We start from the raw sequence: 72,089 nt of genomic DNA, 5'->3' as shown, positions 1-72,089 counted from the left end.
AGCCTTTATATACAGTATATAAGCATTATATTGTATTGTAAGCAGATTTACGTGTTTATTAATGTATTTGTAACTTTATTACATTATTTTTATTTTAAAAATGTTATTAATTATTATCTGTAATTTGTGGTTTGTATTTATATGACCGCCCACTGACGGATCCTGCAGGTCTGAAGGGAAATCCGTCCTTTAATGTCTTCATTGGCTCAAAAGTGATCAAATATCACTTTGTTTTTCCCTTCACCGTTCACGGAATTATTCAGCATTAATACAGTTTACCTGTTGATGTGTCGATACTCTGGTACGTTGGGATGTTTAAAAGGTGACTCTGCAGCTCTGACTCTGTTTTTGCGCTCTGCGCCTTGCAGCAGCAAGAAGGGAGCCGCCTCGCGCCGCAGAAAGTGAGCGGCTCCTCGGAGACGGTCAGGCCGGACAGGAGGCACGTTCCTCCGGCTACGGCAGCGGCTCACACCCCGGTGACACGCACAGCTCCGGAACAACGGCAACAATTGGACGTCTTACCGCCTGTGTCTGCTTGAGTGAAATGTTTTTTTTCTGGATGAATTTAGCTCAAATAAAGAAATTTTAAAAAATGTCGTAGAAGTGTTTGTGTTAAAAAAAAAAAAGAAAAAGAAAAAGATGTGTCTGATCTGATTATCTAACTGGCTTCCTGTCAAACTAGAGGTTCATGCAGTAACACAACCCAACACAAAAAACAGAACTGTCAGAATATACATGATTATATTTTTTTTATCTGCATCTTAAGGGAAGAATTATGAAAAAAATCCCTGTTTGGTTCAGTCTCATCAACCTCTCATCAACAGGTAGTTCTTTTTCAGATTAAAAGCTCTAATAAACCCACCACATGGCAAACAGACAAAGTTAGCACTAGTCAGTGAACATAGTGGAGCATCCAGCAGCTAAAGAGTCACAGGTATTTCCCTCAGGAGTTAATTGAGACCAAATCAGAGCTGATAGGAGAGAATATTGGACTTGCATTGACCTGGTGAGCAGACCCACGACTCTGAATGAAAGAAAATGTTACTGTGTAACTTGCTCTGGATGAGTAAATAAGCAACTGTTTGTTCAGCATGGCAACTTAAAAGTTGATGGCATGTCAATGTTGTGCTTAAAGACTGTTCTCACTGCCCCCAAGTGGCCAAGATACATGTTAATAAGGACATTTCAGTTTCTATAGACTTATACTACAGGCTGTATAAAAGATGCATGTGTGTTAGAGATTGAAAGCCACAGAGACATTATACTGAGGAGAGGAAGTCAGAATATAAATATTTCTTTATTAAAACGTCATTCACTCATAAATAATATATAGAAATATATGACACAACAATCCCACAATGTGTATGTGTGTGTGTGTGTGTGTGTGTGTGTGTGTGTGTGTTTGTGTGTGTGTGTGTGTGTGTGTGTGTGTGTGTGTGTGTATTACGAACAAGCAAATCTTATTTACAGATGTACAAAATGGTCCTTGGTCATTATGTCTGCAGCAAAAACATCCTGCTCCTTTTAGTTCTTTTCACATATGAGACTTATCCGACAGGCAGCGGCCTGCAGGTCGTCCAGGAGGCTGAACACTGAAGCACCGGTCTGAAGAAACTGGAGTCCTCACCCAAACAAAACTGTCACCAATTCAGAGGGATACTATAGAAATACCTCCGCTCCAGTTGTAGAAGGAATATTTTAGTGTTTCTTCACGAGGCCTCCTGCACGTTCCTCCGTAAAAATGGAGGGAATAAGTTTGTCTGTGGAATTTGAGTCCTCGGCTCCGTCAGCTTCAGAGCGGCTCGTACAAACTGTTGGGTTCAGCAGAGGGACTAGAGACAGCAGGGCTGTTGTGAGGTGATCCGGGGCCCCGGGGGACCACGCTGTCTCCTGCGGGGGCCACGGCCGGGTCCGTGCTGATCCGCTCTACGATGCTGGACAAACAGTCCAAACTGGAAATGAGGGACCGTTTAGTGCTGCTGGAATCTGTAGGAAGAGAAACAGGAAGCATTAGTTTTTCCTGGAAGTGTTGAGTTTTTCATCTCTTATGGGAAAGTCGGTCGTATTAAATAACATTAAATAACAGGCAGGTCACAGTAAAGGTCATATTGAAGTACAGACTAGTCTTATTATAGGACAAATCTGTCACCAGTCATTTTAAAGAAAAATAAAGCCATGAACCAGTTACATTAAAAAAACATATTTAAGCAGGAAACTTAAAGACTTTTTACAGATTGATCATATTAAAAGATAAACTCGTCACATTAATGAAGAAACAAGTCATATTTAAAAAGATTAAGGTCATTTCAGAGGAGACATTAGTCATATTAAAGAAGCAGACAGATTTACAAGCTGTTGGAAATGAGTCACATTGAATCAGAAAATGAAACTGGTGATATGAAAAGAGAAACAAAAGACACACATCAGATCAGATCAGACTGAAGAGCTCAATATTAAACTGACCGTCTGCCGTCGGGCTGCAGTCACTGTTTTCACTTCTGGCCGAACACGGAGAGAGGAAATCCATCTGGAAGCACAAATCAGTCAATCAGTCAATCATCAATGATCCATTAGCAGACACAACGAGCTGAGACAGTGTTTGTTTAATTAGGCTTTTTAAACAGTAAATTAGAGTAAATAATTGTCTTTATGGCTGTGACTTTAACATCCAGTCCTTTCAGTCTGTGAAAAGATTTCATCTGTGTTTTTAAAACACATTAATGTTACTCTTTATTTTACATTTTAGCATCTTATTATCAAAATTTAAAACAATGTGAGACACGTTTGAAGCCGCACAGACTTTTAAGCATTGATCTTCTCAAATCTAATGCAAATTTTGAAATTACGTAGAAAAAAAATTGTACACAAAATAAAACACCTGCCCAAATAAACTAATAAATATATGTTGAGCTATGCACCTAAAACAAATCTGATTGTGCATTTACTTCCAGATTCTTTCCAACTGTAACAAATCTATAGAAAATCTATTTTATGTTTTGTTTTAAGTATTTAAAAGTTTCAAATGTGCATTTTCCATTCATCAAAATTAATCACTGTGGCCAGAAATAAATGCCCCGGAGACATTCTTTACATTTCATGAGGCAGCACATGAAGTGTTCAGCTGTTCTTGGACTCACCATGCCATCAGAGCAGTTGGAGCAGGGGCTGGAGGCGTCCGAGTCCCCGCCGTAGTGTTCCAGTGGAGGGTAGAAGGCGTCCTCCCGGCCGGCCCTCAGCAGCGTCTGCAGGGACTCGATGTAGCTGATAGCGTTGCGCAGGATCTCCACTTTGGGCAGCCGCTGGTTTGGATTGGAGGCCGTGCAGCGTTTCAGGGTCTCAAAGGCGTCGTTGACTTTACTAAGCCGACGTCTTTCTCTCATGGTTGCCGCTTTTCTTCTGTCTGCATGTGTTGTCTTCCTCTTGCAGGCCTTGCAGGCCCACAGCAGGCAGTGCCCGGCCTGGTGGAGGCCCCCAGGAGCCCTCACATGCTCATCCTTGGGGACGTGTTGGTGTTGACGGTGATGTTGGTGGTCCTCTGGCTTCAGCAGGCCGGCGTGTAACAGCCGAGCGTCCAGGTCATCAAAAAAGTTCATGTCACTGGTGCTGAAGCAGGGGTCATCGTAGAGGTCATCGGCTGAGGAGAGAGGGAAGGGAAGGTCGGACAGATCCATCGGCCTCTGCAGAGGATTCACTGAGTGACACTAAAGGGTGAAGAGGAGAAAAAGTTTCACCAAAAGTCTCTCTGATGACTGAAGATGGAAAGAGAAAGTCTCCACAAAATGTTCTGTATCCGTTGAACTAAAAAGAGAATGAAGTTATAAAAAGAGAGCGGAAAAGAAAGGATGCTCTCTCTTAACACTCTCCTGTCAAAGTCAGCTGACCTGATTAAAAAACGTAGAAACAGACTACAGAGAAGTGACAGTGTTTTTAAAGGGCCAGTCTGTGTAACTTCAGCTCCCTTGGCTTTGGTTTCTCTTTATAAAGGAGTCAGTGTGGAGGTGGGGCTGTGGTGTAAGTGACCAATGGGCTGAGAGGTGTGGAGAATGTGTGTGTGTGTGAGTGTGTGTGTGTGTGTGTGTAGGGGTGTGTGTGTGTGTGTGTGTGTGTGTGTGTGTGTGTGTGTGTAGGGGTGTGTAGGGTGTGGTGGGGTCACTGAGGTGAAACTCAGTAACAAAAAGGAAGTAATAAAAAGGCAATCAAGTCCTTCTTAAGAAATCATTCCGTCTGCAATTGAGTCTGACTGTCTTCTTACTTATAAATAAACCGATTCTAACACAAATATATAAACATCATTTAACTTTTCCTAACTTTTTCCTAAACTAAGAAATAAAATCTAGGATTGAGATTTGGGGAACTCTGTTTGAACCTAAACTGGCTTATTACAGTGTTACAGAATTGTGGATATCAAAGGTTAAAAAGATCATACAACTCAATCCAATACAACTTTTTCAAGGAAACATTTTGCTGTGAAGTTTTTAGTTATAATTTCATTCTTTAAGCACCAACCGAAGGACTTAAAAAGCTGCATGTTTTTTGTCACCTGCAGATTACACATGATAAAAACATTAATGCAGACACACACACATGGGCCCAGAGCGTGTGGAGACACGGTTATATTTCATAGGAAAAATCAGTCCTGAAACAAGTTGTTAGAGACTGAACTTCTGTACAACCGGCTCTCAGCTGCAGCAGCAGCTTGTGATGTACTTGACCAATGTTTTCCATCAACACTAATAATAATTGTCATTAATAATAACAGGATAGAACAGTGCTCAAGTATCAAAAATAAAGGCATGTTCATATTATCAATGTGAGATAAATATGATCGATAAATATGATATATGATATGATATAGGATACGATAGATAAAAATTATCTTTGTCTTTAAAATCCTACTGAAATAATATTTATTAATTTATTATTTTATTTATCTATTTATTTATATTAGCATTTTTACAGTTTTTTATTGCAGACATTTTTAACCAATCCTGTTAATTATTCTCACAAGTGTAAAAGTAAAATCCCTCTGACACTGAAGTGCCTCAGTGTGCCGTCCTGCTGAGGAGGTCATGGTGTCACATCATGTCAAGTTGTCAGGTCCCCGATCTAAAGTGGACCTGGTTTAGGGTTTTAGGGTCATCACTGGACAACAGTTTAAGACAATTTGTCCAAACAGGTGAAATGATGTCAACTCACAGACGGACTGATTGTCATTTGTTTTAAGGTTTGTTTGAAGTGGACATCTGTTTTTTTTTTTTTGTTGTTGTTGTTGATGTCGTCTCGGTTTCTTTCAAATGAACCTCTGAAATCAGAGTTTTATTATATGTAAATACTGTAGATAACGTGTGTCTTTTACACAGCCTGTTTGCATCTATTAGCACAAATATAAATGACAACTTGGGAGATTTCTTTACACTTAGTTTGGAAACAGTCTGACCAAACTCCTAATTTAAATTTAACTAAACTAACTTGACCATAAGTAACTTCAATCCTAAACCCTAAAGGACGGACACAAAATTTATCTGATGGTAATTTTATTGTAATTTGGTGAAGATTTTAATTATTTTGCATCATTTGCATCAACCATTACTTTTTTATATCTTAGAAGTTTGTGTTGTTTTAAATCCAGAGAAGATGTTTGGTTTTGTCAGTCTATACGATGGTTCATAAATTCTGATTCTCATTTAAGATTGAACAGGACCTTTTCTTTCTTTTTTCTTTTTTGACATCTTTTGTGTTTATTTGTTGTCCTGTGATTTTTCACAGCCTCGGAGGTTTAGCGTCGAGGTGTGGGACAGAACAGCTCAGATCGCAGACTCCTCACAGCTTAATGGGAAGGCTCTGCGTTAAATTTAGCAGCTCGTGAAATTTAAGACGAGTGCCCTTCTACTGGAGGCTGGTATTATTTTGGAATTTCCCCCAACTCTCTCACCCCACCCTCCCCCTCCTCCGTTCTTTAGGGAACATTCAAAAGAACCAAAAGAACATGAACCTGATCTAAATGCTGCAATGAAGGTGTCACTCATTATGATTTTAAATTGTTCCACCTAAGCGACAATGTCTCAACCCTGACCATCTTATCTAAACTGTTCAAGCATCTATTCTGTGGTATCCCAAAATGCATTGCGGGATGCTTAAAAAAAAAAAAAACTCAATACATTTGACACTCTGGACCTGCAGCCTCTGAAGTGACTGTTGATATTTCATCAAGTCGTAGAGCTCGGTTAAAAGACACAAAACAATCACACTTTCAGTGAGTATTACAATGCAATCTCCACATCAGTGTTGAAATCATGATGTCATAGTTATTTCTAATTCATCTTGTCATGACAGTGAACAAAAACAAATCTGAGGCCTTTGTTAATTTTTTTTTTTTTTTTTACATTTGCCTCAAATAATATTAATGTGACTGTTTAGTTTTTATTTTTATACTAATACATTTTAATATTTAGTTATTTTGAATGTTTATATTTAGATATTCACCTTATATATTTGCTTTGAGAAAAGTCAGATGTTTGTCATGGTCACTTCGTTCCCCTGATTGGCATCAAAACATTATTTTGTTTGTTTGTTTGTTTTTTATAATGAATTCTGTGGCTTGGAGTCGGTGTGCAGGCGTTACTTTTCTGAGGTCATGTCAGGTCACGTCCGAGCCTCTGCTCCACCAGCCTTTGTAACTCGATGAAATCTCTCGTTCACTTTTCCTTTCCTCGGTCTTGCTGAAAAAATGAAACGTGTTTTTGAAGTTTAGTCTCCATATTCCTCAATCCACTACAGCAGTCGCTATAATAAATTGAAACCATCACGACTTTAACAAGGTTTGTTAAAACAGAAAAAACTACAGTTCCCATGAAAGTGCAGTAGTGCAAGTAATTAGTATTTAACTTGGTTTCCTGGGTTTATGGGAATTGAGTTCTTGTTAAATGCTGCTAAAAAAACAAAAGATGACAATATTTAATTGAAGACACACGACTGTTGAGAAAAGTCTCTGTTCAAAGGCTGGATTTTCAGTTAGTTTCATTACATGTCAGCGGGATTTTGAATGAGGTTTGCGCTTCATCACTTAACCATGACGCGTGTATAAATACAGCCCTTCAACAGAAAATACTTATCAACTGCCCCGTCATGTCCCAGTGTTTATTGCTGTAATATGTTGTGACACATCAGATGGAAACTGAGTCACTTTTGTTTTTGTTAAAAACGGCCTCCACACTCCTCCCTAATTTCTCAAAATCCTAATCACACATGTATGAGTGTGATGCGTGAGAACAGTATTCCTCACACGCCTCCTCCTCTTCTTACATTGCCAGCTCAGCTTTAGACTTATTTTGATATCAGCTGAGGTTCAGTGTTTATTGTCTGCATGCCAGTAAACTTGGACTCCACAAAGCGTCTGGACATAAAGAAATCAATAAAAACTAAACACACTGAGAGATTATGATGATGGCTATAAGAAATTTCTGCAGAGGATAAATGTAATTTAAGATTCCTTTTAAAGAAACTACTTAGCTTTAGTTTCCCAGGCCGTGTATGAAACCTAACACAGATGCAGCGTCCCCTTGAAATAAAGTGCAGACCTACTTTGAAACTGTGAATACATTCAAACAATCCCTTTCAAGTGTAGTAATTAATACCTTGTTTCCAGGAGCTTAGTAACCCACAAGCAAAGCGGTAGAGGCCGGCAGTGTGACTGCTGCCTCCTGGTACAGTGGTCCACCCGACTACAGATGCCACAGTCCGCACACCGGCCTCTGCGCCTTCAGCCCCCGAGGAAGAGGTCCAGGTACAGGCAGGCTCCTCTGGACTTCCTGAGAGAGCAGGCAGACAGGGAAGAGGAGAGGGAGGGGCAGCACATGAAGCTACAGACATGACTATACACACTATGCTGTATGTAGTTATGGGTGTGTGTGTGTGTGTGTGTGTGTGTGTCCTGCAAACTGTGTGACTTCATATGTAGTCAACAAACACAAACTGCTTTCTCCATAACAACGAACTCCCACAATAGGCGCATGTGGTGAATGAAAATGAATGCAGGCAATTTGGTGCATGATAAATTATTTTACATTTTACATTTACATTTTATTAAATGCAGACTGGCGAGTTAATATTGCCGAATGACTGAACTGACCGTTCTGCTTCCTCCTGTCCTCAAGTTCATCCAAAGTACCGGAGTCCCAACTTTGCATAAGCTACTTGATTTTTAGAAAAGGCCGATATATAAACGTAGGCAAACGTAAAATTTGTCTGTACTAATCTATCAGGTCACAGAACATAAAGCTGATGTAACATTAGCTTTGGCTAACAACAGTTGACACAAAGCTAATGTAAAATTAGCTTGAGTTAAGCTAATGGTGATAAAAAACATTAGCTAACAGGATACAAATCTAACGGCCTGAGGTAAACTGCACGATAGAGATTTTTATTTTTAAGCTGTTTCCATGTATTCCATGGAAGGAATGAAAGTTACAGGAGTCACTTTCTCACACAGCAGAAATCCCGTTTTAAAACTGAACTTCGGACTTAAAATGAAAGAGAGAAATTGGAGAGTTAGTTCTGTAGTTCTTCTGAACCACCGCGGTCGTTTCCCAGCCGGCTGTGTTAACGTGTCATCTCTCCTCAATCCAGATTTCCTCTGCTTTTTGACTTTGGCTGAAGCTCTTAATCCTATTTCCGTCTGCTCTGAGCTACAGCAAACGTTTCGTGTTTCATAAGGACCTTGGTATCCCACCAGGGACTGATGCCAGATCAGTTTATAGCGGCGGGTACCAGGAAGAGATATTTTCATTAGGCCGTTAAAGTCAGTGGGGGGCTTCTGCTGTTGAGTTGGATTTGATTTGTATTCATGGTACATGTATAATAAAATGTGGTGATGTGCGTCTCACAATAAAATTTTATCATATAATTTTACCACCACATCTTAATTATTATAAAAGAGCATTTACAGGGACCAGTGGGGAGAACAGTCTACATTTAATCTGAAACCAGGGAGGGGCCCTTTCAGGTGGCAGCGTCCAGTGAGTCACAAATCTGTCTCAGCCAGAAGGAGTAACGATACAATACTTGTTTAGGGAGACGCATGCCGCCCTCAGGTCTACTAGACCAGACCTTTTCTATGGCAAAAAGAAGACATTAATTCAGTATCAGGATGCAGTTCATCTCAGGACACTGATTTTCCCCCATTATGATAAAAACAATGTCAACCACCTTTCTGTATCTGATGAAATTCTCTTAAAATGAGGGTCCAAATTCTTCTCAGTTATTTTACCGACGTGTTGAGGGAAGAGAATATCAAGATATCTTGAACCTTCAGCAGACCACTGAAACGACCCAGCCTGGAGAAGAGGTTCAGGGCAGGACGAGGTCGGTACCAGGGTCTCTGACTTTTACCTGGATAGTTTGATAGAGAACGATTCAATATCATTCAAAAGTGCTGGGACGGATCTAACTGGGTCAGAGGCAGACCGCAATACTGTATGTCATCCACATGGAGCATGAACTTACTGGATGTAGACTGATTCATTCTAATTCCCCGAATATCTGGGTTCTTACAAATAACTGTTACTACTATGTGTTTACACTGCAGCAAGAAAGGATTTCCATCTATCTCATTACGTTTTTGGCCAAACCCAAAACCCAAAGGCTCTGAGCATGGGAAGCTTGTATCTCCATCCGATTCTATCAGACACTACCTCATGTTCGAGTGAAATAGCTGCTGTTGCATGATTTATCGTCCCACACAAACCACATAATATTCGCAAGGTGTCTCACAGTATCAGAAAGAATTTCTGTGTCTTACAAAGCTCGCTTGGATTCTGAGCACGAAAAGAACTAAAAATGAAAAACACATATTGTAGGTGTAAATACTCGACAACTCACTGATTTGATTGATGTTGCTCTGATCATCTCAAACAAATTAACCAACTACTCGGTGCAGCTCATGTGTTTATGTCGAAGTCTGTCTTTGTCGGTTGCTGCTGTTGTTTTTCTTTCAAGTGAAAACAAACAAACAGTAAACCTTGGGTCCCGTCACCTGTCGTCGACGTCATCATCAAAGCTCAAACGAGGAAACCATGAAACCTCATTGTGATCTGATTCCGCTGCGAGTGGACACGTCGGGACACGCAGAGCAGGGCGACAGCCTGCTGGACCTGGATGTGGATTCCAGATGGATCAGGGCTCAGGGGGACTCTCCAAACACAAACACACAGAACACCCCCACCCACACCCCCACCCCTCTGTTTTATGACTCCTGTCCATGACTTTTGCCTTGTGATGAGTTCAGACGACACTTTGGTGGAACCACTTTGTTTCTTAAAGCTTAAGTCCAAGACGCCCCTGAGAAAGAAAAATTGGGAAATTTTGCTCTTTTTTTTTTGACATGTTCATTTCTTTAAAAGGAGAGTTAAAGCTGTTTATTAAAGCAGCAGGAGTCACAGCTCCCCTTCTATATAAGCTACAATTAATTCAATTTGATTTGAAAGGTTTTGCAAACGTTATAATTCAGTGCATTTTCATTTCAGAAAAGCAGGAAAAGCAGGAACCGTATTTCTAAAACGTAACACAAAGGTAAAGAGACAGAAACTCACTTCATGCAGGTAGATCTCTGCTGGATGAACCCGTTTACCACCCAGTAACCACTGATTTGGAGATTTGCAGGTCACGACGTTGAAACCTTTAAACTGAAACAAAAATCATTTAGAAAACTGAACATTTATTAGATTCTGATTCATAATTTGCACTGACTCTTCCTCTTCTTGACTATTACCAAACACTGTTACTGAGCCGTCAGTGGCAGGAAGGGATTCTCATTTACTAAAACTGCATTGATCAGTGTGTAAGTGGAGAAACAGAAAACAGAAAAACCAAAAACAAAGTTGACTCAAAAATGCCCCAAAAACTGGTTCAAACATATGGAGCAGAGTTGACAAGTAAAGTCGACCTGTGCGGACCAGTCGGAGCAGACCAGGTTAGTTCCAGTCCAAGGAGACCGAACTAAACCAGAAAGGCCAGGCAGTGTTTACCGACAGCTGCCGTGTGTCGTAGTGATGTGACGGAGGAGTGGAGGTGGAGCTGGACAGGTGTACGGCCTCTCTCTGATCAGGCCGAGTGGCGCTGCTACTGTCTGACTGTGAGTTACTACTTCCTGTTGCATGAAGAGGTGGTTGACCTCTGGACACACTGTGATGGGCATGACTAACTGCTCTAATAGGATGTAAATGGCCTGCTGGGACGTACGCGCACACACGCGCACACACACACACACACACACACACACACACACACACACACACACACACACACACACAGATTGGTTAACCATGCCGTGCCTTTTCCCCTTCACTCCCTGTAATGTTCCTCAGAAAAAGAAGAAGTCACATAACACTAAAGTTATTTTAAGTTAATACGTTATATTTAGTCATTTAACAACATTGTCTAAACGATGTTGTTAAATGACTGGCTGTTGGAGAACCTCAGGGGTTGAATGTACATGAAACTCTTCTGGTTTAATCAGCAGCATAAAGAGGAAGATCTGGTTCTCTGATAGAAAAGTCAAATATTCAAGCTTGTGTATGTAATTGTAGGGAAGGGGAGAAGTTGGATATGACTCCGAATGTGCATTTCACATAGAAAACATCCAGTCATTGAGCAGAAGCTTAAGATTCAACTGATAAACACACTGCAACTTAAAATCTGTTCACTTTTTTTTTAAGGCAATTTAAGGATTTAGCTGGAGCAGGAAACATCCTCATCAAGTTGACAACACACACGCTGCAAAGAATCACAACACATGCAAATAAACAAACATGCTGCAAGTTCAGTCCTACGACACTTTCTGTCATGCATATTGTTCCAGGTTGCTGTTGTTATATACAGCTGGTAAATGCAAAGAAATAATAAATAATTCTGCTGTAATTTCACACTTCTGGACAGTGACAGCGAAATGAGAATCAAATTTAATACTTATTTCAAGGTCGTGTCATGTTGTGTAAAAGGTGTTAAGAAGTCTTAAATTTAACCTGCGGAAACCTCACAAACACGGCGATGAAGACAAGTCATATCAGGTTGAATGCCAGTCAGGACAGAGGGGAACGGCGTCCCTTAAATGCAACAGTGTGCACAACAGGTACAATAAGATGCATATGACTGTTGGGGATGTGGCTGCAGCATCTTAGCGCTCTGCCATGTCGTCAGCTGTCTGTAAATGTGAGTCATGTTTCTGTTTGTACAGGAAGCACCACCACACCTAATGTTACTGTAATCCTGCTTTAGATGCTGAAGTTCATCTAAATGCTGTATCATTTTAAATGCACTGTAGCTGTAACACAGTGAGTGTAACGGTACTGTACCTGCACTGAGAGTACTAAACACAGAGTTAAAGAGCAGGCGGCACGGTGACCTAGGCTGCAGGTCGACACGCAGCAGCAGCTGGTGCTCGCTCTTGATGTGAACTCGGGCTGTGGTTCCTCATGTGTGACTGACTGACTCACTTCTCCGTTAAAAAAAAAGAAAAAGAGATTTTCAACAAAAGTACATTTTCAGTCACTGTTCCTGAAAGTTCTCTTGGTTTTCCCCTCTGTTGTGAAACAGTAGCAGGAGTCATGAATCACTGGAGACAAGTGGTAAGAAAGTCACAGAAAAGTACTTCTGCTCTTGGTTGCACAATTCTTCTTCTTCTTCTGTATTTATTATAATTATTATTGTTATTTTGATGAGCTGTTCTGTTTCAGTAAATCTCTTCCTTCCCATACAACCCCAGCTCCCACTCACTGCCATTTCCCAATCTAAATGAATTACTGTATAACACTGTAGCGTCACAGACAGAGGTTAGTTTTAAAAGCAAAGACACTCCAGTGTGAGTTTATGTTTTACCACTGAAACAATCTGCAGAACGTGGAAAACAGTGGCGCGGTAAAGGTTAACTGTAGATGCAATGGACATTTCATTTAGTCTGCATGAACCAAATTATGCAGCAAAAACATACAATAGATTACAGGCTGGTGCAGACGCAGCTGGAAAGGTGTTGCTATGGTTTCATATTGCATGTCAGGTGTAAATCTGTTTATTCTTCTAATGTTTTTTGGCAGTTGGCAAACAGCTTTTTGGTGCATTACTGCCTCCTGGTGCGTTCATGGATTCTTTCGGTTCACCGCTCACCAAAAACGCACGTTCAATGAAGAAGCTCTTTTAGCAGGTTCATGCACAATGCTGTAAGACGTGATGATCTATCAACCAAACGTTCTGCTTTCTGTCTGTCCTGATGCATTTTTTCCGTCTCACTATTTGTGAAGTATCAGAAATTTCTGTGTCAGTTAAAGAGGAACTCATCAGAGTCTGTTTACAGGTGTCAGAGAGCTGCTGCTGCAGAGGTGAGAAAAGGAATATAAAGCCTTCAGTGTCATCAGGAGGAGGCCTGTGATAAATGTCTCATAAATGTCTCAAATCTTCAGCCAAACTGTCAACAGTTGAGATGCACTATGGGTAATGTAGGCATCAGGTTTTCACAAGAGAGAAGATCACGATTTTTTTGAAAATTTTCTTCTACTTCATTTCAAAGGTGAATTTTGTAATTTGTTTTTTTTACACTACTTTTATCAGACAGCTTCAAGTTTTCAATATGTACTATTGTACTGTGACTATTGCAGATTCATATTGCACTTAGCACATATTTGTGTTATATTCATATAATATATATATTCACATTTTACTGTAAATGTTTTCTTGAAAAAAAATGACTATTTATTTTTAAGCTATCTGACTTTCAGTGCTTGCTTTTGTTTTTATCTTTCTTTATATTTCTTCTTCTTACTATTTTATTGTGATGCACCAAAACCTACTTGATAATAAACATGATTCTGAATGTATTTTATTTTATCATTAACATGCTCCTCCCATATTAACACATCAATCAATAATAATCCAATGATATAGAATATATTTCTATATTTCTGAAAGAGGCCGTTCTTTAGTCTTTATATGATCAGTACTTTTTAGTTTTTGTGTTTAGGGCATTTTGTTGCTTCTGTACTTTTACTTGTGACAGAGTATTTTACATTAAGGTTTGCTTACTTATCTGTTAAGGGTTAATGAGGTAGAACAATCTGTCTGCCCCCGCCACCCTTCACTGTGTTTTGGTCTTGAGAACAGATCAGGTCCTCACTTCTCTCAGGGGTCAAAGGTTAAATCAATTCAACCTGCTCTCTCTATCTGCTCCTGCTATGACAAAGCCATCAGGTCACTTCCTGTAGAGGGGACAAATGTCCGGCTCTCCCTCTCTGTCCCAGGACGTCACATGATGGCTTGGGGTCTGGCCTTGCCATCAGCTGTGTTTTCCCTCCTCCTCCTCGTGGATGTAAATCAGAGCGAGGCAGCCGTCCTGTTCAAAGACACGGTGGCAAAAGGAGCGGTGATTGAAGTGGTGACGGTGCTGATGTGTTTTATGAGCTTCTGACCTGAACAGGAAGTAAGACGCTGAAAATGGACTCATCAGCGCGTCACTGTCAAACTCTGGATCTTCATTTCTCCTGATCCAATCTTGTAAAAAAAAAAAACAAACAAACAAACAAACAAACAATGCAATTAAGACAACAAGAGCTCAAAATACAATAAATATTAAATTCAGTTATGGATCCAAACCACATTCCAAGACTCAAGACAAAATATAGGAATCAGTTATCAGTTAACTTCACATACGGTGCAGTAAACAGTAAAAAGTTCATCATCTGAGGCATTTCTGTACTCAGTATAGTTTACATACCACTCTGCTTGAAAGGTTTACCTCCTCAAATGAACTACAAGAAATGCATAAATAACATTTTTACAAAACATGGAGGAGCAACAACATCTGGATGTGCTCCAGCTCTGACTTCTTTAACATTTAAAACCTTTGAGTTTGTCAGTATCTTTTTCCAAATCAAATTGGAGACTTTATTCATATCTTACACTGTTTTTTTTTTTACTCTTCTGTTTATTCAGTTTTATTCCACTTAAGTTTTTTTTCTTATTTTATTTATTTCTTTTCATGTGTCTTTTTATTGCTTTGGATTTCTTTTATATCTTGTCTTAACTTGTTTAATGTTTTTATATTTTATGTAAAACATACGAATTGCCTTGTTTTTTTTTTGTTTTTTTAATGTATCTTTCCATTGATTTCAATATTTCAATCATATCATATGGAAACACATGGAAACCAGTGGAGTCCTGAACAGTGGAAACAGACACATTTAAAAAAGAAAGTTAGTGGTGAACATTAAAGACTAACCAACCAGCAACACCCGTGATTTCACACTGTCTTTACGTGAAGTTGTTGTTGTGCGTCTCCAGCTCCTTGGTGTAGGAGGAATGTCAGAGCTGTAACATTGTTGGTTCACAGAATTAATACAAACATGCAGCTCTAATGGTCGGGGTTTGGAGTTGGGGGGTGCAGCTGTTGTAGCAGGATTACCAGGGCAAGCCTATCCCTCTCAAGCCCCCCACCCCCCCTACCCCCTGCCCCCGCCCTCACAGCCATAACATAGCACAACACAACACAACCCCTCTTAACCCCTCCATGGACACCGGTGGTACCTGAAAGCTCTGACTGAGGCACAAGTTTAAAATGTTTTTCTGTTTCGAAAAGTGCGACTCCATGGTGCGTTCAGGAGCACTTCAGTTGTATTTCAGTGTTTATAATGTTTTGCACATTACCTGAGGTCTACACTGTCCATGGTGGATTATTAAAGTTTATAATTGAAGTTTAACACACAGATTATCACATGTGAAATACGCCGCTTCCCTCCTACAAAACAGCATGACTCTCTGACTGAAAGTCTCTGTGATTGTTTAGTATCTTTGTTGTCATTCTGTGTTTAGTCATACTCATTTTGAATCTCTTTTTAGTCACTGCATCTATATTTAGTCATTTTGTGTCTCTTTGTGTCTAGTCAAACTCATTTTGTGTCTTTTTTGTGTCTTTCTTTATAGTTGTATTTTGTCTTTTTGGTCTTTTGTGTTTCTCTGATGGTTTCGAGTCTCTTTGGGATAGTTTTGACTGTCTTCATAGCCTTGTAACTGAGCTCTGTAACTTTCAAACAAGAAATGTTAACAGTCCCCAGAGGCCCTGGTCCAGGGCCCCCTTGACTCTTCGGCCCCTGGGCCTGTGCCTGGTTGGCCCTTCAGTAATCCTGGCTGCTGTGTTGTAAAGAACAAAAACAGACCATGACTTCATCCAGAAAGCAACAGTCAGCAGGGCACTGCAGCTGCATGAACATGATACTAACTTCACCCACACCGACCGAACACAGAAGCATCAGTCGGGTTTCTTTGCTGCTGCAGATGCCAGTTTGGCAGTTTGATATGTTACATGTTTGGTGTCATCAGTGAGAGTTTCAGGCTGTGGTCCAGGCGGCTAGACGTCAGCAGCGGTGTCACTGCGAGCCTCACGATGTCCAGCCTGATCAGATGATCACTATGTGCCCTTCCCTGTCCCTCAGCGTAGGCTTACAGTAGAGGTGAAACCAGGTCAGGCATCCTGGTCGACTGGCACCATCAGGCTGAGATCTGCTGCCATGAGGATGATCAGGCTCAAGCCAAGGCCACATACACACCAGCCGGGACTCACATCCAAATTTAGAGCAAATCTTCTCCAGATTTCCAAACAAAATGACACCAGTAGCAATACAGAAACAGTTCTGTCCATGAATCTTTCCTCTTTCAAGATAACTAGAATCCAAATAGCTGGGTGAGAGTTCAGGATTATTTTAGCCTGTCAGCCTGAATCATTTAGGCCACATCTGAAGAGGGCCAGGGCTCTGACTCGGGACAGAATCGGATCTGAAGGGTGACTGCCCAGCTTACATGTCCACTATAAACTGTTAGTCCCTGGATTTTGTGGGTTCAAGCCTCAGTATCATTTTCCCGCCTGCCCGTGCCAACATGCTGCAGCATGTAATCAGCCGTGTGTCGAGACCAGCCAGCAGGTATGGAGTCTGAGCCGGCTTTACTGGCCTTATTTCCTCTCAGTATCCATCCTCACACATCTGGTTTAACAGTTGATTGATACTGGACTCTGGGTCTCTGAAATTAAAGAAGCAGTGGCAGCGTGGTCTGAACAGTGACACCAAACGCTGCTGTCTCAAAACCACAAACACTAAAGTCAGAATACAGATTTCTCCATGTTTCAGTGATGATGTGGAAACACAGCAAAGAGGTAGAGAAAAGCTGCTACTCATAAAAGTATCTACAAGTATTAAAGGTCCCATATTTTACACTTTTCCTGTGTTTTATTTGAAGTGTTGAAGAAGATATATTTGTGGGNCTTTACTGGCCTTATTTCCTCTCAGTATCCATCCTCACACATCTGGTTTAACAGTTGATTGATACTGGACTCTGGGTCTCTGAAATTAAAGAAGCAGTGGCAGCGTGGTCTGAACAGTGACACCAAACGCTGCTGTCTCAAAACCACAAACACTAAAGTCAGAATACAGATTTCTCCATGTTTCAGTGATGATGTGGAAACACAGCAAAGAGGTAGAGAAAAGCTGCTACTCATAAAAGTATTAAAGGTCCCATATTTTACACTTTTCCTGTGTTTTATTTGAAGTGTTGAAGAAGATATATTTGTGGGTTTAAGAACTAAAAACCATCTCAGTGTAGTTTTACATCTCCTCTCTCAGGCTTCTCTCTGGAGCTCTAGTGACAACAGGTTGGTGGGCCAATCAGAAAAGAGGAGGCTCTGAGGGTGAGGGCAGTGATTGCTTTGTTGTGACATCATAAAGTTACAGGAAGTCCTGACAGCTCAATTTCTGAAGACAGGCTGTGTGCATTTCTCTGTGGACTGAGCGTTTTGATTCTTTCACAGTATTAATACAGAACCTAGACCTGATCTATAATCAAAGAACTACCTTTATACAATATGCGACCTTTAAGGATTTGTAAAAGCTTCCAAATCCCTTTTGAGTAAACTATCAGTGTTTATCTCATAAACAGAACAAACAATGTTTAGTTTTTCCAAAGGAAATATTTATTGAAAATGCAAATGTACATTTGTATGATACAAATCCTCTTTAACTCTGCTATCCAGATGGGTCTGTTTGATATGAACAAACAAATTAGAAATTTAGTCCATAGAGAAACATACATCTATAACGCACCACCTTATATTTTCTTTGCTTTGCTTTTTCTGTCATCGGGAATAAAACCAAATCAAAGTTTTGGACCCAGTTTGGTTTGTTTGTTCTGCATTTGGACTGAAAGCTTCTCCTCTTTTCCTCCACAAACTCAGAACGGCTGTGCTCTATCAAACTCCAATAAATAAATAAAGTGCTCCACATACAGCTGGATATAAATCAGTTAATACACCTCACTAGCAGTGATTATTCAAAATATATGTGTAATCAGTAGATATACAGTTTATTTTTATCTTACTAAAAGTGAAATATCTAAGAATTTGATATTGAAAATCATTTTTAAAAGTTAGGAAATTGAGTTATTTACAAAAACAAGTCACGACAGGAGGGATTCCTCAGGGCTCAACTGTCTGCAGCCCCACTCCTTTTTAAAAATGCATTTTCAATATGTTTGTAACTCTTTACCCTGTGCAATGTACGGGAGCGCCCTGTGAAGATGAGTTCACACTGAACATGTTCTCTTTCCTGCAGGCTGACAGGGAGGTGGTGGTGCAGCAGCGGTACTGTGCAGCGTAATGTTTGAACACTGATTCAAATCATCTGTGGTCCCAGTACCGACTCTTAAAGAGGCTATTTGTAAGTTATCTCTACCGCTGATCAGGTTTCCTCCTGGGAGCGGTTGGTGGTGTTGCTTGACAAGAACTCCAGCCATCGTTGTGTTACAGGACAGAGGTTATAATACGCCCTCTGAGCAGCGCTACATCATCGCTTCAGGGCAGATTGGAGACAACAATGAGTCGCCATCAGAAAGAGATGAGACGGGCCAGGGCTAGCTGGTTAGCATGCAAACTTCAGTAGAAGAAAAGACGTGATAGAAACAATAGTTAACATTGGTGTTGCTTTCCACAGCTGGAGACAGCTCTTGGTGAGTCAAGGAAGTAAGTTTGATGCTGAACCCGCAGCGTTTCTTCTAGACCGGTAAGTAAACAGCTGTTAATGCTAACGCCGGCTACGTAGCAATAGCAAAACTTACAAATAGCTCCTTTAAGTATGGATCATGAGATGGAACAAATACAAAAAACTTTCAACATTATTTATCTGTGTATTTTTAAAAGTGTTCATGTATCATTTTGACATCAAGTAATCATTACTGAAATACAACAGCAGATACAACGTAAGTAAACAGTCTCAACTCTCTGCACTACTCTGCCTAAGAGCTGAAAGACCTAAAACAGTTTGAGTTTCTCGGGACGGCAGACGAGTAAAAGAAAAAAGCAAAAGCCTAACGACTTCCTTTGCTCTTATAATTAAATTTACAAATATATGCATAAAATTTTGGTCATTGATGTTTGACAGTCCATTTTTTTTGCTCAATCCCATGACTTCAATCTTATTAATTAATTTGACTGTTGTTATCGTTTTTTTGTTTTTGTCATAATTAACACCACTGGTGTGAATAAGAGGCTGACAGTCTGCCCCACCATGCTCTCATTAGTTTATGTTACAGTTATGGTAAAATCAGATACAAAACAAAATGATATACTGATGTTAAAATGACACATTAACAACTTCTATCACAACCACTATCACAGCTCTTTATATATTTATTAGTAATATTGAATCTTGCCGCCACAAACATTCCCTCTGATAAATCTAAACTCTCATAAACGACGAATAAAATCATCCAAAGTCAGCTGAGCTGCAGAACCACATGCCTGCCAGCAGAGGCACCAGCACAACTTACTGTGACATAATTTAACCCCTTACACATCCTGCGTCAATCGTGCTCATCGTGTGTGTGTGTGTGCGCGTGTGTGTGTTTTCAGGACCACTGGCAGGAGCAGTCAGTGGGCTCCTGGATGGTGTAGCTGACCCAGGTGGCGTTGCCGCTGCAGTAGAGCTGCACCGAGCGCCGCTGCAGCCCCGTCTCCCTGCAGCACTTGCAGAAGCGAGCGTATGTGTTGATGTTGTAGTTGTAGATGCTGGCGGACGGACACTTCCCATCACATGACACGATGTTCACCTGCAGAACACAGAGGGTCAACTGAGTAGATGTACTTCTATTTAAGAGTGGTCAAAGATAAAAGTTTATTTTACCAAAATGCCAAAAAGTACCAGGACGCAATTATAGGACAGACCGTCCTCCGTCCTTTTCAAAAGTTAGGTTATCTCCATCAGGACAACACATGACATAAAACATACCGGCCTGTTGCTGCGGCAGTCGTTCTTCCTGATCGTCATCCTCACCGTCACTTTCTGACACGACTTTCCGTCTTCTTTGCCTGTTCACACGACAACAGATGAAAACAAATCAGCTGGAACAAAGTTAGTGTGAAATATCCAGAAAAAACAAAAGACATGACATCTGTCAAATGTAGGGAAACAGCAAAAGAAAAGGAGGAAGTGTGGGAAGTACTGAGGCTGTCGATCATGCAGTTTTAGTGGATGATGAGTTAAAAGAAGCAACAAAAAGACAAAATAATAATGAGAACCATCATGCATTTAAAATGGCTTCAAGGGTTTTTTTACAGAGTCTGTAAACATGCTCCATTAACACACATACACATACATTTAAGTGATGCGTCAATGCAGCTGCCATATTGGAAGTTGTGCCTCTGAGTGTGTGTGTGTGCGTCTATCAGGGCAGGATTAAAACCATCATAGATCACTTCACCTGAACCTTCACCTCAGTTTGGTTTGTTACATTTGCTAAAAATGTGAATTTTCACACCAAAATATTTTAAATAGAAATAAATAGTAACAGCAATATTTCTGATATACTTTTAAGGTGTTCTTACACTATACAGTTTCTAAGCAGCTTAACTCATCATAAGGACAGACACTTGACTTTATGTTAATCATTAATCATCATTGTGATGTATCATTCTACATGTAGAATACTATACAATTACCTCCCACCTGTGAAATGTTTATTCCTTGCCTCCTGGTTTTATCATTTCTTTGATAAGAACAGTAAAATATTTTGTACTATCTGAAACGGTCAGAATGGCAGCAGCAGAGACGCCTCTCACAAACAGGAAGTGACGTCTATGTGTATTTATCTATGTATCTAAACAAACAATAGCACAAACTTAAAGTTGCTATGTGTGGCACATATCCCATCAGCCGTTGCCTGCTCTTCCTTTCACCACCTGCCATCATCAGAAACTGTAGAAAATTCAGGAGTTTGTGTAATTGAGAACAAAACCCAGCATCACAGTCGCAGAATTCTTGTAATATTGACCCAGAATACAAAAATGAATTCATCCAAACTTCTACAAAGTGTCATTTGTAGCTTCAGCTTCCATTAGCTGTATGAAAAACAGAATTTAGTGCTTGATAAGTGGAAGTTTCTTACCGAACTGCTCCTTGTTAGTCACAGTTTGAAATCTCTTCCGATGTTTTTATGTACACAGGCTTGAACCTTTGACTTCTTATCACAGAACCAGATATTTTCTATTGATTTGTTACTTCAAAAACTCTGGATGCTCAAAATAACTCCTCCCACTTTGCTTCTGTAGAGTTCCTAAATAAATTTACAGACGATTGTTTCTCTAGTGTTTGTACTGCTGAGCCTGTGATGATAAAATGCCTCACATAGTAGCTTCAGTTCTCCACAGAGCGCCCCCTGGTGGTGCAGCAGCATGCAGATCCTCTACAGCAGCTACATGTTGGGTGAAAAGACCCCCGACACCAGCCCACATCTGTATCTACTGACACATGCAGAAGTCTAAGCCCGACTACTGGGCCACTACCAACAGTACATTGTTGGCAATCAACAATGCACTGCCCAGACAGTGCTAAATGGGGAAAGAGTTTAGCTGTCGTGTACATGTACATGATCCACAGGGAGGGGGGGTGGTTGTTGGTTTAAATACATGTTTCTGTCCTCTCAAGTGCGGCATCATTTTTTTGGCTGACATGAAGGATTCCCCCCCTGCCTTTGATGAGGGTGTAAAAATTATATAAAAACTCATAAAAAGAGTTTAATGTTTATGAAGCGAGGAGAATGTAACGTATAAATACATATCTCATTCTGTGGCCTGCTCTGGTTTGTTGCATCAGTAACTTCTACAGATTTGAATTTGAACGAGACCTGAAATGAGACAGCAGTTGAGAGGACTGTGGTGCGAGGGGGGGGGGGGTTTTGTCAGACTTTGGGGTTTCATCCTTATTGTTTTTGGAGGGAGTACATTGTTGAATATCAACAATGGCACTGACAAGCCTTGTTGTTTTGGTACCTCGTTCACAGTTTGTGTTAACTGTGGGAGTCAAGGGGCTAACGGGGAAAGGGAACAGAGGGAATCCAGTACCTGGTGGGATTGGTACATGATGGTAAGCTGCAGCACACAAACCACAAACCCACTTGTATGTCACCGGATGCTTTTCAGTGAGAGCTACGTCAATCATGTGGCGCTTTGTAAAGGTTATCTGTTGCCACGTTAACCAACTGATGACTGATGAATTCACTGAAAAGCACACTGACTCTCTAATCTGAATTCACAGTAGACAAATGTCATGGAAAACAACAGCCGGGGTCCAGACACAAGTCACTTCAGACACCGTGGTTGAAGACTTTGGACTGAAAACAGACAAACTGAAGGGCAAACATGTTGGAAACATGTTGAGCAACAGGTGAAGGCGCTCTTCAGTGTCAGCTGCAGCCTACAGCTCTACTCTAACTACCGTACTGCTGCTACGCTCAAGTCAGATACTCACATGTTTTGCAGCATCCATCCATGTAACTTACGACAGTTCCACCAATCTGAGAGCAGATGAGAGTCAAAATGTTAAGATAGTTTTGAAAGACTTTTGTTATTCTCTGATGGCAAATATTCAATATTAGGATTTATCCACTGAAACTGATTTTTTCTGTCATTTTTTGTCAACCAACAACAAATGAATGTGAAAATGTTTGGAAATCATCCATATAATGACAATAATAAGCAGAGACAGAAACAGCATCATACATTATTATAAAAAACTCATTGTTCTGCCCTGTAGTGTTTGGAATTTGATGAGTGCAAATTTAGTTAGTATGAAAACCCTGGAAGAGAATAATTGTTTAAAAATAATTTCATTTGACCTTAAAAAATGAATTCAGTAAAATGTGTGACTCTGGTCATGACTCTGGTGTGTGTATATGTTTCTGCCGGCTGACCTTCATACACTCTGTTTCGTTGAAGGGGGGGCAGCTGAAGGAGTAGGATATGAGTGTGGGACCGGACAGAGTGTCGGTGCAGTCGAACTTCATGCAGTTGGACACCCACGACTTCCCCGGCTGAAAACACACCAGCAACATCAACATCTGTACAACATCTGATTCAGGCTGAGTTACACCCACAAGGAACAAAATCCAGTTCAGGGATCGGAAAGTAATGTTGATCCAAGATCATCTTTAATGCCAACTGCTTTAGATCATTTACATTCAACAAACCTGTTAAAATCAGCTGCTGAAGTTTGAGAGTAATTAAAGTAAACCTCAGGAACCTGCTTCATTGTTACAGACAGATGAAAGAAATGCTTGAAATAAATCAAGACTCTGTAAACTGTGCACACCACCACAACTCTGAGCAGAAGGACCTCCTACCTTATAGAGCGCTGTTGTCCCGTTCTCATGTTCATAGAGGCAGGAAATATTCTTACAAACACCACAACACGTCGACTGGTCCTTGGGAGGGACGTAGATCTGATTCTGAAACACCCCCAAAACTTTCAAGATTAGTTTTGATAAACAATGAAAAAAACTGAAAATGAGAAAAAGACAGAAACTCTTCAGGAGAAAGAAGAGAAGAGGATTTTCCATCCAGTTTTCCCTATAAAACACATACAAAAACAATCTGTCACAAAACATCACTGCCTATCTAAAATAAGGCAGGCTTTTAATTCTTAAGGTTTTTAAGGAAACTAAAATCAATTATCATTGAGACTTTTCACGATCTGCAGAAACTCTGAGGTAAACGTTAATTCTTCTCCGTTGTTGTGTCTATGTGAATCAAAGTACAACATCACATCATGTTGGTGTGAACGACAGATTTTGGGAGATTTTTTTCTAAATCAGTTTTATTGGAATTAAATTATCTTGGAATTATTGTAAATGTATTAAAAACACAAATCACTGACTAATCGTTTCACCTGTATTTGTTTATAATCAATCAATCAATGGTAAAATCTTTATTGTCTGTACAGGAGGTGATTTTACCTGTGTGTCTGGGACTCTGGCATCTGTGGATCTTTTCTAAATCCACATATATTTATGGAAAAAGAAAAAGAAAAGGAAGAAGGAAGAAAAGAGGAAGAATCAAAGAACAAGAACAAGAAAGAAAGAGAAGAACACAAAACTGACCACAAGCTGTAAAAGTTCAAGCCCTTCACGCCTGGATCCTGTGTCTGCATGCACTGATCACTGTGTGTGTGTGTTACTGGTGTGTGTGTGTGTGTGTGTGTGTGTGTGTGTGTGTGTGTGTTACTGGTGTGTGTGTTACTGGTGTGTGTGTGTGTGTGTTGTGGTCTTACTGGTTGGCAGTGGGCGGAGCAGTTGATGCTGGAGGTGCGGAGCAGGTGGAAGCCGCTCGTCGGGTCGAGGCTGCGGCTGCACTGCCTGCTGTGACACAAGCCGTCGTCTCCGTGCTCCACCAGAGTCTGACCCGGCCGCAACACGCCCCGCTCGCCAAACACACACACCGCCTCGCGCACTGAACACACACACAGAGGAGAGGTCAGAGGCTTTTTGATGGACTTTGTGTTCGTTTATGGAAACTGGTACAAAAATGTTTTGTTTATGCTTTTTAACTAATACATCATTTTAACTCAAATGTTCATCTTTTAATTGTCTCGCACTTTATGTTTTATAAAATAAAATTCACCACTATTATAAAGTAACTAAACAAATGAGCTTATACTAATGAGTTTATGTTGCCATGACAGAAAATGTGCAGTAGCTGCTCCAGGACAGCAGCCTCCCTCCCTCCTTCCCTCCCCAGCAGCGCTCACCACACTTGTATCTTTTGCAGGCACACTGGTTCTGTGGGTCGGACAGGAAGGCCCGGTCCACCTGTGCAGCCTCTCCCTGCAGAACACAAACAGAACCAGCCCTGGGTCACATAAACTCAGAAAACACACAGAGAATCATCAACTTGTATAAACAGAAGACGACATTAAAACACACACAGAGTTGGTGTTAAAACAGAAAAGAAACGAAAATAGGAGTCGTCTGGTGGTATCTTCAAAACGTTCAAAAGTTTTCTCAGCTGACACATGATGTCGTCTATTAATGTTCAGACATAAATGTCAGCAGAAAATGTTTTACATGTCAAACTCACAGACAGTGAAAATACATCATTAGATGTCCAAACAGAAAGGCTGAGTTTTTAAAGTCGGGACGTACCAGGCCACATTTTGGGGAGGCAATCTTCTCACAGGAACACTCTGAAAACAGAAAACACAAATGATCATCATCTCCGCATTTAGCTAGCTTTTAGACAGACTGATAATAAGAACTAAGTGTGCTGAGTCTGATTTAAACCTAAATAAATCTTTTCAATGCAAAAAGAGGATGTGAATCTCAAGCAGCGAGCTGCGAGTTTGAGTCGATTTAAAAATGATGCAGGACGAGAAAATAAGACAATCTGTTGTGCAGGTTTGTCCAACTTGACCTGAATGCATCACTGACTGTTAGTAGTCGTACCGCATGTCTGGTTGGGGCAACATTGACCCGTACCGGTCAACGACATCACCGACATCCCAACAGGACAACTGATCTGAGGACACCTGTAGGGCTCACACACTGAACGCGCGCACGCACACACACACACACGCACACACACACACACAAAATGCATCTATGTATTGAGAGCTGTTTTCAGCTGAATCATTCGAGTTCAGAGGTTATAAGTTTGTGTCAGCCGGAGTGAGAAGAGTTGGTGAAGTCGGTAGATAAGTGTGTGTGCGCTGACCACAGTGGTAGGCGGGGCAGCAGCGGTCGGTGGTGTTGCCATCAACTGTCAGCACCTCACCATCCTGGCAGTGAGGAGGCGTCTCCGGACAGGAGGAGCACACTGAGAAGGAAATACACATTCATTCATCACGCTGGTGACTCTGAGTTAACCGATGATTCACTGACGATTGAATGTGACACAGAACGAAGAGGTTAGTTTGACACTGTATGTGTTTGAACTGACTGCACATGTGGGCCAGGCAGCAGCTGCCGTCGGCTCTGGTGGCGATCAGAGTCTGGTCTTCTCTGCAGGCGGGAACGTCCGACTCACAGAGGTCAGGATCGCACTCTGTAACTCACAGAAACTCATTCATGAAATACTTAAAAAATCGATAAGCAGTTAGCTTAGTTTAGCTTAGCATGACAACTAGAAACGGGGGAAACTGCTTGCCTGGCTCTGTGTAAAGCTAAAATCTGCCAACTACCAGCTCCTCTAAAGCTAAATAATTATCAATAATTAGCATATTGGCCTGAATATAGGACGACCCTGACTATAACACACCTCCCTCTTTTCCTTCCCTTCTTTTTACGAAAGGAAACACTTTGTCACTCATCCTGCTGAGAATGTTTCCCTGAAGTACCGTTAATCCAAGATGGGATGCTGCATTCATGACATGTCGGAAATTACAAATTCCGACTCAGAAAAAATGATTTGAATGCATGAACAGGTCAGATTTTTTAGCTCGGAAACTCAGGTACCCGATTTACCCGAATTGACATCATAACAACTACGATCATGGTGTCCTCCATCGTGACTGGTAAGGACAGTAATGGTTCATTCATCAAGACGTTTTCCTTCATGGCAGCAAAAGATGTCACACTGGCCTTTACAAACTCCTGCAGGTTAAAATGGACTAACCACACACTTTCAGGGGTGACTGACTCTGAAAGTCCATTCTATAAACAGACTGAAAACACTCGCTAACTGGATAACATTAACTCCTGATACTTGCTCCATTCAAAAAGAATTTCCAATGTTGTCTAGTCCTCGAATAAAAGACAACCTACCACTTTTTCAAACCTCATTTCCAGAAGTTTCATTCAGGACGTCAGTGTCTCAGTGCACAGAGTAAAGTGGTCAGAGGGAAACTCACCACACACATAGTCTGGACAGCAGGAGTCCTGTCTGTAGTACGACACCAGCTTCTCCCCGTATTTACACTCAGGAGGGAGCAGGTCACACAGGCTCTGGTTACACACTGCACAGTCACAAATGACATCATCACATCATAATTTTTCACTTCATAAAACACATGAAGACTTGTTGATGCAGATATTTCAGACTGCTCGGGAACCCTTTGTGGCCTCACCACAGACTTTCTGTGGGCAGCAGCTGCTGTCGTCGGCCAGGCTGATGATCACCTCCCCTGCTCGGCGGCACACGGGCACCGCCACGTTGGAGCAGTTGTACTCCACGGGGACGATGGTGTCATTGTCACAGCGGTACATGCAGCAGGCGTCCTTCGAGGCTTTCCACACCTCGCCGTGTGCACGAGGAACGCCAGAGCTGTCGGTGCAGGCTGCAGACACACAGCACGCACAAAGACAGACATGAGATCTACTTCATTGGTTCAGGTTATTATACAGGTCTCTACAATTACAACATAAGTTTTGATTCTGCAACACTAGTTTGTGACTTTGTAGTTTTAATGATCTACTATTCAGATTCCATAAACAATCTCATGCCTTCATAATCTAATGTTTCGACTTCCAGTCTGAGTTCTTGCTCTGTTGTTCGGGCCGTGAAACTGGGGTCTTACCACACTTCTCAGGTGAGATGCAGAGGGCGGAGTATGGCCGGTGGAGGAGCGTTCCCTCGGGACACACACAGCCCTCAGTCAGGCCTGAACACTGGTCTGGGTCAGAGTCAAAGTCGTGGTTGGGGCAGGACTGAGATGTGCAGGCTGGCAGACAGGCCTGATACCGCAGAGTGTCGGGACACAGGAAGGCTGCAGGAAGAGACACAAACACATTACTTTACTTTAGACTTTACTTTAAAAGATAACACAAGCGAGTCAAGAAAAAAATTCAAGATGGCACTGCTTGGATGAATTGGACTTACCCATGCACAACTCACTGTAAGTGCATATTTTGTTATATAAAAAAAACTACACTGCATTAAAGTGTCTGCACATCCACACTGGTGTTTAGTTCATGTTGGCCACCAAATTCCATGTTTAATAACAATCGTAACACGTACATTGTGATGTCTGTTCCAACAGATGCAAGAAAACTAACTGACACACAGACACACACAGACCCACCATTTAACCTGTGTACACACTAAGTGCAGTTTGGTTTAGAGTTCACTGCCAGCACAAGAAACTCTTAACTGGAAATTTCCAGTTAAGATATTTAAGAGTTTTGGGCGGGCAGTCTGGTGTAGAGCAGCTGTTCGAATGTTTTACTGACGATTAGAAACTTACGGCAGTAATCTGGACTCCTCCACTCAATGCAGATATTAAACTTGTGACAGGAAGCCACATAGGCAGCCAAAGCTACACACTGGTTGTTGACATACTCTGCATCTCGTACCCAAACCTCACAAAATGTGCTGGGCGGGACCTGAAAACAAAAAAGAATTACAAGACAAGAAAATTATTCAAACACACTTATTACAATTATTATTATCACATATGAAGGAGCACTGAAGAAGTCATTAGTTTTGGGTCAAAGTAAGAGATTCTTCAGCACCTGTGCTCTGTTCTGCTTACGTCTACACATAATTCAGGTGTTATTGAGATTATTTTCTCAAGTCACATATTTTTGCTAGTTTGTGTCATGTAATTTGTCTTTTACCAACAACAAGTGAGACAGTGATAATGGCAGATAAATACATCAGTAGGATCTTGATAATTGGCTCATATAGGTATCTAATGTTCTTTATATTTTCATCCTGCCAACAAATAAAACCTGATTAGCAGCTTTCCTGGTTTCAGACAGAGTCCGGTTCCTCTGAGAGGAGAGGAAACTGGAAACTAGTTCACAGATGTGTTAACGTACGAAGGCATGGCAGGGGGAGAAGGCGGGGTTCTGCAGCATGAGCAGGCAGCTGGAGCAGTCGCTGGTGGAGCAGTTGAGCTCGCGCCGGCGGCTGTGGCTGATGTAGCTGGTGGTGTTGGGAACCTGCCAGCTGTCAATGAAAAGAGCTGGATCCTCGCTTACGCCCACTGTAGTGCCGTTGGCCAAAGTCAAGTCGTTGGTTGGGTCTCCATCACAGAAACCTAAGGTGGATGTAGGAGGGCGTCACAAAAACACTACATTTACATGAACCAAATAACTGACAGTTACATCATAACATGGGAAACACTGGTGTCATCACCCCTGTAAGAGGAAACAGTGTATAATGCTGATGCAGCCTGCAAACAAGACAAGTGTTTTTAAGAGCACTGAAGGATTCTGTGCAGTGAGTTCTACTGCAGGAGTAAGACTACTCTTACCACAGAGGCCCTTGGTTGGAAGCTTGTTGCTGGAGCTGTCGGTGTCGATCACCATCATGCCGGTGCTGTGGTACCACTGCAACTTGAGACCGGCAGGGCTGCGGATCAGGTACATGTTGCCCGTGTCGTAGATCTCAAAGCCGTACTTTTTGAATCGAGGTTTGGCATACCGTGAATTGATGTAGAGCTGAAGGAAAACAAGAAGTGCATGTAATCAGACAGAGCTTTAATCTGCTCACCTGGCACATAACATATACAGTAAAAATCAGGATGGGAAGGGAGTGCCTCTTACCCTCCTCTGCAGCCTGTTGATGACGATGTGGTTGGATTTGTGCGTGATGTTGAGCGCCACCAGACAAAGGTTGGTGAAATTCCAGAGGAGCTTAAAACAGGAAAAGAAAATCAGGTAGAAATGAATGACAAATCAAATCAGTGACTTTTGTTCCCATCATTTTAAGGAAACTTGACTTACCAGTGACTCAGAGTCAGCAGGACACTCCTGAACCAGGACACTGACGGTCTCGTTGGGCAGCTGGGTCACTATGTACGAGGCAGCCTTGTAGATGGCAACGCTGTTCCCATCAAACGTGATTACATTCAGGTCCGGAAACATCGAGCAGCGACCTGGAACATTAAGAAAAAATTACAATGATCTTCAAAAACCACCATACAAAACATACATCAGCTGATCATCGTCATTTAGCCCCGTCAAATGTAAGACAGCCCAGGGCAGAGCCACAATATTGTACACTCATAGATAGAATATTGTTTGTCTGTTTTCCTCACATGGACAGTCCCACTGAGGGCAGCACTTGTCTCCGTTGACCAGGATGGCAAAGCCGAGCAGGCCACAGTTCGGGGGTTCAGAGCTGAAGGGACAGCTCCGAGATTTGTTGAACAGGACGAGCTGGTTGTTGACGCAGATGTACTTCGTGCACTCATCAACAATCTCTGCATACGGAGGCTGGACGGAAACAAAATAAAAAAACTGAAAACCAGGAGTTACACAACAAAAAACATAAAGCACAGAGATATTTGTAAGCAGGAAAGAAAACAAATATTGTCATAGTTTAGTGTCAAAGAGGCTGATTTAACTTAAAATATATATAAACTCTCTAATGAGTGTGGAGATTCTCTGTGACAAAATATCACTTTTCCAGAGCTTTCAACCGCATCCCACGGCCTACATCAGCAACATGATACAATGTGATCATATACAGCCCTCCACTTTTCATCATGTTACAGAAGTGTCCATTTGCCCAAAAATGCCGTGGATACTCTCTGGAAAAAGTTAGTGACCCATGAGTTTAGAATATTCTATCACAAATAAACTGTGTTGAAATATGCTGATTGTATTTCTGCATAATATTAATAACTGTATCTACTGCTCTACATCAGAAAAATAAGATTTAAAGGGCCCATATTTTACACTCTTCTTGGGTTTTATGTGAAGTGTCCATAAGAAGATATATTTGTGGTTTTAAGAGCCAAAAACCATTTCAGTGTAGTTTTATATCTCCTCTCTCAGGCTTCTCTCTGGAGCTCTAGTAGCAACAGGTCAATCAGCCAATCAGATGAGAGGATCTGAGCCTCTCTTTTGATTGGCTGACTGTTTTGTGAGTGATTTAATAAAAATGTAGCAGATTTCAGGTAAACACTCCAGGTGGGCGGGGCTCAGGGCGTGGCTGAGAGCGGTGACTGCTACAGAAGTCCTGACGGCTCGATTTAAGGCTCAGTTTCTGAATACAGTCTGTGTGCATACTTTCACAGTATTAATATAGAACCTAGACCTGCTTTGTGATCAAAGAACACATGGACATCTCACTTTATACGACATGGGACCTTTAACACTGGCTGCTTGATTAAAGCTGCAGCTGGTGCTCTTATTTTGAATTAGCTTTCAGAATATTCCTTCATGGATTTTTTTTGGAAACAAAGTCAACATGGAAGTTGTCCGTCTACCAATATGTTCAAATTCTCCGATTGACAGGTTGATGAATAATAATTGAACCCACGGTGCACATCCTTGAAGTGGACACAGCCATGGACGTTGTGCTCTCCGCTGTATGTGTGGTCGTTTCCGCTGTATGCGTGGTTGTTTCCGCTGTATGTGTGGTCGGTGACGGCGGTGAAGGAGGTGTTGTTGCACCTGGACTGGTGCGATCCACTCTATCCAGCTCAGGAGTTTGGACCGTGGTGGCTACTGGGTGTGAAGTTGTAGCGGGAGTGGGTATACCAGGCTCCTGGGTGGAGATGATCACACCATGTGGAGGTGTCACCGGTTGGGATGTAGATGGTGACACGTCAGTCTCTTTGGTTGTCATAGTTTTCTCAGATGTGGCTGACTCTGTTGTGGTTGTCGTGGAGACGGCTGTAGATGCTGTAACTGTTGATAAAGTAGGAACAGGCACTGAGGCGGTTGTGGTGGTCAGGCCGGGAACTGCTGCGGTTGTTTCGGCGAGTTCGGTCGTGCTCGCTGTAGCGACTGACTCAGGAGATGTTGCAACGGTTGCAGATGGCGCTCCTGATGTGGTTGTTGTACCGGGAATTGGTGTGACAGTCGGCAGTCCAGGAGCGGTTGATCTAGTGGTTACTGTTGAGGGCCTCGCTGCTATGGTAACCCTTGCAGTGACCGGCCTGATGGTTGACCTCTCAGTCATTGTGATTCTTGTTGTCACAGGAACCCTGGGTGTCGTCCTGAGGGTTGTCGTCCGTGTGATGGTTGTAGTTGTTGTGGTGGGTGTAGCTCTGGTGGTGGACACCAGCCGGGTGGTTACTCTATCTGGGAAAGTTGTCGGCCTTGGAGCTGCTGAAGTGGTTGTGTGCAGCGGAGACCAAGATGAAGGCGGTGTGGTTGTAGCTCTTGTTGTCGCCTCCACTCGGCCCGTCACTGGATGTGTCGTATCTGTAATCGGCTGTGTGACGACAGGTCTAGGCGTGGTGGTAACAACACCTGGTGGAGCTCTTGTAGAGGCTGAGGTGAGAGGTGTCTCAGGAGCACCAGGTGCAGGTGGTGGGGGTGTTACCAGTTTCTTGGTTGTAGTGGCTGCAGTTTCTGTAGTTGATATTTCAGGATAAGTAGTAGTTCTGGTAGTGGAGGCCGTGGCAGCAGCTGATGTCGCAGAGGTGACAACTGGCTTTGTTGTTGTCACTGGAAGACGAGGTACTTCAGTAGTATTAGTGGAAGTGACCACATGGATGATAGATTCAGAAGTGACCTCTGGTGTAGTCTTCACTGTGGGGCTGTAGGCAGGGGTGGATGAGGTCTCCTGATGGGGAGGACGCCATGGCTCGGAGGTCCGCATGGTAGAGGCAGGATGAGCGGTGCTCTCTGTTGTTGGTGATAGTGGCACAGTGGTGGTTTCTGTGAGAGACACTGGCGCTAGAGTTGGTGGACCTGTGGATGCGGTGGAGGTTTCTGGAACCTCTGGAGGTCTTAGAGTTGTGGTCCGAGTGGTTCTCTCTGTTGTCGGAACGGCCACAGACCAGGAGGTTCTCTCAGTATGGGTTGTGGAGGTGGACACAGGAGAAGTCGTTGTGTCTGTACTCTTTGGAGTCGGAGGTGCAGCTGTTGTTGTGGTAGCTACAGGTATTTCAGACACAGTAGTTTCCTCTTTCTTTGTTGTTGTTCTCCAGTCTGTAGCAGCTGACGTAGGAGTAGGTGGTGCACTTGCAGTCGGTGCTACATGAAGTGGGGTTGATGTTGGTAACTCAGGAGCTGCTGTAGCGGAGGTTGTGACTTCAGTAGGAGTAGTATACTGAATCCTCTCTGTGGTAGCAGGTGGTGTTGTTGTTTCTGGACTTGTGTGTGGTGTTGTTTTACTGGTGGTGAAAGGTGAAACTGGTGTGACTGATTCTGTGATCTTTGCTGAAGTGGCTGTGGGCAAAGACACACTTCCTGTTTCAACAGGGGGCGAGGTCGGGAGAAGGGAAGCGGTTGTGAGCGCTGTGCTTGGTAAACCAGGAGGGATGGGTGTAGTTGTAGTTGGGGGAAGTCTCTCGGCTGTTACAGTCTTTGTACTGATGTCTGTGTACGCAGTGGTAGCTGTACTGGGAACAGTGGTTTTGTCTGTAACTAAAGTCTCTGAGGTTAGAGTGGGACCTGGACTAGAAGATGTTACAGTTGGAGTAACTGCTGCTGAATGTGTTGTAGCCTCTGTGGTCTCTTTAGCTGTGTGTAGGACAACAGGAGGAGGGGTACTGATGATGGTTGGCCACTCGATGGAGGTGGTGGGCGGTGCTGAGGGTCTAGTTGGCAGCAGGGAGTCAGTGGGCTTGGTGGAGGAGGTGAGCCAGAACAGAGCCGTGATGGCAAAAGGAGCGCTGCTGGTCCTGAATGTGCTGGAGCTGAAGGGGCTGGTGGTGGAGCTCAGAGCCAGGGTCGTACCTGTCACAGTGGTGGGAGGGGCTTCAGTCACTCTGACCGTAGACAGCGGCTCCACCACCTCTGGCCTGACAGCAGGGGGTGCTGTTGGCGATGATGGGGTTCCTGCTGTTCTTGAAAGTTCAGGAGTGGCAGAAGGAGTGGTGGGGGCTGTTCGCGTCGGCTCATCCGGGGCAGGTGGAGCCTTGGTGGAGGTGGTCTGTGTGCTGGTGGCAGGAACAGTGGCGGTGGTCTTAGATGTGGGACCAGTGTGTGGAGCAGTGGAGGATTTAGTGGAGACTGTGGTCTTGAGAGAGGTGGTGGAGGCAGCAGTGGTGGTGGTGGCTGCAGAGGTGACAGCTGTAGAGATCACCTGAGCAGTAGATGGGGTCACAGGCTGCAGAACAACTGGGGCCTTAATGCCTGAAACCAAACAATACAAAGTGTGTTAGAGAAGCACTGTAAATAAGGAAATGTAATATATGAAATATATGTCCCTATATCAACAGTGATGTTGCCAAATACGTGACCTATAAGGTGAATATTATTATCACATATATACATCCTCTGGATAAATAAAGATATAAGTTATAACTTATATATACTATTTATATGAAATTCCCATACTAAAATTTGTGCATGCATATATATAATAGCATGAACATTAGCATAAGCATAACACTGTACATATTATATAACTTTATTTTCATATTATTTATCTTTTTTAAATACTTGACATTGTCATTTTGCATTTTTTCTTTCTTGGTACTGTCCACGTAGCTGCTGTTACTCTGCAAATTTCCCCACTGTGGGACTAATAAAGTAATATCTTAACTTATAAATAATATTAGATATATTTAATTTATACATGCAAGTTTATTAAAACAACATGGACTCCACTGTACATACAGTGAGAAATATCTTTTTTCTTGTTTCTATAAGAGTGAATGATTTTTTGGTGGTGTAAGAAAATTGCCTTTGATGTACATATGGTTGTAATAAAAATAGAAGAGGGGTTGGAGGATACCTTTATTATAGATATTATAGATTATAGATACTTTTATTACCATTTTAATTACAAGACAACACCAGTGCTTACAAACTTTTCATTTCACAAATTTGTAGCTTTTGAGTTGTTTATAATTTTGAGATCCACATTTGTGAAATACAGGTGTGAGTTCTGGTTCATGAGCAACTTGTTTCACATTTTAACAAACTGTAGATGCCAACATCCACAAAGTATGGAGCACTGCAGAAAGGAGAAAATTGCCTTACTTTGTTTAATTTGGTGGTTACAAAGGTGTAAGTGGCAGGTGTAAGTAAAGATTTTAATAAATAACACCATCAAAGTTTTTTTAATTGCCGTCTACTTTCAAAAAACAGTCCCTCACTGTGTAATCCCACCACTCAACACTGTGTACTAAGAAATCAGTTCAACAACTGAGGGAAAAAAATCAGGGGATACTCACAGTCTTCAACATAGACACAGCGGCGGGTGACCTCATCCAGGACCATGTGTGGGGGGCAGACAGGAAGGCAGCCCTCCACTCTGTCCAGAGAGCAACACATTGTTATATGTCCACTGTATAATAAAGATCATTACTTTCGGGTTATGGAATATATTGGTTATAACTAATATCTATTATCTAATATACTAGAGATTTGAACATCAGCTCCACACAAAATTCATCATTCGTCATTTGGGGAAAAACACAAATACTAATAATATGGTGCATGGAATTTTTCTATATGAAATAATTTCACTTTTCCTACACAAAATGTAATGTAGCACTGATTATTCAATCTGGTATTTCTGACTCAAGTAATGAGACAAACATCCTTGAGAATGATATCTGATAATATCTAATATCTAATGGTATCTGATGTCCGAGGGTCAGTCCAGACCTGATGTTTCACTCAGACTCTAATAGAAACTAACAGTCTACAAACTGCTGTAGCTGTTGAAGTTAAGGAAAAGGTCAAAGGTCTCACTGTGGGATGGTGACGCAGGCCTCAGCCGACGGGTCGCTGCAGGTCTTAAAGCAGGGGCTGACGCAGGAGTCGTACCTCCACTGACACTGAGGACCTGGACGAGCTTCTGGGTTGGAGCCTGATGTAAAACAAACACTTTTCACTTTCACTTCAAGATCACACAAAAACATAAAATGTTTTTTCTCAATTGGCATCTTTAAACAATTAAAATTTTAATTCTAATTTAATATAAATTTGGTGCTCAAAGAAGCAGCATACCGACATAAAAATGAATGAACTGATTCATTATAAAATAGACTGATGAGCATTTTTTCAATATATTAAACTGTTGTCCAACTAATTTAACCCTTGAGTAGCTTTACATTTAGAAAAAACATATTTATCACGCGTGACAAATCACTTCTGTTCATTGTGACACTTTGTTAAAGTTTCATCAGTTAAATGCATTATGTTAAGTTTGTAATAGTTGTTTTACTTCATATTCTGGATGACGTGCTTTCTTTGGAAACTGTCAACTTAAGTGAAATGTAAAATACAGTTCTGTGGTTTTGAACAAGTGTAATAATGGAACCATCTGTGGTTGTAGCAGGTTCAAAACTGTTAAAACATACTTAATAGCCTCAGTTTAACTGCTAATAGGCTATTGATGTGAAACATCAATTGCACTGACAGTGTTGTATAAGAAAAGTAGATCATGTTACTAATCTACTGTCTGAAAAGGATCCAGAAATGTTTTCACAGACCAGTAATGTGATGAACTTAGAAAGCCATTAATGTCTGTCTCATGTCTGGACTTCAGCCCTCACTCCGCATGTCTGTGGCATTCACTGCTGTCAGCAGGAAATCCAATCTGCTATTGGCCGCTGCGCCTTTTCCATTAACTAAAACAAATGCTGCCGTATTTTTAGCATCAGCGATTAGTCTGACTGCTGAGCAAGAGGAAGAGGAAACACCAGTCTTGACCTTTGACACCAGAGAGAAGAGATGAACTGAACACTTAGAAAAGCTCGAGCCTCAACAGGAAAATTCATAAACGCATCTTTTACTGACAAAGTCTCTGACCCTCATCAGGTAAAACTCTCTGTCAATCAATAAACACTGTGCTGACACAGAGGCACGTTGAACTGGCCATAGAAAAAACAACTGAAGACATTCGTCTGGTAATTATGATCTCCATGTAGCATAATAACGACTTGTAATGAGAGAAATATATCACATAAATTCTAGAAACATTTCACTTCACTTTTCAGTTCAGTATTTTCCAGCTCATTTCATGGAAACTTTCCTCATAATTTCCAAAAACTCAGCTGGTATTCAGCTGTTAATTGCCAGGATATTTCCAAGAAAGGGCTACACAGTATTACAAGGGAAATTAAGACTGCAGCTCAGTAACCCTGATGATGGTGATGTGATGTGTTTGCTTCAGTGCTGCCGACCTGTCAGCCTGAACAGCGTGGCCTTGCGGAAACTGTTGGTGTGTCTGTATTTGAGCAGGTGGAGGTGAAGCAGCGTGGCGTGCAGGAAAAAGCTGGGCTTCGCGTGGGACTCCAGCGAGTCGTAGCCGGGGATCCAGGTGTTCCTGTGGAGGATGAAGGTGGCTCCGTCCCAGAATGCCTTGCTCTCCTCCCACTTGGCCAGCCTCAACTGGCCACTGGGGCTCACATACAGGAAGTAGTTTGGTCTGTCAGCTGCCTCAAAGGAAACCCGTGATGTGTCTGTGTAGATGAAAACAAAAATGATTAGTCAGTATGCCAGGAAGCAGGTGAAGGAACATAGGAAAAAACACTGAGAAGAAACACAAGCATTATGTGTTTGATATATTAAATATGAACATATGATAAAAGGACTGAGCTTATGTGTTTCTGTTCAACCTGAACGCCCTGCAATGCCTCACATCCACTTATGCACACACACACTCACACATCAATGGTAGCAGAACTGATTGTGTAATGGGGATGAATGTCTAGTATGTTAGCAAACATTAGACAGGAATGAATTTGAGAATGAAAGGAAAAATTGAATATATATGCAATGGAACAAAATGTGGCTGAAAAAGATCCAGAGTGCAGCGGTATCTCAGTAAATCTCAGTAAACAGTGAGAGCAGCTTGTTTCAGTCTTGGCTTGCTGACCAGCTTGTAGCTCAGGTTGCAACATTAGCATTTTGGCGATCGGATCTCTGAGCCCGTCTGCCACTGGAAGTCAATGGAGGGCCATCTCCTCCATCAGTGTTTTCACCGGGACACTCAAATCATTCCAAACACTGTCGAACGCAGAGGAAACAGAGGAAGAGGAGAATGCCAGCAGAAAGAGTTTCTCTGTAAAACGCTGTGCAGACGGAGGCAGAACGGCCGGAAAACAGGATGACAATGGGACGATCTTCTGTAATATTAAGATTGAGAGAATTGGCGGATGTGTGGCTGACAACACCAAGCTCACCTGGACATCAAATCTAAGAACTTCTCAATAACCTAAGAGTAAGGTATAAAAATGTCAGTTGGCTTTTCCTCCTGTAAGCATTGTGGTTAAGGGAGTGGTGTTCTCAGAGAGAAGGTCAAGTTAGATGAGAAAACATAGCACTGTCGTATCTACACACCGATCAAACGTTCCCAAACTCCACTACACAAGTTTCCTTTCATGCACTGATACTGTATCTACTGTATCCTGCATTAGTGAAGCAGATAGTGACACTAAATGACTGTAAAATAAAACTATAAAGTTTCTCAACTAATCACAAGGTTCCCACACTTGCTCAGACATCAAATTCAATGACAATTACATGATTTTCAAGGTCGTCTTCAAGGAAATTCCCACTAACTGCTCTTGTCAATTTAACAGATAATTTCAGTTATTAGTTGCAGCTAGTTCTTCTGTCTATGGCAATTTACACTATATTATTATAAAATATTAAACTCCTTTGCCTTTGCTGTGTGATATTCTTTGGACATTTAAAGACTAAAAAAAATGACATATTCAAAGGGAAAAATATTAATTAGATTGGAGCTGTCTCATTTTTAATCCTGGTCTTGTCAAGACAAGAAGAAATTCTTTTTTATTTTTGGTTGCTATGGCAACACGTCTCAACCACAGGGTTTTCCTCTTAAGTGTCTGTACTCCCAGAGAGAGGGAGAGAGAGAGCTGAAGCACGTGAATTTAGGTTCTGCTGTGAATCTAAAAATAATATTTAGATGATTGTGAGTCGGTTGAATTAAATCTTTTCCAAAGCAAAAATTAAGAAGAAGGCTGTGGAGAGAGGAGGAAGAGTGTTGCGCAGAAGACATAAATAATAATAATAAATAAACAAATAATTCCAGAGTCAGTTTTTGGAGTGACAAGAATCATGTGCTGTAAATAAAGTTAACTCACCATGTGGTCGGGCTCTGCTGAGGCCCGGTGTCATCATGAACTGTGACAAGATGCCAGTGGTGGTGGTACTGCTGAGGTTGGCCTGCTGCAGGAACACAAAGCCGCTGGACCTGCCGGCTACCAACACTGTGGTCTGATCCCTGAAGGCGACGAGTCTGAACGGGCCTTTACCCAGAACTACAGACAGGAGGCCACGTTAGTGCTGCAGCGCGTTAATGCAGTTCTCGCTCATATACAACAGATCACACATACTCTAAATCTGTGACGAATGAATTTAAGATAAAATGACTAAAATGAATAAAAATGGTCAACAATTACAACATATTGATTAATTACAGATGATCAAGTCTGAATGATGAGTTTTAGTCAAGTAGCTTCTTCTAGGTCAGAAGAGAAAATGTCATACCTTTGTTGAAGAATTCACAATCATACGCTGCAGAGAGAGGGGAGACAGTTAATGATAATAATAAGGGTAATAAACATTTCAATCAGGTTGATAATCAAGTGTTAATGTGTTAATGTGGTACACCATCATTTTACAGAGCTTATAAGCTGCTACAGAAGGCTCTACTAATGGTTAATGATTTATTAATGTTTCATGAGTTTTTAAGTTAAATTCTTATGAAAACTGATTTCAAGGAGGATTTCTACAATCCTTCGTGGTACAGAGAAGTAACGCAGGTTTTTTGCTCCTTTAATTTTCTGCGTTCTGACTTACGGCACAAAGAGGGCGAGCGCCAGTCGACAGGAACGCCCTGGTGGCAGCATCGCTGGGCGTACGCCGCCACGCTGGTGCAAAAACACTCACAGTCCCCTCCTCTGCTGCAGCCACATGTGTCTGCCAGGCAGTTCATGTAGAACCAGGTAACATCCACCTGAACATGAAGAAAAAACAAAACACTTTCTTTCACAAACCTCAAGGATTTGTAGGAATTGGATGGAGTTTGGTAGATTATGAATACATGAGATGGAGAGTTAGGTTGTTTGTTAGCTGTAAAAGACAGTCAATGAGCAGAGCAACATGACATACCCAACAGATCTCTAAAGAGCCCGAGCTGCAGGATGGAGGGCTGCTGTTGTACAGTTACTCACCACTGGGTGGCAGGCCTGGAAGACTTCACTGAGCAGGACGGCACACTGCCGCTTAGCAAAAGGCTCTCTGAGTGGACTGAGGCTGCAGGGGTGTCTGACATCTGGACTGTTCACACACTGAAAACACACACAAACACAGTGGTGTTAAATGACATGTTTTTATTAGAGGATGAGTAGTAAGGACTTAAAAATAATTTTCTGTAATAAGATTTCTATACATTTTACAAAGGAAAGGGAAAAAACAAACAACAACAACACAGTATGGTTTTAAAAGTGTTTTATGTATAAAAATTAAAAAAAGGTTTTTCTTACTTATAATAATTACTGTCATTAAGAATTTCATAATGTAAAATGTCTCTATGGGTTAACTATTCTCACACATCTCGCTCCACTTCAGTTTGTTAATGTGTGTTGTGTTACACACACATATTGCCTGTGTGTAATGTTTCTAGATTTAGCTCCAATCCCTATTTTACTTTGACAAAAAAATCTAAATAAATCTTGAATTTTAGGATCAAACACCTTTTTTGAGTTAAAAGGAGTTAGGTTTTTGAGTTAGGTTCCTCGTTTGAATTTGAAACAATGGCAAACATCATTTCACACTGTGAAGTGCTGGAACAAGCAGATACAGAATAAGAAACTGTTATTTTACTTCAAAGCTACTTTGTTGAAAAATGTAACAGTTGACACTCACCTCTGCTGCAGTCCAGCTGTTTCCAAACTCCTGTGGTGTCGGGGAATCGATGTTGTCAGGCGTCCGCATCTCGTTCACCGTCTTCAGGTCGAAGTTTCCACACAGCCCACTCAGCTTCCCCTGAACACATCACCAACATCTCTCTCCATATCATAATCTCCTTACTGTCATATCTTCTTCACCTAACACACTGAACCTCACTGTCTATTGATGTTGATCGATGTGATCAGCATTGTTGCAGTACAGTGTCTAATCACTAGTGGCAGCACTGAGCACACCGCTGTTTGTTTTATGAACATCTGTGTGACTAGAATTTTCAGGTTTTCTCTTATTTCTACCATAAAAGCAAACAACAAATCATTCAAATATCTAATAAATCAATCTTAACTGAAGGTCCACTTACTTCCTTGTTCCCCACCTTTCAACCACATCACATGGTCTTCATCAGGAGATGGAATTTGCCAGCACAGATGAGAAGTCATAAGAGTGCTCATAATGCAAAGATTTAACACCTACAGTTCTATGATAACTCAACATACTCCATCTGCTGATGACAACCATGTGATAGGGTCGAAAGCTCTCATACAAGCAAGTAAGAGGACCTTTAGTTGAGGCTGTTTTGTCAACTATTATTTCAAGTCAAGCATAAACTGTCAAGCTCAGCTTAAAATATTATTTATCTTCATCAGGGAGGACAAGGGGAGACAAGAGCAACGGGACTGATGGGAAATGTGTTTGTAGTCACTCTAGATAAGAGCTTTGGCTAATTGCTCCAAATGCAAGCCAGAGAGACACGTCACAGAACCGGGGTCCCTACCTGCCAGCGAGGTCCGACCTGGATATGGACTGTGGTCTTACGGTCCCAGAGGACAGTGACGTCTTCCTCAGGGAAGTGAATCACTGTGAAGTATCCAGCCGGCCAGATGAACATCCTCTGCTTCCTGTCAATCACACTGGATGGATTCTACATAGGGAAGTTGAATTTTACAGAAATATTCTCAACTGTTATTCTCATGGTGACTTAAATATGACAATAACTTCCATATTCTATATTTTATGTTTATTTCATTTAAATGTATGAGATTATACTGCAAGTGTGCTGCTGGAAAGCAGCATTATTCTTTTAAAAAAATCTAGAAAATGTATTGAAAGTGTCTCTTACTGGCTTCCCAGTGTCATCATCAAATGCTACGAAGGATCTTCCGATGTTGATCAACAGCGATTTCCTGCAGATGACTCCGCTGTCGAAACAATCCATGTTCTCCGCTGAAACACTGAGCATCACATCTGCGCTGCTCTGTGGAAGAGATCACAGAAAATATATACTGTAAATGACAGCAGTGTTTGTAACTCTATCAGTTACTTCAGAATAAAAGTCTGTTTTAATTAACCCCCTGAATTTATCATTTTAACTGCACAACTCCAAATTTCTTTACATTTTGATGCTTCTAAAATAAAAAATGACAAAAATGACAAATTAGCTGATGTTCCATTTTATCTTTTAACCCAATAAGAACAGGTCTGCTACATTTTACTCGTTTTACTTTTAAGGACCAGCGTGTTGGATTTAGTGGCATCTAGTGGTGAGGTAGTAAATTGCAAGTAGCTGAATACCCCTCCCTTTCCAAGGATGTGGGAAAACATATGGTGGCCTTCCGGTGACGTAAAAACGTCTCTCGAGCCATTGTTTGGTTTGTCCATTCTGGGCTACTGTACAAACAAGAACAACATGGCAGGCTCCATGAAAGAGTACACACTCCCTATCTAAGCTACTTTGTTTCAGGTGATTATACATAACAAAAAATTATGAATATTATATTCCATCTCTGCCAATAGATCCCCTAGATCCTACACACTGGTCCCTTAATACCACAATAATTATCTGACCTGTCAGTACAAGAAAAGGTCCTTATTTACTGCAGAGATCAACTTTTGTTGCATGGGGAAATTAAGTCCAGGTGAAAATCTTATATAGCTCATATTTTTCAATAAAAAGCTGATACATCTCCCAAAGTACCCCCCAAAAAACAAAAACTAAAAGCCTTAAGTGTACAGATGAATGGCCAGTGGGTTAAAATATGCAAAACCAGTTTTAGTTCTTTTACCATATATAAATACTTTCAATACCTTTACAAGATAGACTTTGCAAGCACCAACATAGTCAAACAGTAGGCCGTCAAACGTCCTGTAGTGGCGATCACCGTAAGCCGTGCACATGGATGGACACGGACGAAACACACACTGGAACGTCCCATGCTGGCAAACACTACAAAGACAGCAAAGCTCGAGTGATTCAGCATCAACTTGTTCCCACTTAGTGCAAGGACATTTTTTTCATGTCTAATGGCCTCCTTTTGTCCCGAGCCTCAGGTTTACAGCCGGCAGAAAAGTGGCCAGTGAATTGTCAAAGGCTGAATCACCGCTCATTGCGCTATTAGGCTGTCATCTACATCTACTTGGCTATGGCTTGAAGAGGAATTGGAGGGATGGGAGAATGACTGAGATCACTGGGAGAGTGTTTCCTTTCACCAGTTCATGAACAGTCTGAAGCAGAGGGAATCAAAGAGTCATACAAGGGCCCGCTCTGTTTTCCAGGCCTTTTTTCTGTCCTGTGATAGCGGAGAATTATGGATATCAGGTGGCCACTTTTGCTGCTCTGACAATCTCAGGTCTCATCGCTTTCAGGCAAGGATCTGACTTAGAAAAAATTAGTAACGTTGTTGGAGATTTGTCTTAATCCTGACAGATATTGTTGGCAGATGATTGATGAGGGAAATACAAATTAGTACACCAAGGAAAAATGGATGATGACGCACTGCAGGAAGGAAGGAGAACTGAATTGAAGGGTAAAGATAATGTGGAAACAGAGACCAGATGTTGTATTTTAATGAACAAAGTTGTGTAAAAAACGTAATCTGATTTTATATTTGGCTGTGTCCCCACAAATGCATGAACATACCACTGATGGCAGGGGGAGGAGACTCTGTCGCCTGGGTAATACTCCTTTCCTTTCCACAGACAGGGGCAGGCTGCAGGTTCAAAGCACTCATCTCCATGTTTCAGCAAGCTGGGAGCAAGCACACAGATTTGGTTAAGGATAAAACTGTTTTAAAGCTCTTTATTTACTGGTACGGAAAATCAAGCTTGAATGTTGCGGTTTGAGATCAACACATTCTGATGCACAAATATGTTTTGTTGGTTTAAACCCTGAAACTGTATCTCCTTAACCTAGGCTTTTTTCAATTATTATCACGAAAGAGTGAAAAATGTCCCAGAGTTCATATTCAAATTGTTTGTTTTGTCTAACAAAAAGAGAAAAAACAGTAAATCCTCAGATTACAGAAGCTGGAACCAGAGGATGTTTCACATTTTTGCTTGATAATTGACTTAATCATTATATTGATCATGAAAATTGTTGCCGATTAATTTTCTGTCAATCAACAAATGACAAATCAAAACTGTGAAGGGGGGATATATGTAAGTTTTCTCTGCCACTGATCATAGTTTCCTGCTGGGAGCAGGAAAGCCAAGAGCTTCAGCCATTGTTACACTTACAATTCAAGAGGTTATAATACGCCCTCTGAGCAGCGCTACGTCTTCAGGGCAGACTGGACAAGTAATGTAAAGAGAGGGGCTGACCAGGCCGGGACTACCTGGTTAACATGCTAACCTAATCAGACTTTACCATAGAAAAAGCTGATGTGAGTCATTTAAGGGTTTTTCTTACAAACACTGACAAACAAAATCATTTAAGCACGAAGACATCTTTAATCAAACTTTTCACCATCGGACCAAAGGTAATCAGTGCATGTAGTTGCACGTGAAGATCGATGTAAAGCCAAGCAGAGCAACAATACACCTGGATGAGGTGTTCATTCAAATCATGAATAGGCCGATGATAGAGCCTCATATCTCACAACACTAATGCGAAGCTGTGGCCGTTATTGTTCAGGAACTATGGTCTAACAGGATGCTATCAAGTTATAACATAATCGTGATTTGGAGCTCCTGTGTTCATCTCTAACCCAGATATGAGGACTTGTCTTTTGCCAAGAGAATGACAGAGGCAGAGCCAAAGCAGGTTAGCTTCCAGAGCAGAGCGATGCCAGGAAATGAGAGAGAATTTCAGGGATGGGCGACTGTGGATGAAAAGCGGTAACACTCGTTGGCTACATGAGAAAACCAGACAATTAGGATTCTCAGAGATAGAGAGAGAAACACTCTTTGTCTGGATCCCTCCATTTTCTTTCCACTCTGCGAGACGAAGCTGATAAGTATCTTGTAATATCCAGGGTTGAGCTATATCCACTGGCGAGGCAGCAGACAATGAAGTGACATACTGAATGGTCCCGCCGCAAACCTCAGGTTCATCTGAGTAGAGTTACACCCCAGATAAAACGGTGTTAACAGCTTCCTTTATCCCCCCGCCAAGCCACTGTATCAATTACTCCGATCAAAGATTGTAAAATCATTCTTTCTCCCGACTTATGTGCACATCATGAATAAATCCTCATAAACACGGCTCTCATTTTGATATTTCATTTTATCGGGCAAGGTAAAAGTGACTGAGGAAGATGTAGCTGCATAGTGTGGCAAATGGCGGTCAGGCGGCACGGTGGGTCGAATGCAGTCTGTGATGCATCTGGTGCAGTGCCAGGTTATGCAGACCCACTGGAGATCACACGTTTAATTATCCAAGGTAACAAAAGTGGAAAGTGTCACATTACTGTCACTAGCCTTCAGTATCTGATGAGGCTTGGACCTACGTTATGAATGTCAGATCTAACAAATCATTCCATGTGCTGCTAAGTAGGCCAGTGAAATAAGTAGATAAAATTTTCCATGATAAATAGTGCGGGGAAAAACTTTGCATGTCTTCCCCATTTCTGCCAGACAATGAGAAATAGTCTGCTTCCTCTGAATGGCCTCATCGTTTTAAGTTGTTCTTAGTTGTTACAGATGATAATAATAATAATAATAATAATAATAATAATAATGATGATAATAATAATAATCATGATCATAATAAGCTTGAGATAAAATAAGATAAAATTAAGAATGGACAATAAAATAATAAATGAAATAAACAGTTTAAAATGTTTTACAAAATTAGGGACGAGTGCGACAATGAGTTACAGAACTTTCTAAAATGATTAAATGAATCGATAAAATAAGAAACAGGAGAATAATAATAATAATATAATAATAGGTTTGAGAAGTAAATTCAAAATTTGTTCTAATTCTGCAGATCTAAAAAACATTCAGTTCTCCCAGGTTTTTTTGTAGCACTCAAATGTTTCCAAATACCATTGAGTCATGTCACCTGAGAGGTTTGAGATTATCTTGTGTACGTCCTTATTCTGCATCGTATCACTCTCTACTTGTTTGTAACATCCCAAAACCCCTCCAACCAAGCAGGCAACAGTTTTTTCCGTTGTATGTACATACTGTAACCAAAGCCAAATTCCCGAAATGCTGCATGCTGGTCCCGCGTTGCACCTGAAAGTCCAGGTTCATACGAGTTCAGCTGGGCTAATTGACACAGAATGAGGAATGAATGAATGGTCTACATTTTTATCATAAACAAAGTGTGCCATTGTGAATGAAAACACAATGGGTTCTTCTGTCAGCACCTCAGCTAATTATTTCCCATTAGAGGTTTTAAGTCCTGCTGCAGATGAATACCTCACATTTCAGTTTGAGTTAGGATCTTTTTTTTCTGTTTTCATGGTAATCATCTGAGTGTTGTACTAATATGACAGAGCAGGCAGCTGCTTATCATCTGCTGTCTGTTTTCCAAAGGACCATCTGAAGATGGAGCACTGAGGTTATTGCAGGCCGACAAATACGACAAATACGACAAATACGACGGATAAAACGCAAAACAGAAAAACCTTCTTAAGACATAAAAATGAGAATGTAGTAGTGGAAGTAAGTACATTTACTCAAGTATTGTACTGTAATTTGATGTACTTGTACTTCACTCGAGTATTTCAATTTTCTGTTGCTTTATACTTTATACTCTACTACAACTCAGGGGAAAATATTGTATTTTTCAGTCCACTACATTTATTTGATAACTTTAGTTAATAGTTACTTTACATATTAAGATTTATAAAACACAACGATAATTGGTTGAGAAAGGATCGGTCAGCCAATCAGAGGAGAGCCTCTGAGGCTCTGTTTTCTGAGTGACGCAGTAAAGGCAAATAAGAAAGTTCAATCAGCGCTGGAATGAGCCGATCAGACAAAAAAATCGCATCATCAAAATCGGACTAAAATTCTCCGGCTGGATTTGGTGTGGAGCTACCGAAGCCTTGGGCCTGGTATTGGTTCAAACACCCGGAACATCTGGTGGCGTCGGGGTGACCGTCCATAGTGTTCCAGTGTTCAGATTTAATGCAGTGGAGTTGTGAGTGAGTGGTGGAGTCCACTGCCCCTGCGTCCAGCTCACTCTCCTTCGCTGCTAGACCCTTCAGGCGAACTGGTACTGTGCCAGTGAGCATTGAGGCCAAGGGTACATGGCTGCAGAATTCAAGGCCATCAGGAACAACAGGGAGGCGGGTGATCTTGGGCAACAAGAGTGGAATCTGGCGAGTGGATTACCAGGAGAAGTAGCTGTCTGCTCTTCCATCGCTGACTTTAAATGGGATTGATTGGGACTGCAGACGAGAGACCAGCGGCGACGTTAAGGTGAATGCAAGCAAGGAACTTTTACCAGCAGCAGCATGACGACGGCGGATATGTGGTAATGAAGGTGGAATTATACTTTGTCTGGGCAGCAGCTATGGAAACAAAGCCGTCAAGCAGTTACTCAATCTCAAGGCAGTATGTGTCCAGACACACACACACACACACACACACACACACACACACACACACACACACACACACACACACACACACACACACAGACATGATAAAAGCTGGTTTTCAGTCCAAGTGTAATTCATAAAACATCACAAGTGATAAAACAGGAAACCTAAAACAGCAAGTTCAAAGTAAACACTTTTTTTCAGATTCCGCCTCAAACACGTAAAACATGTCGTACATATACAAACTTTTTTGATCTTTCTGCTAGTTAGTGATATAATCTATTTTTAGTTTTCCAGTATCACCACATCATGTTGTGTCTAAGAGAACCTTTAAATCGTCTCCCTGTCACTGCACTTATTAATACTGCTGTCATCAGCCTGAATGAGATCTTTGTGTCCATGTTTACCACAAATTAGTTCACAAACGATCAAGTTTAAGGGAGTTTTTTAACACCCTTACTGTGACTGGCATTTTGGAAGTCAGAGTTGACCATAAAGGTCGTTATGCTTGTGGACAAAAGGATTAAATGAATCACGCCAGTGAGGTCAGCAGAGATGACGCAGGGTTGAGATGACCACGAGGCATCTCCATATCTGACTGACCTTTTCTCTGTGTCACTGTGCTTCATGATGTTAGACGATATACTGCACGAACCTGGTGCTATTTATAGACCAGGAATTACAAGAGGAAGGGGGAACCTCGGTCATAATGCACATGTTTCATTTCTAAATCAATCAAAATATATTGTTACGTTTGGTGCTAAAAAAAACATTCTTTACTTCAAGAGATTTTTGTTAAAACTCTGAGCTTTTTACTGTGACAACAAAATATAATAGACTATAGATTACTACCTACTGGCGAACTGCACTTCTTCTTTTAGGATATGGCTTAGCTTAGTTTATTTCATAGTAAGTACGTTTACTAGATTAAAAAATATATCTGTTTGAGGTCATTCCGATGTAGTGTGGACATTAGAGCATTAATTTTCAACCATATTTTTTGATATGTTTTTATGTTATATTGTTATTGGATTTTTCAAATATTCAGATCAATATTAGTCACCTGGGTTTGTTCAGAACGTCGGGTCTCGCACAACGATGACACAGTAGTGACGATTCTCTCTGACCAATCTGAGGTCTCCAGTGTTTTCATGCCGCTTTTTGGTATCAGTGGAGCTGATACCAAAGACAGTACCAGGTACCAGGTAATATCCACAACCTTTGCCTGATGGAGTCGAGTGGAGCTGGTACCATGCAGTGGAAAAGGGCTATTAGTGTATTGAGACACCTGTCAATCAATTTGCGAATCATGGCAGCTTCTTCACCTGTGTTGTGACACTTTTGTTTACATTTAAAACATGGATTGGGCTTTTCGGTATCTGTGTTACCAAATGCCTTTGAAGGTGGATTATTTTATTATTTTATTATATCATTATTCATTATTTTTATATATAATATTCTTGCATTTTACTTTTTAGTTTTGTGTTCTACATTTTGTATTAAATTTTAACCACTTGGTTTCACATTTTATCTTGATGTGTTATGCTTGTTCTAGAGCAGTGTAGATGTTGTTACAGTGTAGAGCTACCATCAGTCAGCTATGAAACCTGTGTCATAAACCGGTACATGTTTAAACTGACCCCTGCCTGTTCATATTGTAATCGGGATGACTCCTGGTTGATGTCGCAGAATGAAACCACTTAACCCTCTTTTCAGGCCGACAGCCAGAGGGGATTAAAGGGATCGGATGACTGTAATCTACTCCGTGATGTCTGTCCACCTCATCTACTGGTTTTAGGGACTTTTGTGCACCGGAGATGATCTGGAGTCCGTTTAAAAGCATGTGGCTGGTATTTCTTTAAATCTCCACATATCAGCACGTGGCTTGGAAAACGTCTTTCAAATTAACTTTCTGACCAAGCTGAACAAGTTAACTTTTAAAACCTTTGAAAACTAATGGAACACATTCAGTGCATCAACCTTAAAAACACTGCAAGAAAGTTTTGCAAGAAAAACATAAAATGGTGGGAAATATTTACAGCAAGATTTTAGTGTATAGCAACCACAATCAATTTTGCAGATCACATGACGCCCCCTGGCCCAAAACAACTCTTTCTCATACACAGTTGTCACTAAAGAACTAAAATGATGGATGGCTTTTTCTAAGTGTCCAAACACTCAATAATTACTCTATATAATCAGAATTAAAGCCATTATAACCAATAAAAATGAAAACAATTTCAAGACACGTGATATTCATGTGTGTGAAGAGTCAGCGATCTCAGCCAGCGGAAAACTCTAATGCTCATGACGTCCAGATCAAAAACAATTAAGCCTGAAGAACCTTAAAATGTTGTTAGTTGTGTGCACCTTGTGAGCATCTTCCATTTTGGATAAAATATCCTGTAGATTTATTCATCCATTGGTTTAGAGGAAAAATATTCAGCACATGGAGCTAAATTGAAGTTTGCTGTGTCTGAAACTGTGCACTCATATGTGATTGTTGAATGTGTCGAATGTGGTGGTGACCAGCATCAGCAGGTAGGGGGATGTTTTTGATCACTGACCAAGTGCCATCCTCCCGTGTCAGAGGATTATAACTGGTTCGTGTGAGAGTCTTTCACTCGTGTCAGTCCAACCTCCTCCTGACCTCAGTGACACCGTCAGCCTGGTCCACTCTACACACAACTCGCACTTGTTTCTTAACCTTTTCTTACTAAATGAAAATTCATGCGCTTTCAGTGCATTTTCAGAACCACATTAATGAGGTTTAGAACCCTTTGAGTTTCTGTAACAACAATTTTCCAACTGCTGTGAGGATTCAAACCAGCAACCTTCCAGCCTCTAACTCTCTGGTCACAAACAAATGAATATGAAACATGTCAGCTCCTGAAAAAGACAACGTCAAGGCCATTCAGCATTGAGGAGGGTAATGAATGAATTGTATGTTGAATGACAGAAATTAATGGCTGTATGTTGCTGTGATAGTATATAGTTGGTAGTGCACTGAATTATTTGTCAATGTGAATTTTCTGGAAACTTGAGTTTGATTAAATTATTCCATTGTAATGTAGCCAGTCATGAACTTCCATACACAACTATTCAGTGTTTGACAAAATAACTACAAGACGTCACTCACCCAGGAGGGCAGGTACATCCAGCCACGCAGGGCTCGTGTGTCGAGCAGGTGAGGTTGAGCAGGTAGGATTCACAGGTGCGCTCACAGGCCACGCCCCTTCCCGGCAGGATGCCGTCCTCCCCCTCTGAGCAGTTCTGGTAAAGCTGACCTGCCGGACACAACCTGTCTGCAAGAATTGATGGAGGAATCACGAGTTAGCAAGATGCTTAAAAACAAGTAAACAAAAAAGTTTACAAGTAAACAAACAAACAAATTCATATCTATTCTCTTTAAAAACATTTTGAAATGAGTGACCTACCACTGTCTGTTGTCTGAGACACCAGTTTACCATTCAGACAGAGCCTGCAGGGGAAAACAGACAGGACTTACATGAATACAGAAACAACATGGGAAGTTGATTTATGAAAATACATGAAATTAAAGCCAACAATGTCTCAGAGACAATTCCAGCGTAGTTCTAGTTTTTACTGCTTTTCAGTATTGTGGTAAGTTTTCTTTACACTGGCCCCAAACTGAGTCGGCCTTTCTTGAAAATATCCACGTAAATACCAGAATAATTTTTAGGAAATAATCATGAACCTTTCTAGGAAATTAGATGGAAAATAAAGTGTTTCTTAAAAGTGTGTTTGAGCAAACTCTCGTTAATTATTACTTATTAACTAACTAACATTAAGGGATGAAAAATGTAAATAAAAAAACAGGCAGAGGCTGGGAGGAGGATCTTACTGAACACCTGCTGACGTCATGATCACATCTCCCGCCTCGTAATCTGCTCCAAGGAAACTACAGGGACACTCGCTCCTGAGAAAACACACCAGGAAAAAAAAACACACACACACACACAAAAAAAACACAGAAGACCAAGTCAGATCAGTGATCCAGTTATTTGAGATTATCAATATAAATTGTTTGTTGCTTGTATACGCACAAGCTCCAGATTTCCAACAGAAATATTACATCCAAACTCGCACATCAGGCTCTGGGTGATGTAAACCAGACGCTGCTCAGTTTGTTTATTATTGAGTGCGTGTTACAGTAACACAGAGAGCGCAACAGGTAAGTGGATAGAGGACAGATAAGCAGGCTTTAAAGTCAGTGCAAAAAGGGTCGAAACCACGGCCAAACCTCCTTCGAAAAACATCAATTTAGACAAAATTCTTATTATATAAAATAAATATATTACAGTGCATCAATGTTGTGGTTAACTGTGTTTAGCGGTGGCTGAGAGCCTTTGTAACATATAGGCCAGCGGCACACATCGGCCTCTGTACTACAAATTCTTTCTCACTGGTTATCAGATATCTGTGTCGTCCCCAGTCCGAGTGGGAATGAAAGGGGGGTTTCACGGTGAATTCCTTGATGTAACTCTATCACATGGTAAGTAAGGCACCGCGCTGCACTAGGATGTAAAAACCTGGGACATTTAAGAGGAATTAAGCTGCATGTCTTCTAGGGCAGAGCAGGCTGAAAGAGAGAACACAATTACTGAGGTCTCTGGCTCTGTAACGTCTGCAGGAAAGACACTATGCTTTCCACTTAAAGGCTGACCTAAACTTCAGAGCAGATACAAATATCACTTTGAGGGGATTTGTTTGGAGGAGTGACTCCAGCCACTTAACCATTTAATAGGATTCACAAGCTTCCACAACACTGCGGCAGACAGAGCTGGAGCTGCTCCGAGACGCAACAGAGACACCTGGTCACAGATTCCCTCCTGCCTCCTGAACTTAACACTGAAATGACGGCATGGATGTTATCGTCAAAATACAGTAAAACATATTTAAATGTTATACAAGAGCATCTGTTACAGTGACAATCATTGTATCTTTCTCCTTGTGTGCTTGGAGACCCCGCCTCCTCAGCCTTACCTGTGCACACAGGTGTGTGTTCGATGGTTGTAGAAGGAGCCCTGAGGGCAGACGCAGCCCTCCTCACACTCCTCCCCACAGTGCTGCGGGACGGAGAGGGCGGAGCAACGGCGCTGGCAGGACGACACGCAGGTGCCGTACTGCATGGTGGCAGGACAGGTGACCGCTGCGGGGAGAGATAATGTCAACGGGAAGATTCAGATTTCAATATTACTTCGTAATTCTGTAAAGATGATCAGTTTGGTCATCTTAAAATACAGTATCACTTGTGATTTGAACTCCTCTTCCGTTAAAAAAACATCACCTTTACTGTCTTTATCAGGTTTAATAGTAGTGCAGAGACTTTTCCTGATACACTGATTGGAAATGGGAGAAAATATTTCTTTCACGTAAACAATTTTATCAAAGAAAGAAACGTCTCACACGCATTAACGTAGCTCTCCCGCTAACACATACAACTATACCACAACAACTCACAACCTCTGTTCTGTTCCACAAACTTATCTGAATCACTGCCAAAGCTATGTCTGTACATTCTGTCTTATGAAACCACGCTGCAAAAATAAAGAAATTAAAAAAAAGAAAAATCTTCATCATTGTGCTGCTGATTTGCAAAAATACAAAAAATAAATGGAGTAAATGGATTCTGAGGTTTCAGGTGAATCTGAGGACAGACAGCCAGTTCACATTAGTTTCTCACATTAGTTTGTTGCCTCATCACATCTAAATATCTGCAGCTTGGTACCACAAAACATCCCCAGTTTTCATTTCAGGTGATTTGATTCTCAAACTGAGTGAAAAATATGATCTCTTGATTTTGTTAAAGCTCCTTCTGATAGTAGACTGTGAACATAAACATTGAGCTTGGGTTTGTTTTTGATAACAGAAAGATTTCTCATTTTCTTTTGCAATTTCCCTTCATCATAATTCATTCATAAATCCAGCGCCACTTACAGGTGAATCCTTGGATAAAACATCAAACTTTGTACGATGAGCTGAGTACTCACCACAGTCGGGTATGTGCGACCGAAAGTCGATGATGACAGAGAATCTGCGGCAGTGTCGAGCGTAGTGGGCCAGGGCAGAGCAGAGGCACGGCGTCCCGCACTTACAGGTATCTGAGCGACACTGCTGGTGGAAAGGTGTCGGACTGAGGTACTCGTGGCAGGCAGAGAACAGATCCTGGTTCAGTACGTCACACATCTCTGAGGCGTAGGCCACTGAGCGGGAAAACAAGCAGGTCAACATCAGGTTACAAGTCAAGTTCTGTCCAACCTCAGGCAACACAACTGGTCATAAGAGGAGGGCAGTTCTGAAATTGAGTTGGTGCCAAAGCAGACAGACGATTAAAAGTATTTTTAAAATGAATCCTAACAGACACAGGAAGCCAATGTTGTGAGGCTTTTTTTGTGTGAGGTGCAAGGAATCAAATCAGGAGACTTCTGGGAGAGACGTACAGGTTTTTTGCAGGAGTCAAGACGTGATGAGATGAATGCATGAACAACCTTCTCCAGATCAGTGAATGACACAAATGTGATTGGAAAACCTTTTTTTCAGGGTCGAATATTACACCATGATTTGAGGCAGAGGGCTTAAATATAAATTTAGAGCAATTGGATTGATTCATTTTCAGGGTCAGCATGAGTAAAAGAGCTTCACTTTACTTGTAATCTAAATCTTTATCTCTTGTCACTTCATATTTCACATTTAATGGAGTGATATTCATAGATACTGACTCTGAACATAAAATATAAAACTGTGAATATCTTACTGTTAACTCACATTCAAACACACAGGAGCAGCTGTAACAGAAAGAGTTAAAGGAAGAGGAGGAACTTACCAGTCTGCTGGTGTGTGTCACAGGGGTCCAGCTGAGGTGTGCTCAGGCTGGGTGAACAGGCTGACGAGACTCTCCAGGCGTTTCCAAACAGCTGAGGAGTGCTTTCTATCATACCTGATGGAGATCTGCAGGAAGACCAGCACAGAGACATGTGCAGTTGCAGTTACTACTGTATCATTTCTCATCCAGATGCTACTTTTCTTAGTGTTTTTAGTGTGTAAAGCAAATAGTTGGTCAGTATCTTTAAATCCCAAATCCGCAACTGTCAACATGGGAATAAATACAAGCAGTCAAACTTATTAAAATGACACAACCTTGGTACCATCCTGTTCACAGATGGTGGATTCATAAGTGGTGGAAACTACAAACTCATGAAATTTTCAAAGTCCATTTTCAAACCAAACATTTTGATTAAATTAGATGACTTGATGTTTTAAATTACACCCTCCCATGTCCCACGAGTAATTAATATGAAAGAGTCCCACCGTTGCCCCCAGCCTCCCTTCTTGGATCCACACATCACTGTAACAGCTGGTTCAGACTCATGGCTATGGCTCCAAAGTGTCTTCCAGGGTTTAAGAACACTAATCTTTTCATTTAGGGTACAATATTTTCCAGTTATCTGTCAAACTAGATGCAGTCACAGATTTAAAGACAAACATATTTTTGTAAGTTTCTAAGGGAAGCTGGAAGATTATGCATTTTACTTTGAAATAAGAACAGAAGAGGAAAGAAACTACCTCTGTTTCTGACTCTCAGACTGAATCTCCTGTTTGTTTTGGTTTTAATTATTACTACTAAAACAAAACTACTGTAGCTTTATGGCAAGTAAAACCAAAACATGATTTTAAAACCAGCAGAAGTCGGTGCTTAGCTCCAAAGAGGAAGGCAAAATATAAAACCAAGGATTCTGCAAGTCGTCATTTTGACTGTATCTTTTCTGGACGGCTTCAGGCAAAGTGAGTCCCAGATTTCTTTCTAGTAGCAAACGACCACTTCAGTCACTAACTGTGATGTATATCCATTTACAGCTGTTAGACAACATCCGCCCTTTATGGTCGACCATTACGATACGGTACAGTGGAGCCCCTATTCCACTAACAGTAAATTCCTTGTTGAAGTGGCGTGTCCAGTTGGGTGCTCATCTGGCCCACCTAATAGAGCTGATCAGAGAGCGAGCCTTTTGATGCCGAGCCGCCCGAACAGTGTGCATTACAGAGAGAGAGAGAGTGAGATAGCGAGAGAGCACTTCACCATCACCTCCCTCTCTGCCTCTGTAACAAGAGCATGCTCTCTTTTTTCGTTATTGGTGCGTTGGGGGCGGGGTTAAGGGAGGGCGCAGGAGGGGTTAAAGGTCCGCCAGCACACACTTACAGGAAGTCATCTTGAATGTTGCCGTTGAAGGTGCCGCACAGCCCCACCGTGTCATCCTTCCACAGCTCGTCGGCCTGCAGGTAGAGACGGAACTCCTTCCAGCTGTACTGCAGATGCAGGCCAAACGCCGTCCTCACCTGCAGGAACATGGACGACAGCTCCTGGACGTGGAAGGTGTCTGCGAGAGATGTGGGAGGAGGTCATAGATGAGGTTAAGTAAATATAAGCATGTTTAGCCTACACTGTTTACATCCATGTTTGCAAGTTACCAGTTTGCTTTTTGCTGATGCATTAGTACATCTGTTGGCACATTAATACCACCTTGGTTGCTCAGGTGAAAGGTCAGCAGGACTAGGTTTGTTTTACTGTTTACTGCTGTATTTATTAATTAATTTAGGAATTTATTAATTTATAGGAAATTCATTGGTGCTGCTATTCTTCAATAAAGATAGGTCTAATCAGAAAAGATATGGATATTCTGTGCTATTTGGTCAGTGGTTTAGTTTTAGAAACAGCCACAATGAGCTAAAAAAGGAGGCTGCAGAATTTCACTGTGGTTCGTGACTAGCACATGTAAAACCCTTAACTTCGGAGAAACACTCACACCATGTGAGTCACGGCATTGCTCAGCAAGACTAACTAAACACTTCATGACAATCCTGCTTGTGCTGACCTCCAGTGGTTTCACTTCTCACCTTGCAGTGATGTAGAAGTGTATTCCTGAGTGTGGCAATACACTGTGACATCACTGCTGGACACGCCCATCAGTGATGCAGCTTTTCACCCTGGTGTTAAATTGCTCTTTAAGAGGGCGTGAACACTGTGCTGACAGTCTGGTGGATGATGACTTCTCTCTATATTATGTATGTACTGACCGGTTAAGACATAATTTGAAATGGATTCTTCCCACTCTATTTTTATTGTGTTTTGTGTAGGGCTGCAACTAATGATTATTTTCACATTGGGTCAATTAATCAGTTATTGTTTACTTCATAAAATATCAGAAAAAAATTCCCAATAAGATTCCCCAGACACACACACCCAGACCTCAAAGGAATGTTTCATTTACCATGATATAAAACAAAGAAATTGTCACATTTGAGATGCTGGAACCGGTAAATGATTGGCATTTTAATTAATACTTGATTAATAAACAAATAACTATCAAAAGTACTGTCGACTGATTTCTGCTGAAAAATTAATCAAGTAATCTTGTATGTGTTTCAGCACTAGTCTTGGCTCTGTTAGGGTTTGTACTTTGAGATTTCATTTCTTATTTTTTCTTTATATCTGGACTTTATTATAAGCACTTTTGGAGTTGTGCATGAAAGGCTCTACATGAGCAGACTGATTAATTGATTGACTGATTGCCTGATTAATTGACCAAATGGAGTCAGGAATGCAAACTTATTTGTCAGAATATGTTTGTAACAGAGCATAAGTTGTTGTGTATGTGTTGTTTTTATTCCTTAAGGGACCAAAATATCAGATCATTCTCACACAATTCAGCACAAAACATACAAAAGGCTGTTGACTCGATCTACAGAGTGCGGCGGTCATGAAAACACTGGCGTGAAAAGGGAGTAATACTCAGAGGGAAGGCATTTTGTGCAACACAATGTAGTTAAGTATTGGGAACATTTTTGTTCAGTAACACAGCTGTCACTCAATCTGCCTCTGCCATGACCCGCAGAGGGCTGAAAGAAGCTGGGCGCTGAATGTGAACAATGTTTTGAGGTGATAAGAAATGAGGAGGTTACCGTCAGAGTAGGGCAGGGAGATGCGGTACTGCCCAGCCATGAAGACCTCTCCAACGTGACTCAGTGTTATCTCCGTCCTTGGATCCTCGTCAACAACCAGGTTAACTGATTGGATGCAGGCGCCATCCAGATTCTGCAATTGAGGCAAGATGGCTTCATAAACCACACTGGCATTCTCCTAAACAGCAGCAATTATGACGCACAACAGGACACACAACAAGAGCAAAATAATGGGAAAGAAATGAAGTGAAATATAAGAGGTAGGAAAGAAAAACAATTTTACTCCCAAATCACCTGCTCCAACACATTATGGACTGAAAGAGACAAGAGACTGTGTAAAGTTCATCACAGCCCACAACACAAAAGTATTAACGTAGCAAAATACGTTTTAAAACTAAAATGTAGTAGTGTGGACATGGACTTTGATGGACTCTGAATGAGATGAAAGTTGCTATGAAGCTCAGTAAAGGGGGGAGCTGAACAGTCAGGTGATAGTTCTCTGCAGGTTCATCACTGTGAGGTTCCCCCTTCACATACAACTGGTCATGTGATCCATTGTTAATATAAAGATATTGATTGTAGCTACTTGAAGTTTTTTTAATAAATTCATTTAATTTAAAACTTGTGTCACAAAATACAAGTACTTGAAAACAGTACTTCAGTACATCACTTTAGTAAAAGCACAATTAATTCCTCTGCTGCGTCGTTGACAGTAAGCGATCTGCCACTATGAATCGTCTCTTTCATAAGTGGCAGAGCCCCATAGCCGAAAGGTTTTAGCACCCACCTCACCCACCCCTCCTCCTTCTACTCTTCCCATCATTCACCTCCTGTTTTCGCATAACCTTCTCTCTGTCCAAGTCCCCCACCCCTCCTGTCCCTCTCTTCACCTCCCTCTTCACTACAAAGCCGTCCACAGCTCTGTCAGTCAGGCCAGATAAGGTAATCCTGTTCAGTTGGCTGTTAGAGGTCTCAGGCCTCTGCTCTGATGAGTGGGACATCTTATATCTCGCCTCCTCCCCTCCACCCCCCCACCCCCCACCCCCCGGTTTGCTTAGCAGCTCAAAGGCTGCTGGGAAATTGGAGGCTTGGAGAGAGGGAAGAGGAGAAGAAACTCTGTCTTTTGTCATTTTTCATGTTCATTATCTGCCCAAGTTTGATCGAAACATTTCCTCGAGGCGTTCATTTGTCTGAGCCGCAGCGTGGCTCATCAAACAAAACAACCTGGACTCAGCAGGGATTAGTGAGCACTAAAATAATGATATGATCTACATGACAGACAAATTGCACACCTGTAAGCTGAGCCAGAAGAACAGTTTGATTGTGGAAGATAAAGTGGAAAAGTTGTGCAAGAGTTTTCCAAGGTGGAGAGACGTTTGGGTCAAAAGCAAGAAAAGAAAAAAAGTCAAATTTGGGATGTTTTTTTTAATAAAATAAAAACGATGCAGATTAAAGGTAACTCACTGCTCCACAGGGGGCGTTCTGGATGGTGACTGTGAACTTCCCTGAGTTGCGACTCTTGGCGAGGACGTACTGACACGTTGCAGGAAAGGTGTAGATCCTCCCGTCAAAGGACTGAAAATACATATCGCCAGTAACCGAGCACTCGCCTGCGGAGAGAATGAGACATTTTTCACTTATTTCCTTTATTCAGCCAAAGAAACGTACAACAAAGTGTTGTAACCACTGGATGTATGCCTTGCTCAAGAGCACTTCAACAGCAATCAGCAATTGTGAAGATAATCACGACATACATGAAGCATGTGACTTAAACATCCTCTGAAGCTTCCTGCTCTCCTGAAGATATGAAAACTGGCGGCTGATGAAGCTTTTACTGATTTGCTGGAAATTCGATCATGATTGCTTCTAAATTTGGATGGTCATTTGATTCTTTTGCCAGATTTCCTGAGTTGAAGTCTGTAAACATGCATTCTCTAACCCCATGACGACATTCAAGTGTCTTTATTCTTTCTTGTTCCTTTTCCTGCTGCCTGTCTTATTTCTGGTTTCCTTGCTGGGAAGCCTCCTCCTTCCTCGTTTTCTATCTAGAAAGCTTCTCTCTTTACTTTCCACTTGCCCAGGACATGCCCTTCTTTTTGTTGCCTAATTAAGAGGCTTTCAATGCTCTCAATGCGCTCTAGAAAGAAAGCGTCCTCTTTCATTGGTCCATAACTTGGGAACTTTATCCTTTTTGGTTCCTAACTGGGAAGCCTCCTCCTTGCTTGCCTTGCTCCCTTACTAGTCCCTCTTTTTTCCCTCGTTCCTTACTAGGAAACATCCTCTTCTTTTCTACTTGGAAACAGCTAATTTTTAGGAAATTAGATGGAAAAACATGGACCCTTAAATTACAGGGTTATTGACATTTTCCTTCCAAGACCTTTGCTGATGATGGTTCTCCCTTTCACATTCCCTACGTGGGAACCTTCCTGGTTTTTTGCTTCCCAACTAGAGATGTCAACATGTACCCTATATAACATTGAAGCTTGAAGATCACTTTTTATGAGAATCTTCGGTTTGTAATAAAATAATCACCTCACATCACAGTGTTTCATTTCATAGTAAAAATTGTAATCACCCACTGAAAGAAGGCACAAACCTGGGCAGCTGTAGTCGGTGCAGTTCCACACTCCACCCACGCATGTACTGAAACAGAAAGCAGAGACATCCACAGGTGGCTCTGGAAACATGAAAGGCTAAGCTAATCAGCAGGATCACTGACAGAAACTGGACACACCGAGCCCAGGTGGTCAGATCTGAGAAGATTAAAAGGACTGCGTTGAGTCTGCAGGACAATATGCTGTATGCTTTTTTTTTTTTATACATGATGATGACATGTAATGTAACATGGTCTCACAAGGTCTCACAAGCGCCGATCTAGGGTTCATTTAAGGTCCAAAGGCAGCCGGTGAGATGAGGTTATTATGGAAAACAAGATTTGTCAAAGCACAAAAAGCCAGTACTCCTCGCTGTGAAACATGTTTCATGGGATAAGAGAGTAGTATTTGAACGGGTAAATCACAGCTCTAATCCACAGTCTTATTATAACATCTACAGTCTTTTATAATGGCATAGCTGCTCACCAGTTGTTGCATTCCTCCTGCAGCGTTTGTCCAGAGGGGTAAAACATGCCATGGTACTCGCAGGGACAGTCAGAGGGCATCACACAGCCTCCATCCTCATAGATCAGACCTGAGGAGGGATAACAGCAGAGACAGATGTTGAGACAGAAGAATGAGAAACGAATGATAAATTATTTACAGGAGGAAAGGTGGTTTAATGAATGTTTTATTTTAAATTTGGAAGAAAAGACCAAAAGAAAAGGTGTATTTGCAGTACAATAGATAGTATCTGAACTCACCATCCGGACAGTAGCATCCATCCAAGCAGGCCAGCTTGCTGTCGATGCATGTTCGCTCCAGGTTGCAGGACTCTGGGCAGCAGCTGATGCATTCCCTGTACTGCAGGCCTAGAGGACACTGCTTCGCTGGTCACAAAAATGAAACATAACATGTCAAAAACTTTCTACTGCAAAGACTGACAGGACAGATTTTGAGTACTGAAATGAAATGATATGATTACATTTTGGAAACAGCTAACGGTTCTTTGGCTAATGTTAAGTAGGCTATGACAGTACAAACATCTGATTTATAAAATCATTTTAGTGGGTTTCCACACAGCACTGGAAGAACTGAAACAAAGGACTGTTCTTACATTTTAACAATTTGAATGATATGATTCCATTTTGACATTTTTATTTAGAAAATATAGACAAAAATGTGATCTATAAGATTAATTTTAGTGGTTTTTCAGACACCTCTGAAAGTACTGAAATTAAATATTTTTTTTGTTTTAATTTTAGCGAAACTGATGGCTCTTTAGCTAACATTATAGTTAGCTACTGAAAATGAACTCTGCTGGAGTTGACGTTAGCAACAGTTAGCTAACAGTTCTTTAGCTTAAGTTAAGTAGGCTACGACAAACTAGTTTATAAAATAATTTTATAGTGGGTTTCCAGACACCACTGAAAAGAAGAAAGTGAAAGTAATTACATTTTGACATTTTTTTTTTTACACAAATACGATAGCTAGAAAGCTAACTACTGAAAATTAACTCTGCTGGAGTTGACGTTAGCAACAGTTAGCTAACAGTTCTTTACCTTACGTTAAGTAGGCTACGACAAATGTAAATTGTTTTAGTATGTGATTGCATATTGACATTAAATGGACTCAAAATGTAAGAATTTGTGAAATATTCACTGAATAACTTTATTTCCTGTTCCTTTTAGCAAGCCTCTGGTCCACACCACACCTTCTGTAACTTACCGTGTTTCTGGGTTTTTCTGTTCGTTTTCTAATATAATTGAGTATCTTCTGCCATATTGGATATTCCAACCAGACAATACGCCATCTGAAATCCTTAATTAGCACACCGTCAACCTACAGAAGTGCATTGCATCCGTATCTTATAGTAATGACTTGGAATTTCACAATAACACGAATTAAGCAATATCACACTTCCACTTATTTTACTGTTTATTTGGCTACGCCAACACAAATAGTTCCGCAACTGGACTGGGACTGGACTGTTGCTACTGTAGCTACTTGCTACTCTTGCTACTTTGTCTACACGTTACCTCAAGTGTGCGCTAGTATCCAGGCTTCTTCCCTTCATCCTCCTCTGAGGACCATACATATTTAATTTAAAATGTTATTACTGGAATATATTCATATTTGCAAAAATCTGTTACAATCTAATAGGGTAACGACCGTTAATGTAACGCTAATTAACGGTTAACAGAACACCTCTGGAGCGGAGTGATACACTTAGTTCAACGTCCCAGTGCTGATAGACCCTGTATCAGCACTCATGGAATCTCTCTCGTCCAATCAAAATACTTGATCGGAGCTAACTGTTATATAAAGATCTCATAATTACAATAACTGAGATCTTACTTACAAGATAATACAGATATTGTAATGACAATATATGAAAAATTCAAATTCTTTTACAAGATACATAATAATGAAATAAGTAATTCGTACTCCATCTCCAACGTGCAGCTTTTCGGCCCTCTCCGTGACACAGTTTAAAACACCTGGAGAAACGTACCACACTGAGGAATGCGCTGCCTCCAGTCGTGCAGTGGGTGGTCAGCGTGGGCACAGGCCCGGGCGTACTCGCTGAACACCTGGCATACCACTTCACCGTTGGGACCCGACCTTCAACAGAGTAACAAACACAGAAGGACTCGTTGAGTGGAGCCAGAGCCAGGTACGCTGAACTGATCGGACTGTGCAGCTCAAACAGGTAACTGCCCACCAGCTGTGTCTCCTGAGAAAAACTGGAGAATTATCGGTTTACGGATAAATATTCCATGTAGGCTTTAAATGAAAAACTATACCTGAAGAGTTTGTTGTAGTGTGGTATCAGTAATGTTCTCAGTGAATCATCTGATAAGGTAAATTTGTCACTGAAACTGTAGAAACAGAAACAGTAGAACTAAACTCTTTTCCAAATCAGCCTGAGTCGTAGTAAAATGCTGCTGAGGCTAATGTTACTCACAGAAGGAGGGCACCTTCAGGATCATGGACCTGAGCCACAAAGACACAACTGAGAAACTGGTGAGTGGTATCATTTTTAAACCAGAAAGTAAATCCACAGTCTTCTTTGTGAACTTAGGGTCCCCAGAGGATAAGCAAAAAGCAAGCAAAACTTCATTTATATATTCCAGATGGAAGCACAAAGCATCAATTAAAAACCACAAAAACTGCGTGGATAGTGTAAAGATAAAGCATTAAACACAAATTAAAAACACATAAATGATGCCTATGAATTAAAAACCATTAAGAAAATAAAATAATTAAGACTAACAACCAATCACTAGAAAGGTGTGTAAAATATAACTATTAAAAAGTAGGAATAAAATGTGATTAAAAAATAATATAATAGATCAATAAAAATGAGACATATAAAACCAATAAAGAAATTAAAGTACAATAAAATGATAAATTAAGACCAGCAAACCAGAGCATCATGCATTGCTTTCTGCCCTGGTGTATTTTTAAATACTGCTACTAAGAGGCACTATAGCTAGAAAATTTCCAACACTTAATAAAGTGGGTCTGAATGTGTTGTTCTTACATGCAGAGGTCGTTGGAGCAGCTGGCCATGTAGGACAGCGGGCTGACAAAGTCATGGCAGCTCTCAAACGGCGGATCCAGCAGCATTGCACACACCTCCTCCACTTTCTGCAGCCACAAATCACACATGGACAGTTTTTCACTCATCATTCAACATGGTCATTTTCCAACGAATAAACACAAATTCATGAACAACAAATGATGTGATTTCTAAAACCTAAATAAGCTACTGCTATCCTTTAATGGTCTGCAAAAATGATCTTACAACTGAGCCTATAATAGATTTAAGTATTAGTCCTACGTCAAAGAACTTACTGTTACTCTCATGTCATCTGAAACACAACTGCCCTCAGAGTTTCAGGTCCAGTATTAAACCTAAGTTCCACTGTCAGTGTGTTTATTGTTCATTTTAGAGGATGCATGTTTTGTTTTTTTTTGTTTGTTTGCAGGCGACAGTTCTTATCAGACACCTTACCAGCAGGACGTGAGCATCGACTGCAGCACAGGGTGAAGAGAAGCCAGAGGACACCGTGGGACATTGGGCCTGGTGTGGCTGCGTCTCCACCCAGCTATTCCCAAACATTTCTATTTCATGAGTCAGCACGCCTGGGAGAGACAGAAGGTTTTTTTTATTAGAGACGGACTGACCTCCAGAAATGAAGAGAGGATCACAATGTCAAGAACATTTTGCATTTACTTTACGTTACAGACTCACAGGATGTCATGTACAGCAATCCAGAGCATGTTTATAAAAACTCAGTCAACTGCCACATTCATGGCCAAAAACGGAGAGTGGGCTGCCATTTAAGATGCAGGAAATAACTTCCTTTGCACAGAATCTTTTTTTGATATAGCTTGTCCTCTGTTTTGGATTTTTTGGATATTTTGAAAAGTGATCAGAAATAAAGTAAATGAATAGAAACTACCACTGAGGCCTATTTGTTCTGCTTCTTGGTTCAATCTAAATACTAAAGTTTATTTCTGTCATTGTACCTACTATACTTGGATGCATCACTGAACACATCCTCACATGGTTGGATTGATCTGATTACAATCTGTCTGGATTTGTTTGTGGTTAAGTGCTGACTGATTATAATCTGATCCAGCTAGATTCAGGTCTCACGCCCCACGGTCAGATTTAACGAGTGATAACTTGATTAAGTGACTTGCAGGGACTCTCGCTGCATTTAAATGATTTCAGCATGAAGCAGGTTCTCACTACAGGCTTTCACTTTCATTTCTCACTCTTTAAATTCATTTTAACTCTGACCTCCAGGCTCCAAATCACTGCTTCATTACTGGACTATCATGTCATAGACAAAATGATCGTACCGTAGCTCGTCCTCAGGTCGTCCTGGACGTCTGCGTTGAAGTTACCGCACAGGCCGCAGGTTCTGCCCACAAACTCTGGGCTGAGTTTGATGTAGACGGAGCCGCTGCGTCCTTCCCAGGCCAGCGTGAAGCCGTGCTGCTGCGTCACCAGAACATACTGCGAGATCTGCTCCAGCTGCAGGTCGTGGATGTGATGAGGCAGCTCCAAACTAAAAGACAGAGACAGTGAGTCCACAGTGAGAACAGACGCCGCCAACTTTTAGAGCATATTGCAAACACGTCTAATAAAACACATCAAGCAGATCGGCTGAAATAAATAATGAATCCTGAGATGAGTAATTCTGAAAGATGAGAACGTGCAAATAAAATACTTTTTTATACAAAGATGTTTTTTTTGTGTCTTGTGTTACACTGCTGACCTTTGACCTTTGAAGGTTACGTTGGTGGCGTGCAGCCGGACCTCGCCCTCCCATGGCAGGAAGAGGCTGACTGATCGTTGGCAGGTGTAAGGAGCAGAGCCGCAGCCTGGATCATTGTGGACCTGCAAACAGCAAGATGCAACATGACAGTTGTCCATCCATTAGGAAGCAAAATAAACTGTTTGTGTTGGAAACTAGTCTCTAGTTTGGAAATAATTTATACAACAATATAATAAAGTGTTACCCAGTGTTTTTATAGGATAGCCCCATTCTTTCTTTCTATGTCTTTCTTATCCTCAGCAAGTTCCATGAAAAGGCTAAAACCAACTGGAGGCCATCTAGTAATGGGACGTCCGTCAGTATGTTACCATTCTAACTTATGGGTACTCTGTCGTTATTACCATATTATTACATGAGTCGATCAGTTCTCGTGGGTCGGACCATGGCCTCAACTACACACCCCTTATTCCTCTGAGCCATGGACCTCCATTGTTTCCAAAAACAATTTAAAAAATGCATTTTGACATTATGCCTTCTCCTTTGAAAACTCAAAAGTTCTTTTTGTTGCCTGAATTTTTCTTCTTTAACTCGTTGAGAGAGAGTTTTTTTTTTTGTTTTGTTTTCTGTGAACAGCAGGTGCTGTAGTTCAGCAAATATTGTAGCAGCTACTGCACAGCTGAAGCAAAAAAGAAGCAGAGACAGCAGTTTCAGCCCCAGCTCTTCCTAAAATACTGGTTTAAATGCTGAAACTTGACCCTAAAACACACACACACACACACACACACACACACACACACACACACACACACACCATTTTGCGATCTTAAGGCATTCCTGAGTAAAGTGTGGCTTTAACTACTAAAAAAGAAAATGTCAAATCACTCCCCTCCAACATGTTCAGGTTGTTAGATTTGTATCAGTGCGGTTTTATATTTACTTTTTGCTCCTGAAATGCTCATTGTTATTAATACTGGTATTAATGTACTATCAGTAATCATAATGCATATGGTTCTTTTCATGTTCCCTGTTTGGTTTGGTTTTCCCATACACCGCTACAGTATCTGCTGCCTTTTCGGGGGAACAAAGTCCCAGTCTGTTGCAGATGCTTTCAAGGCATAGTGGGTAATTGCAGTATTTAATGGTAATTGACTCTAATAACCAGATAGCTTTCACTAATCTTCAGGGTAAATCTTTTCCTCAGGCTGAGACTGAAGTCAGAAAGGAAAGTGCGCTTTAGAGCAGGAGTCCAAACTTTCCTCGACTGTAAGCGTCGAAGCGAAACCTTCTGGGCAGCTTCTAGTCGGGAGGATTTACTTCGTCCTGGTGCAGGCGGGTCTGAACTGACCTGGACGACGATGCTGGCCTGTGCGGTTTCCTCGCAGTCCCTCAGCAGAGTGTACGTGCATCGACCGGGGAAGTAGTAATAAAGGCCGTCAAAGGTCTCAAAGTTGTACTGACCCCACGTCCGGCATGTCATCTCCCTATCGAAGCCGGGATTTGGGACTGGGCGAGAGAAAAAGATGATTATCAAAACATGCATTTACTTCAGACAAGAGAACTGCCACAGCAAAACATATAGAGTATCTTAATCAGATCACTTAGGTTCCTGTTCAGCCTTTGACTCATCTTGCTCTGACCCCAGCTTCCTCAATAATTCACGAGATTATTATCCATCTTCTCAGAATGTTAAACAATTCGTTTAATGCTCCATTTATCACTTTTAGTCAAAACTTGTTTAAGTTGCTGACCAGCATGATCGTTCATTTGAAGTCGTCCTCGTGTAATTAGATGAAATTATATCTGGCCTGTTTTTAAAACACAAGATTTTAGAACTTGATATGATAGACCAAGTCACTTGTTAATAAGAATGACACTTGATGTGTTAACCTGACATTTTATGTTTTTGAATTTTTAGGGGACGAAAAGCACAGATTCCTTTGTACAAACTGAATAATCTTACTTCTGAAAAACTCATATTTGGCCAAAATAAGTGCCTTTCCCCTTAAAGCCAAACATTGCAGATAATTGCAGCATGACACAAAACAATGAACTACAAAGACTTTTTCATCTAGTTCAATGAAAATGTTCACTCAGCTGTAGCTTTAATTTCATTTTGTAAAAATAACTGTAGTTTGCGCTGTTATGTATATATATATAACGTTATAATGGATGATGATGATTGTTTATTTCAACGAGTGAGTGAAATGGGCTGGAAGAAGAAGAAGAAGAAGAAGAAGAAGAAGAAGAACAGCAGGTGTGTGGTTTACCTGTCTGACATCTGTGTCCGGTGGCCTGGTACAAGCTGCAGTCACATGACTCCGACTGAACACACTGTCCTCCGTTCAGGCAGGGAAGCACACATGGTTCTGCTGAGAGAAGACAAGCAAACACGCGATTACACTGCTGCTCATCAGCGACCAAGGAATAATTTTCCCTTTTCAGGTTGTTTCATCATTTCATCATTCAGAGTTCAGCACCTGAATCTTACCTTATTGAAACATGAATAAGACTCAAATAAGCAAGTGGAAATGATTGAGAGAGTGCCGGGTTTCTGGTTTGTGATCATTTGGTACTTCACAGGTTAAAACAAAGGAGAAGAAATACTGTATGTTTCTTTCATGTCCCATAAAATCTGTGGTCATCACGGCTGGATTACCAACCGGACACAGTGGGCAAATGTCCAGGAGCTCCAGACCCCCAGGGGCCCCAAAAAGGCAGTGTAACATAAATTGATTAAATGTTATTATTTTGTCCTGGGATGCGAAGAACCACTGTAACACACGACTGACTTTGAGAATTTGCAGGTCACAACTTTAAACAGAAGTCACCACCTGTCTGCCCCGCCCCCCACCTATCAGCACTGTGGAGCCCCAACAAATGTTCCGGTCACTGAACGCACCACCAGACACCAAACGATGGCTCCTCATCCTGCTGTAACACCATCTGCTCGGTGGGCTTACAGCTTGTCTGCCCAGTCAGCCACGTCCCACTTAAACACAGGTATGATAAAGAGGTTTGTGGTGGAGGGTGGGGGGAGGGGTGGTATCGATGAATCAGATAAAAGCTATTTTCCTTCTGTTCACTCAGTAATGGGGGAGTAAAACAGAGGGCTCACTTGTTGCTCAGTTTAAAGCCACATTAGACAACTTTCTGCTGCTTCATTCACAAACGGTATCGTGGTAAGATTTATTCAGGCTTCTTCGCATAGAAATCCAGCACACCGTTACGTCAGGTTTGTGAAAGCAGGTGAAACAGGTGGTGAGAGCTCATTCATTCACTGGTGCTTAGTGCAGCCCAATTATCAAAGTAGAATTGTATGATTCTGCATACAATTAATGTTCACTAACAATAAAACAATTTTCTCATAACTATTCTCTCAAAAGAATAGTTCAATATTTTGGGGAGTACACCTATTGGCTTTCTTGTGGAGAGTTAGATGGGAAGATTGACACCAATCTTGTGTCTATTAACTATGGAGCTATTGAGCTATTAGCTTATCTTAATGTACAGACTGGAATCGAGGGGAAGGGGTGTTGATGTACAGATTAAAGAAATACAATGTGTTAATGAGCATTAGATGTGTTGGTAGGCATATTTTTTTTTACCTTTGTTGTTTCGCCTGGTTCTTGTGATGACAGGTTGTCACAAGAGCCACACCTTTAAATTAAGCTAATCTAATAGCTCCCTAGACATGAGAGTGGTATCTATCTGTCCATCTAACTCTCAGCAAGAACATGAATACGCATATTTACCACAATGTCAAACTCTTCCTTCAATGCCACTATGTGTAGGATTTAAAAATGTTCAAACATCCCCCAATGGTAGCCTCAAAACACCATCACCACCACCAACACCAACACCCATATCAACCGTATAAACCCACCTGAAAGCCTACGAAACGACGACCTCAGGGCTTCCTTCGCCTGCCTGGTGAGCAGTGAAATATTGACCGGACGCTCATCCGGTGAAAAGACTCCACTGACTGGTGACGCTGAACCAGGTGATGATTGCTTTGATGATTCTGAGCTGGTTGGGGATTGGTCAGATGGTGTTGCATTTGACAGTGATTGGTTATGAGACGTTAAGCCGTATGATACGTGGTGTGGTGTTTTTGAGCTGGTTGTGGATTGATTAGCTGGTAATAAAGTGGTTGGTGAGTGATTAGGGGACGTTGAGGTGAGTGATGACTGCTTTGAAGTTTTTGAACCAGTTGTTGATTGGCTCAGTGGTGTTTGGCTCGATGATGATTGGCTAGGTTTTGTACTACTTCCTGCTGAATGGTCAGATAAGGTCTTAGGTGGTGCATTGCCAACTGGTGACTGACTGGCTGGTGCTGTGCTTGTTGGTGATTGGCTGGCTAGCACTGTGGTGGCTGGTGATTGGCTGGCTGACACTGTGGTGGCTGGCGATTGGCTGGCTGACACTGTGGTGGCTGGTGCTGTGGTCATTGGTGATTGGCTGGGTGGTGTTGTTCTGCTTGGTGACTGGCTGGTTGATACTGTGGTGGTTGGTGATTGGCTAGAGACTCCTATCTTTGTTGGAGATTGAATGGATGGTGTTGTGCTGCCTGGTGTTTGCCTGACTGGTGCTGTGGTTGTTGGTGACTGGCTGGATGGTGCTGGTTTGGTTTGTATGTGGGTTGATGGTGTTGTGTTGCCTGGTGCTCGGCTGGATGATATTGTTCTTGATGGTGTTTGACTAAACGGTGCTGTGGTTGCAGATGATTGGTCCGAGCTGAGGGTCCATGGGGGGGTCGGTGTCCTCTCTGTGCTGGGGGTCGTCAGGTTGGACGTCAGATTGGACACGGCGGCCGGGCTGACCAGTGAAAGACTGGAGGAAGATGTGTTGGTTTCTAACGCAGCAGCTGCTGTCTGGAGGTCCTTCAAGGAAAGAAACTGTGTCAACACGTATTTCATGCAACAGTTGCAACCATTCAGTCATACAGCCAAAACCTGATACTGCCTAGCAATGTTTCAGAGCTTCTTCCAACCAAATATCTTAAATCAGATTATTTTTTTATTGGGTTGAGTCAATTTCAGCAAAGCAGAATTAAGTCCTTGTAACGCCGTCTGATTCTTTTAATTAATCCCATGAGATTAATACAATATCAAGCAAATCTGAAAAACAAGCTCAGCTCTCGGGTGACAGATTAATAAAGATTTGATTAAAATGTAGGACACCCAAAACTTTCACAATTCTGTGTTTTGTTGGGGAAAAAATTCCTCCCAGAATTACGCAGGTTGTTGCCAAACCAGAGTCCCGACCGGTGAGGATGGAACTGAGGCAGCGCTGGGAAAAGAAGGCTGGAGAGAAAAGACCTGTCATCCAACCTTCATTAATGACTCCTCTGTGACTTCCAGCACAGCTTTCCCATCCAGGTCGACAACCCCACCCACCTCCACCTCCCGTGTGTTTTCCCCTTTCTGGATGATCTTTGTTGTATGAGATGTGTAGCGAGGGTCGAGTAGTTTGCTAAACTAAAATGTGAATTCTTCCTGCAGATAAATCTGTTTTAATTGCCAGGTTTTACAGTTTAGAATGTGGAGCTGCAGAAATTTAACGTTTTTGAAAGGTGGAAGATCTTGACGCTCAGATATTGAAAAGGAAAATAAAGAGTAACAGCATCTTTGGGTAAAAAACACTGGCATTAGTGCGTTGTTTCTACACTTTGAGCTTCCTGGATTTGGAGCTCTCAAACCGAGGCTTTCATCTCAAAGAGTGGGGACAAAGCAGATGGCAAAGGTGAGGGTAGGGGGGATATGAGGGGTGTGTAACTATGAATTATTAATCACTGATCAGTATCAGTAGAGGTATTGAAATAGTGCTGCTCAAACACGAACACAGCAGTGTCGCCCCAGATGTCACGATGCACTGAGTGAATCATGAGCGAGCCATCGTGCGTTATGTCAAAGATCTGACATGAGATAGATCTGCTCTCCATACCTGTGACCTGTGACCTGTGCTACTAATTGCTTTGTTCCTTTACCAGCCACCATAGTTTGGACCGGATTCTCACGCCTCTCTGAGCCAAAGGAAAGCCAGACAAAAGGAGGGACCACATTCAGGCTGATGGGGGCTCTGATAGAGGAAGAGTGAGACAACAGAGCAGCCACTGTATATCCCTGCTGGGACTCCTTCACATGTCTGTTTCCGAGGGGAAAAAAAAAACATCGCTGTGGACAGATTTTTACTTTTACATGCTGAAGTACGGAACAATGTATGTTTTCAGTTTGTATATCTTTATGTGTCATCCAGGCACAGTTTCAGCCAGGTCTCATGGGAAATTTGTATTTTTTTGTATAGAAATCCACATATTGCGAAGACACTCGACAGATTTAAGATGTTTGGACTCAACC

General features: G+C 41.5%; 3 protein-coding genes across 3 annotated transcripts in view; 1 reads left to right on the top strand and 2 right to left on the bottom strand.

Annotated features, from left to right (window-relative positions):
• Positions 1-587, top strand: part of LOC111223922 (troponin T, fast skeletal muscle isoforms-like) — a 42,661-nt gene extending 42,074 nt beyond the window's left edge. The window contains exon 15 of the mRNA XM_022748231.1: positions 369-587. Coding sequence (XP_022603952.1) covers positions 369-405 — 37 coding nt within the window. The 3' untranslated portion in view covers positions 406-587. The remainder of the gene's footprint in view (positions 1-368) is intronic.
• Positions 588-1,792: 1,205 nt separating this feature from the next.
• On the bottom strand, positions 1,793-3,671 carry LOC111224162 (myoblast determination protein 1 homolog). Its single transcript, XM_022748574.1, has 3 exons — positions 3,138-3,671; positions 2,464-2,527; positions 1,793-1,986 (listed from the first exon to the last, which is right to left on the bottom strand). The coding sequence occupies exons 1-3, from the start codon at positions 3,669-3,671 to the stop codon at positions 1,793-1,795; spliced, it is 792 nt and encodes a 263-aa protein (XP_022604295.1).
• Positions 3,672-19,926: 16,255 nt separating this feature from the next.
• On the bottom strand, positions 19,927-70,181 carry LOC111223029 (otogelin-like). The gene is made up of 58 exons (XM_022746999.1): positions 70,058-70,181; positions 68,001-68,102; positions 67,079-67,236; positions 65,734-65,855; positions 65,315-65,523; positions 64,458-64,588; positions 63,984-64,090; positions 63,401-63,433; positions 62,952-63,061; positions 61,201-61,326; positions 60,923-61,031; positions 60,439-60,485; positions 59,307-59,452; positions 57,843-57,975; positions 56,083-56,260; positions 54,709-54,833; positions 53,876-54,088; positions 52,869-53,034; positions 51,299-51,342; positions 51,001-51,166; positions 44,006-44,113; positions 43,174-43,312; positions 42,209-42,343; positions 41,864-42,010; positions 41,047-41,166; positions 40,353-40,469; positions 39,979-40,135; positions 39,667-39,693; positions 39,261-39,437; positions 37,332-37,610; positions 35,896-36,013; positions 35,373-35,452; positions 33,576-34,326; positions 32,759-33,003; positions 32,376-32,455; positions 32,219-32,288; positions 31,887-32,029; positions 31,556-31,783; positions 30,327-30,504; positions 30,013-30,164; positions 29,833-29,922; positions 29,541-29,727; positions 29,104-29,324; positions 28,527-28,665; positions 27,861-28,049; positions 27,411-27,620; positions 27,195-27,299; positions 26,285-26,389; positions 26,060-26,161; positions 25,792-25,890; positions 25,492-25,532; positions 25,024-25,173; positions 24,621-24,791; positions 23,695-23,799; positions 23,266-23,385; positions 22,824-22,869; positions 20,307-20,386; positions 19,927-20,127 (listed from the first exon to the last, which is right to left on the bottom strand). The coding sequence occupies exons 1-58, from the start codon at positions 70,179-70,181 to the stop codon at positions 19,927-19,929; spliced, it is 8,361 nt and encodes a 2,786-aa protein (XP_022602720.1).
• Between the last annotated feature and the right edge of the window lie 1,908 nt (positions 70,182-72,089).

The sequence above is a fragment of the Seriola dumerili genome, unplaced genomic scaffold (genome assembly GCF_002260705.1).
Source record: "Seriola dumerili isolate Sdu_G_001 unplaced genomic scaffold, Sdu_1.0 BDQW01000011.1, whole genome shotgun sequence".
Lineage (NCBI taxonomy): Eukaryota > Metazoa > Chordata > Actinopteri > Carangiformes > Carangidae > Seriola > Seriola dumerili.
This window is presented reverse-complemented; position numbering and strand designations above follow the sequence as displayed.

Excerpts from the sequence above, each read along its gene's own strand:
- LOC111223029 (XM_022746999.1), bottom strand. The coding sequence starts at position 70,181 with ATGACCACAGCACCAGCCACCACAGTGTCAGCCAGCCAATCGCCAGCC. Across the intron at positions 51,343-52,868 it reads ACACACACCTGTGTGCACAG|GCTCTGTCTGAATGGTAAAC; the intron begins GTAAGGCTGAGG and ends TTTCCCCTGCAG. Across the intron at positions 32,456-32,758 it reads CAGTGAAGACTACACCAGAG|CCGATTACAGATACGACACA; the intron begins GTCACTTCTGAA and ends GTCGTCACACAG.
- LOC111224162 (XM_022748574.1), bottom strand. The coding sequence starts at position 3,671 with ATGGATCTGTCCGACCTTCCCTTCCCTCTCTCCTCAGCCGATGACCTC. Across the intron at positions 2,528-3,137 it reads CCAACTGCTCTGATGGCATG|ATGGATTTCCTCTCTCCGTG; the intron begins GTGAGTCCAAGA and ends TTGTGCTTCCAG. Across the intron at positions 1,987-2,463 it reads CTGCAGCCCGACGGCAGACG|ATTCCAGCAGCACTAAACGG; the intron begins GTCAGTTTAATA and ends CTCTTCCTACAG.